Source organism: Cetorhinus maximus, chromosome 38, assembly GCF_964194155.1.
Source record: "Cetorhinus maximus chromosome 38, sCetMax3.hap1.1, whole genome shotgun sequence".
Taxonomy (NCBI): Eukaryota; Metazoa; Chordata; class Chondrichthyes; order Lamniformes; family Cetorhinidae; genus Cetorhinus; species Cetorhinus maximus.
The window spans coordinates 4,004,745-4,076,395 of record NC_135916.1 but is presented as its reverse complement, the minus strand read 5'-3'; the positions used below and the strand labels follow the sequence as shown (position 1 = coordinate 4,076,395).

General features: G+C 46.8%; 13 non-coding genes across 13 annotated transcripts; all 13 read right to left on the bottom strand.

Annotated features, from left to right (window-relative positions):
- Positions 1–1,681: 1,681 nt before the first annotated feature.
- Positions 1,682–1,753, bottom strand: trnaa-cgc (transfer RNA alanine (anticodon CGC)). Its single transcript has one exon. It is a non-coding gene; the product is annotated as a tRNA-Ala (tRNA).
- A 10,298-nt stretch (positions 1,754–12,051) lies between these two features.
- On the bottom strand, positions 12,052–12,123 carry trnaa-cgc (transfer RNA alanine (anticodon CGC)). The gene has a single exon. It is a non-coding gene; the product is annotated as a tRNA-Ala (tRNA).
- Positions 12,124–22,026: 9,903 nt separating this feature from the next.
- trnaa-ugc (transfer RNA alanine (anticodon UGC)) lies at positions 22,027–22,098 on the bottom strand. The gene has a single exon. It is a non-coding gene; the product is annotated as a tRNA-Ala (tRNA).
- A 4,002-nt stretch (positions 22,099–26,100) lies between these two features.
- trnaa-ugc (transfer RNA alanine (anticodon UGC)) lies at positions 26,101–26,172 on the bottom strand. Its single transcript has one exon. It is a non-coding gene; the product is annotated as a tRNA-Ala (tRNA).
- Positions 26,173–28,786: 2,614 nt separating this feature from the next.
- On the bottom strand, positions 28,787–28,858 carry trnaa-ugc (transfer RNA alanine (anticodon UGC)). The gene has a single exon. It is a non-coding gene; the product is annotated as a tRNA-Ala (tRNA).
- An 8,328-nt stretch (positions 28,859–37,186) lies between these two features.
- Positions 37,187–37,258, bottom strand: trnaa-cgc (transfer RNA alanine (anticodon CGC)). Its single transcript has one exon. It is a non-coding gene; the product is annotated as a tRNA-Ala (tRNA).
- A 5,695-nt stretch (positions 37,259–42,953) lies between these two features.
- On the bottom strand, positions 42,954–43,025 carry trnaa-ugc (transfer RNA alanine (anticodon UGC)). Its single transcript has one exon. It is a non-coding gene; the product is annotated as a tRNA-Ala (tRNA).
- A 4,002-nt stretch (positions 43,026–47,027) lies between these two features.
- trnaa-ugc (transfer RNA alanine (anticodon UGC)) lies at positions 47,028–47,099 on the bottom strand. Its single transcript has one exon. It is a non-coding gene; the product is annotated as a tRNA-Ala (tRNA).
- Positions 47,100–49,713: 2,614 nt separating this feature from the next.
- On the bottom strand, positions 49,714–49,785 carry trnaa-ugc (transfer RNA alanine (anticodon UGC)). The gene has a single exon. It is a non-coding gene; the product is annotated as a tRNA-Ala (tRNA).
- An 8,284-nt stretch (positions 49,786–58,069) lies between these two features.
- On the bottom strand, positions 58,070–58,141 carry trnaa-cgc (transfer RNA alanine (anticodon CGC)). The gene has a single exon. It is a non-coding gene; the product is annotated as a tRNA-Ala (tRNA).
- Positions 58,142–63,795: 5,654 nt separating this feature from the next.
- trnaa-ugc (transfer RNA alanine (anticodon UGC)) lies at positions 63,796–63,867 on the bottom strand. Its single transcript has one exon. It is a non-coding gene; the product is annotated as a tRNA-Ala (tRNA).
- Positions 63,868–67,869: 4,002 nt separating this feature from the next.
- On the bottom strand, positions 67,870–67,941 carry trnaa-ugc (transfer RNA alanine (anticodon UGC)). The gene has a single exon. It is a non-coding gene; the product is annotated as a tRNA-Ala (tRNA).
- Positions 67,942–70,555: 2,614 nt separating this feature from the next.
- trnaa-ugc (transfer RNA alanine (anticodon UGC)) lies at positions 70,556–70,627 on the bottom strand. Its single transcript has one exon. It is a non-coding gene; the product is annotated as a tRNA-Ala (tRNA).
- Positions 70,628–71,651: the final 1,024 nt, after the last annotated feature.

Genomic DNA, 71,651 nt, shown 5'->3' with positions numbered 1-71,651 from the left:
GATCTCTGAGTGGGTATCGTGAGTCACCAAGCAGACAAAAGACTGATGGCTCAAAGTGTGGCTGTAGGCTCTCACGTTTGTCTCAATTAAGAAGCGCAGGTTCTGCTTTGGCCACGTCTATCGTCTCTCATGTTTGTCTCAATGAACAATAGCAGTATCTGTTTTGGCCATGTCTATAGTCTCACATGTTTGTCTCAATGAACAACAACAGCAGGATCTGTTTTTGCCATGCCGACAGTCTCTCGTGTTTTCCTCAATGAACAACAACAGGTTCTGTTTTGGTCATGCCTATCGTCTCACATGTTTTTTTCAATGAACAACAACACGTTCTGTTTTTGTCATCTGAAGCGAGTTTACCATGTCTGTGTGTGTAAAGGTGAGAAACTGTGCACGGCTGCATTCAAAAGATGAAATGGAGGTGCCGGGGATCAAACCCAGGACTTCATACATGCGAAGCATGCGCTCTACCTCTGAGCGACACCCCCAGATTCCGAAAAATTTCCGTGCCTGTTCTATTTTTAGTTCTCTCTAAGGAGACCACACTCGATTTATCCGCCCCTGTCACATTTTGTGGAGATGTTTTTTGATCTTTGTCACAGTCAGTCGTCATTTCATCTACGATCCTGATCTTATCCCTTTCCATGTGACAGGGGCTAAATCCCTATTGGAAAGATTGAAACCAAGGTGTCGATACGATTACCCCACTCCCGATACAATCACCCCAAACTCGATAAAATCATCCCAAACTCGATAGAATCATCCCAAACTCGTTACAATCACCCCAATCTCGATATAATCACCAGAATCTCGATACAATCGCCTCAATCTCGGTAAAATCGCACCATTCTCGATACAATCTCCCCCAATCTCGAAACAATCACCCCACTTTCGATACAATGACCCCAATCGCGATTCGACCACCCCCAATCTCGATTGCATCACTCCCAATCTTTGTACAATCACACCAATCCTGAATCAATCACCCAAATTTCGATACAATCACCCAAATTTCGTTTCAATCACCCCAATCTCGAATCAATCAACCCCAATCTCGATACAATCATCCCGAATAAGCTTTTTGAAGTCAAATCCTCCCTACACCTCATACACTGGGAACTATTACTCCCCAGCGCCTCTGCCTAGACCCCTCATGGTTCTGAACACGCCTATAAAACCTCCGCTCAACATTCCCTCTTCGAGGGCGAAAAGCCCCGGACTCTGCACTGCGTCCATGGAACTGAAGTCGCATTTCTCTGGAGTGCCTCTGGTTATCAATGCAGTGTAAACATTTCTGACACCTTCGCATTCTTCGTGAAGACTTCTGCCCTGAATGGGCCACCATACTCTGGTTGAGCTACTCGCTGAGCTGGAGGGATCCACAAACTCACACACACACCGTATAGCTTAGGTCCTGCACTCTTTTGAACGAGTGTTTGAACTCTGAGTGAGCGTCCTGATTCAAGCAAACAAAAGGCTGATGGCTCAAAGTCTATGGTGTGGCTGTGGGCCCTCATGTTTGTCTCAATGAACAACAACAGGTTCTGTTTTGGGCATGTCTATCGTCTCACATGTTTGTCTCAATGAACAACAGCAGGTGCTGTTTTTGTCATATGAAGCGAGTTTACCATACCTGTTGGGATAAAGGTGAGAGGTTGTGCACCACTGCATTCGAAAGGTGAAATAGAGATGCCGGGGACCGAACCCAGGACCTCATACATGCGAAGCATGCGCTCTACCAGTGAGCTACATCCCCCGATAGCGAAAAATCTCCTTGCCTATTCTACTTTTAGTTCTCTCTATGGAGACCACGCTCGATTTTTCCGCCCCTGTCACATTTTGTGGAGATATTTTTTGATCTTTGTCACAGTCAGACTTCATTTCATCTGCGACGCTGATCTGATCCCTTTCCATGCAGAGACAGGGGCAGAATCTCAATTGAAAATATTGAAACATAGAGATTCAGTCATGCTGGACGCGGCTTTGGGGGCGGGGGAGGCGGGATGCGTGGTTTTGGGGGCATGGTGGATGGAGATGACGGGGAGACTGGAGGTGGGGGTCACTGGTTTGAAAGAATGGGGATTTCACATCTGTTCGTTTGGTGGGGAAGGGGGGAAGGATCAAGTAGTATGTTGGAAGCGCCTTTAAAGGAGAGAAGGACAATGCCTGAGGATAGAAAACGGCAAACAATATCACAAAACATGGGAGCCAGGAAGAAGAAATGAGTTTTCAGCAGTCTGCTGAGGGAAGAGTAGAGGGAATATAAGTTTGGTCTCAGAGGAGGATGATGGGAGTTCAAATTTAGGATAAAGAAATAAGAACTTTGCTTGAGGATTGGCCTGGTGAGCGAATGGATTGAAGAGTTCTGTTTATATTTATATATATATATGTGTATACACAGGTGTGTGAGTGTATGTGTGAGTGTATGTTACATATATATATATACATATATATGTATATACATTAGCGGTATGGTGGGGTGACACTCTTTTCTAAGCATGGAGGAATTATATTTGCAGTATTTCATACAATGCTTCAAAATGTCAACTCCATGCCACAACCTCAACTTCTGGGAGATTCTGTTTTGGATAACTCCTTTGCTGTGAGACAATACCGAGGCTCAACCAATCAAAGGCAGTGAGCATAGCTCAGCAACAATGACTAAATACAAATGGAGGGGCGCAATAGCTGGAGGTCTGTTCTCAATCTGAGTGCCATGTTGTCTAGGAGCTCCTCGCACTTGTTGCTTGAGGTGAAGCTGGAAGAGAAAGGGGGCGGTGTTACACAAAAAGGATTCGATAACAAAAAGCAGTCAGGGGGTATCTATTAATCATAGGAATCCCCAGGCAGACTTCGTAGCCTCAAACAACTATCTGTGACCCACTTTCAGGCATGTGTCCCTTGGAGTTAAGCGGAAATGAGTGATGTACCAGCAGAGTGCCCAAGGAGAGATATAGGAATGGTTTGAATAGGGACCAGTAGATCAAAGGTGCTAAGATCAATTGGGGTAATCAGGTTGGGCAGTTTCCATCTAGGGAGAGATAAAGGGGGAGGGGGTGGATAAGAGGGCTGTGATTTCAGAGCAGAGCGAGCACGAGTAATTGAGATGGAGTCAGCAAATGTGAGCAGCGGCTCCTGCAGAGGCTGAGGGAGGAACGCAGTGAAGATATGTCAGTGAGAAGGTTTTGATTTTACTTTGGTGGACCGCAGGGAATGGGGGTTTAAAGATGAGGGGTATGAGCAAGGAGAGATTGTCAAAGGAGGAGAAAGCCACAAAGAAGTGAAAGGACAGATCAAGCTATGATTGAAGCATAATGCTGCGGATACTGGAAATCTGAAATAACAGCAGGAAATACTGGAAAAACTCAGCAGGCCTGACAGCATCTGTGGAGAGAGAAACAGAGTTAATGTTTCGAGTCCGAATGACTCTTCTTCCCAGGACGATGTGAGGTTCTGATTCGGGCCAGACAAACACCAAGATAGACTGCGCTGGGTGGTAGGCTGAAGCAGGCGTGGTGAGGGGACATAGGACTTGGCTCCATTCATGGGGTTTCATCAGCTTTCAACCAAGTAGAGTCCTTCTTTGCTAAAATTGAGATGCTTCAAAAGAATCTCTATAATTTTGCAACAAAGTTACTGATAGGGAGATGTTAAGGACCGAACCGAGGACAAACAGCATATAAATCATGTGTTTTCCCGCTGAACCAGTAAACAATAACCCACTTCGGAATTAATAGACTTTTAGAAGTGTGGGTGGGTAGAAAGAGAGAGGAAAAAATTGAGTCCTTGGAAACTGAAATAGAAACAGAAAGGGCTGGAAAAACTCGGCAGGGCGGGCAGCATCTCTGCAGAGAGAAACAGTTAAGTTTTTTTGAGTCGAATACGAGTCTTCTTACGAACAGAGGAAGAGATAGGGATGTGATGGGATCAATATTGTTGAATATAAGTGGCTGGATAACGGCTGGGCCTTAGGTCAGTGATAAGTTAAAAGGCGGGAGAGTTTTAATGAAAAAGGCCTCATTGAACAGAAGACAAAGCGAGTGCTAATGATTGTATTAAAGGAACAAAGCAGCCGCCCAGAGTAGGTGATAATACCACAGTTAAAGTCGGCGATGTCTGAGAGCAAAATAGCAGAATGTGTTAGTACTGGAAAAGGGAAATGATTGGAGAGTCCCAAGCTTAATGACGAAGTGTTCCATCAGCTCCTCGCACTTGTTGTTGGGGTTTAGTTTGGAGGAAGGCGAGAGTGTTTCAGAATAAGTTACGCATTAGCGAAAGGAAGTCCTGGGTTATCTCTTTATCCCACTCTGGTCCTGGAAGACTGAATGATTATATGCAAAGAGAGATAGTGCTTGTATTTTTTTACATGCTCCAGACACACACTGGCAGTGGACATCTCAAGCAGTAACCCACCATATCCTTCAAGGTCTGTTTCCATTGTAGTTAAGTACAGATGGGAGCTGTACTGGGACAGAGGGGGTCATGAGGAAAGTCATGGTTCTAATATAGAGCAGGACATCGAAGATGGCAAAGGCCCAGTGACTGACTGCGAAGCTGATTGGTAACTTTCCATCGAGAGAGTGGTTCAGGGAGGGTAAGCCGTCAGCGAGCACAGAGGAGAGAGAATAAGAGGAATTGGAGATACAGTCATCGGATGTGAGAAGTTACATGTTGCCGATGCTGAGGGAGAGCAGCAGTGAATATAGCTAGGTGTCAATGTTTTGATGATAATTCAGTGGGCTGGCGAAGGGGTATTTTGGATAAGAGAGCAGGAAAATAGTGAGATTGCCTAAAGTAGAAATTGCGAGAGAGTTGAAAGGACACATCAGGGTGCGATACGGTTATAAGTGCCAATCTGGCGCCATGGCAGTCTGGGCTGTGTGAATGGAAGAGGGATAAGTGGAGGCTTCATTCACAGTGAAGGTGCCACCCACCCATGTCAGCTTTACATGAAAACTAAGGCCTCCATACAATCACCCCAGTCCCGATACAATCACATCAAACTGGATACAACCACCCAAATCTGGACGCTATCTCCCCAATCTCGCTATTAACACCACCAATCTCGATACAATCAACCCCCATCTCGATACAATCTCCAAAATCTCGATAGAATCACCGCCAATCTCGATACAATCATCACAATCTCGAACAACCACCCCAATCTCGATCGAACTTCCCCAATCTCGAAAAAACCACTCCCAATCTTGGAACAATCACCCCAATCTCGATGTTATTACCACAATTTCGATACAATAACCCCAATCTTGATACAATCACTCCAACCTCGATACAATCACTAACAATCCGATACAATCGCCCCAATCTCGATACAATCACCCCTAATATGTTCTGGGATGTCAAATCCTCCCTACACTGAAACTCTGGGAACTGTGTCTCCTCATCGACTCTGTCTTGACACCTCATGATATTGAACGCCTCTATCAATCGTCCTCCCAACATTTCCTCCTCGAAGGCAAAAAGCCCAAGACTGTGCAGCGCCTCCACGGAACTGAAGATCCTTATCTCTGTGGTGTTCCTGGACATAACCTCAGCATAAACCTTTCTGACACCTTCGAATTCTTTGCAAAGAGTCCTGCCCAGAATGGAACACCATACTCTGGTTGCTTTACTCCCAGAGCTGGAGGGATCCACAAACACACAGAGACCATGTAGCTGAGGACGTGGCCTAAACTGAACGAGTGCATCAACTCTGAGTGAGTGTCGTGAGTCACCAAGCACAATGTCCATGGTGTGGCTGTGGGCCCTCATGTTTGTCTCATAGAGAAACCACAGGTTCTGTTTTGGTCAAGTCTATCGTCTCACATGTTTGTCCCAATGAACAACAACAGGTTCTGTTTTGGTTATATGAAGCACGTTTACCATACCTGTGTGGATAAATGAGAGAAGCTGTGCACAGCTGTATTCTAAAGGTGAAATGAAGATGCCAGAAATCGAACCTAGGACCACATACGTACCAAGCATGCACACTACCACTGAGCTACATCCGCAGATTCCGATAAGTTGCCGTGCCTGTTCAACTTTTAGTTCTCTCTATGGAGACCGCGATCGATTTATCCGCCCCAGTCACATTTTGTGGAGATGTTTTTTGATCTTTGTCACAGTCAGACGTCATTTCACCCGCGACGCTGATCTTACCCCTTTCCATGCAGAGACTGGGGCAGAGGCTCAATTGAAAATATTGAATATTAGAGATTCAATCATGTTGGACGCGGCTTTGGGGGCGGGGGAGGCGTGGATGCGTGGTTTGGGGGCTCTGCACATTCATGGTGGATGGACATGACGGGGAGTCTGGAGATGGGGTCACTGGTTTGAAAGAATGGAGATTTCACATCTATTCATTTGGTGGGGAGGGGGGGGGGAGGGCCAAGAAGGATTTTGGAAGTGCGTTTGAAGGAGAGAAGGGCAATGGCTGAGAATATAAAACGCTGAACAACATCACAAAACAAGGGAGCCAGGGAGGATAAATGAGTGTTCAGCAGTCTGCTGAGGACAGAGTAAAGGGAAGATAAGGTGGGTCTCTTAGGCATTAGAGGAGGATGATGGGAGTTCAAATTTAGGATAAAGAAAGAGGAACTTTGCATTTATATATATATAGATATATATAAATAAATATATATATATATATAAATATATATATATATGCATGTATACACATGTGTGTGTATGTGTGTATTTGTGTGTATCAGTGTATGTTACATATACATATATATATATATATACACATATATATGCATATATATTAGCGATATGCAGGGATGACACTAAGCATGGAGGAATTATATTTGCAGTATTTCGTACAATGCTTCAGAATGTCAACTCCATGCCGCCAACTCAACTTCTGGGAGATTCTGTGGTGGATAATTCCTTTGCTGTGAGACAATACCCAGGTTGAAACAACCAATGGCAGTGAGCATAGCTCAGCAACAATGGCTAAATACAAATGGAGGGGTGCAATAGTTGGAGTTATGCTCTCAATCTTACTGCCATGTTGTCTAGGAGCTCCTCGCACTTGTTGCTTGAGGTGAAGCTGGAAGAGAAAGGGGGCGGTGTTACCCAGAAAAGTTTCGATAACAAAAAGCAGTCAGTGGGTATCTATTAATCATAGGAATCCCCAGGCAGACCTTGTGGCCTCAAATAGCCGTCTGCGATCTAAATTCAGGTGTGTGCCCCTTGCAGTTAAGCGGAAATGACTGCTGTACCAGCAGAGTGACCATGGAGAGATATAGGAATGGTTTGAATAGGGACCAGTAGCTCAAAGGTGCCAAGGTCAATGGGTTAATCAGGTTGGGCAGTTTCCATCTAGGGAGGGATAAAGTGGGTGGGGGTGGATAAGAGGGCTGTGATTTCAGAGCAGAGCGAGCACGAGTAATTGAGATGGAGTCAGCGAATGTGAGCAGCGGCTCTTGCAGAGGCTGAGGCAGGAACGCAGTGAAGATATGACGGTGAGAATGTTTTGATTGTACTTTGGTGGACCGCAGGGAAAGGGGGTTTAAAGATGAGGGGTATGAGCAAGGAGAGATTGTCAAAGGAGGAGAAAGCCACAAAGAAGTGAAAGGACAGATCAAGCTGTGATTGAAGCATAATACTGCAGATACTGGAAATCTGAAATAACAGCAGGAAATACTGGAAAAACTCAGCAGGCCTGACAGCATCTGTGGAGAGGGAAACAGAGTTAATGTTTCAAGTCCGAATGACTCTTCTTCCCAGGTAGATGTGAGGTTCTGATTCGGGCCAGACAAACACCATGTTAGACTGCGCTGGGTGGTAGGCTGAAGCAGGCGTGGTGAGGGGACCTGGGACTTGGCTCCATTCATGGGGTTTCAGCAGCTTTGAACCAAGTAGAGTCCGTCTTTGCTAAAATTGAGATGCTTCAAAAGAATCTCTATAATTTTGCAACAAAGTTACTGATAGGGAGATGTTAAGGACAGAACCGAGGACCAACAGCATATAAATCATGTGTTTTCCCGCTGAGCCACAGTAAACAATCACCCACTACCGAATTAATAGAACTTTAGAAGTGTGGGTGGGTAGAAAGAGGGAGGAAAAAATTGAGTCCTTGGAAACTGAAATAGAAACAGAAAGGGCTGGAAAAACTCGGCAGGGCGGGCAGTATCTGTGCAGAGAGAAACCGTCAGTTTTTTTGAGTCGAATACGAGTCTTCTTACGAACAGAAAATGAGATAGGGATGTGATGGGATCAATATTGTTGAATAAAAGGGGCGGGAGTACGGCTGAGCCTTAGGTCAGGGATAAGGTAAAGGGCGGGAGAGTTTGAATGAAAAAGGCCTCATTGAACAGAAGACAAAGCGAGTGCTAATGATTGTATTAAAGGAACATAGCAGCCGCCGAGAGTAGGTGATAATAGCAGAGTTAAGGTGGGCGCTGTCTGAGAGAAAAATAGCAGAATGTGTTAGTACTGGAAGAGGCAATGATTGGAGAGTCCCAAGCTTAATGATGAAGTGTTCCATCAGCTCCTCGCACTTGTTGTTGGGGGTTAGTTTGGAGGAAGGCGAGAGTGTTTCAGAATAATTTACGCATTAGCGAAAGGAAGTCCTGGGTTATCTGTTTATCCCACTCTGGTCCTGGAAGACTGAATGATTATACGCAAAGAGTGAGAGTGCTTGTATTGTTTTACATGCTCCGGACACACACTGGCAGTGGACATCTCAAGCAGTAACCCACCATATCCTTAAAGGTCTGTTTCCTTTGGAGTTAAGCAGAGATGGGAGCTGTAACAGGACAGTGGCCGGGGTGAGCAAACTCATGGTTTTAACATAGAGCAGGACATCGAAGATGGCAAAGGCCAAGTGACTGACTGTGAAGCTGGCTGGTAACTTTCCATCGAGAGAATGGTTCAGGGAGGGTAAGCCGGCAGAGAGCACAGAGGAGAGAGAATACGAGGAATTGGAGATGCTGTCACGGGAGGTGAGAAGTTACACGTTGCCTAGTCTGAGGGAGAGCAGCAGTGAATATATCCAGGTGCCAATATTTCGATGATAATTTGCTGAGGGCTGCCAAAGGGGGATTTTGGATGAGAGAGCAGGAAAACAGTGAGATTGCCTAAAGTAAAAATTGCGAGAGAATTGAAAGGACACATCAAGGTGCGATATGGTTATAAGTGCCAACCTGGCGCCATGGCAGTCTGGGCTGTGTGAATGGAAGAGGGATAAGTGGAGGCTTCATTCACAGGGAAGGTGCCACCCACCCATGTCACCTTTACATGAAAACTACGGCCTCCATACAATCACCCCAGTCCAGATACAATCACATCAAACTGGATACAACGACCCCAATCTGGACACTATCTCCCCAATCTCGATACAAACACCACCAATCTCGATAAATACCCTTATCTCGATACAATCTCCCCAATCTCAATGCAATCACCCCCAATCTCCATACAATCACCAGTATTTTGGTAGAATAACCCCAATCACCCCAATCTCGATACAATCACTCCTAATAAGTTCTGGGATGTCAAATCCTCCCTACAGCTCAAACCATGGGAACTGTGTCTCCTCATCGACTCTGTCTAGGACCCCTTATGATTTTGAACGCCTCTATCAATCCTCCTCTCAACATTCCCTCCTCAAAGGCGAAAAGCCCCAGACCCTGCAGCGCCTCCGCGAAACTGAAGATCCTTGTCTCTGGGGCGCCCCTGGATATAACCTCAGTGTGAACGTTACCGACACTTTCACATTCTTTGTAAAGAGTCCTGCCCAGAATGGAACACCATACTCCGGTTGCATGACTCCCCGAGCTGGAGGGATCCACAAACACACAGAGACCGTCTAGCTGAGGACGTGGCCTACACTGAACGAGTGCTTCAACTCTGAGTGAGTGTCGTGAGTCACCAAGCACATTGTCTATGGTGTGGATGTGGGCCCTCATGTTTGTCTCAAAGAACAACCACAGGTTCTGTTATGGTCATGTCTATCGTCTCACATGTTTATCTCAATGAACAACAACAGGTCCTGTTTTGGTCATGTCTGTAGTCTCACATAACAAAAACAGAATTACCTGGAAATACTCAGCAGGTCTGGCAACTGCTGTGAACAGAGCCGTTCTGTTGAATGGTCATGAGGACGCGAAACGTCAACTATTTTCTTCTCCATCGATGCTGCTAGACCTGCTGAGTTTTTCCAGGTAATTCTGTTTCGTTTTGGATTTCCAGCATCCGCAGTAGTGTTTTGCTTTCATCTCTATAGTCTCACATGTTTGTCTCAATGAACAACAATGGTTTTGGTTGTATGAAGCGAGTTTACTATACCTGTGTTTGTAAAGGTGAGAAGCTGTGCACCACAGCAGTCAAAAGCTGAAGTGGAAATACCGGGGATCGAGCCTGGGAGCCCATAAATGCACAGCCTGCAGTCCACCACTGAGCTACATCCCACGATGAGTGTGGAGGTAGGCAACAGTGTTTCAAAATAAGTTTTGGATTACGGAAAGGATTCCGGGGTTAACTGTACCTCAGTATGGTCCTGGAAGAGGGAATGGATTTATTCGATGAGAGAGCGAGCTTGTATTTTTTCACATGCTCCAGACACAACATGGCAGTCGACAATTCAACCAATTACTCGCCATATCCTTTCAGGTCTGTTTCCCTTGTAGTTAAGCAGAGATGGGAGGTGGACCGGGAAAATGGCCGGCGTGAGGAAAGTTATGGTTTTAATAGAAAGCAGGGCATCGAAGATGGCAAAGGCCAAGAGAGTGACTGCGAATCTGACTGGTAACTTAACATCGAGAGAGTGGTTCAGGGAGGGTAAGCGGGCAGTGAGCACAGAGGAGAGAGAATACGAGGAATTGGAGATGCAGTCACCGGATGTGAGAATTTACACGTTGCCGAGGCTGAGGGAGAGCAGCAGTGAATATATCCAGTTGTCAATGCTTTGATGATAATTTGCTGAGGGCTGGCGAAAGGGTATTTTGGATGAGAGAGCAGGAACGCAGTGAGGTTGCCTAAGAAGGATAAAGCGCGAGAGAAGTGAAAGGACGCATCAAGGTGCGATATGTTTATACTTGCCAGTCTGGCGCGATGGCAGGCTGGGCTGGGTGCGTGGGTAAGGGGGGAGTGGAGGCTTCATTCACAGTGAAGGTGCCACCCACCCACGTCAGGTTTCCATGAGGACCAAGACCTTGATACGATCACCCCACTCCCGAAAGAATCACCACAAATTCGATACAATCACCCCAATCTCGGGATAATCACCCCAATCTCGATACAATCACCCACAATCTCGACAGAATCTCCCCAATCTCGATACAATCACTCCCAATCTCGGTACAATCACCCCAATCACGAAGCAATCATCCCAATTTCGATACAATGATCCCAATCGCGATACAATCATCCCCAATCTCGATAGCATCGCACCCACTCTTGGTGCAATCGCCCCAATCGCGCTACAGTCACCCCTAAAAAGCTCTGGGATGTCAAATCCTCCCTACATCTCAAACACTGGTAATTGTTTCTCCCCATCCCCTCTGCCTCGACCCCTCATGGTTCTGCACGCCTCTGTCAAACCTCCTCTCAACGTTCCCTCTTCGAAGGGGAAAAGCCCCGTACTATACATTGCGTCCATGGAACTGAAGTCGCTTGTCTCTGGGGTGCATCTAGGTCTAACCTCAGTGTAAATATTTCTGACACCTTCGCATTCTTCGTGAAGAGTCCTGCCCGGAATGGGACAGCATACCCCGGTTGAGTTACTCGCTGAGCTGGAGGGATCCACAAACACACAGACATCGTGTAGCTGAGGTCCTGGACTCTGCTGAACGAGTGCTTAATCTCCGAGTGTGTGTCGTGAGTCACAAAGTAGACAAAAGACTAAGAACTCAAATTCTATGGTGTGGCTGTGGGCCCTCATAGTTGTCTCAATGAACAACACCAGTATCTGTTTTGGCCATGTCGACAGTCTCTCATGTTTGTCTCAATGATCAACAACAGGTTCTGTTTTGGTCATATGAAGCGAGTGGACCACATCTGTGTGTGGAAAGGTGAGAAGCTGTGCACCGCTGAATTCTAAAGTTGCAATGGAGATGCCGGGGATCGAACCCGGGACCTCATACATGCGAAGCATGCGCTCTACCACTGAGCTACATCCCCAGATTGCTAAATGTTGATGTGCCTGTTCTACTTTTAGTGCTTTCTATGGCGACCACGCTCGATTTATCCGCTCCTGTCACATTTTGTGGAGATATTTTTTGATCTTTGTCACAGTCAGACATCCTTTCATATGCGACGCTGATCTGTTCCCTTTCCATGCAGAGACAGTTTTGGGGGCTCTGCACATTCATGGTGGATGGAGATAATGGGGAGACTGGAGGTGGGGTCACTGGTTTCAAAGAGTGTAGATTTCACATCTGTTCATTTGGTGGGGAAGGGGTGAGGGTCAAGTAGGATGTTAGAAGCGCATTTGAAGGAGAGAAGGACAATCCCTGAGGATAGAAAACGCTGAACAATATCACAAAAAATTGGAGCCAGGAAGGATAAGTGAGTGTTCAGCAGTCTGCTGAGGGCAGAGTAGAGGGAAGATAAGTTGGGTCTCCTAGGCATCAGAGGAGGATGATGGGAGTTCAACTGTAGGATAAAGAAAGTGGAACTTTGTATATATATATATATGTATGCAAAGTTCCTCTTTCTTTATCCTAAAGTTGTGTGTGTGTGTGTGTATACACACGTGTGTGTGTTTGTGTGTGTGAGTGTATGTTACATATATATATATATATACATAGATATAGATATACATATATATGTATACATATATTAGCGATATGCAGGGATGACGCTCGTTTCTAAGTGTGGAGGAATTATATTTGCAGTATTTCATACAATGCTTCAGAATGTCAACTCCATGCCACCAACTCAACTTCTGGGTGATTCTGTGGTGGATAATTCGTTTGCTGTGAAAATACCCAGGCTCAACCAATCAAAGGCAGTGAGCATAGCTCAGCAACAATGGCTAAATACAATTGAAGGGGCGCAATAGCTGGAGTTATGCTCTCAATCTTACTGCCAAGTAGTTTAGGAGCTCCTCGCACTTGTTACTAGAGGTGAAGCTGGAAGAGAAAGAGGGCGGTGTTTCAGAAAAAGGTTTCGATAAGAAAAAGCAAGTCAGTGGATATCTATTAATCATAGGAATCCCCAGGCAGACCAGATGGCCTCAAGCAGCTGTCTGTGATCTCCTTCAGGCGTGTGTCCCTTGGAGTTATGCGGGAATGAGTGTTTTACCAGCAGAGTGACCAGGGAGAGATATGGGAATGGTTTGAATAGGGACCTGTAGATCAAAGGTGCCAAGGACAATGGGGTAATCAGTTTGGGGAGTTTCCATCTCTGGAGGGATTAAGGGACTGGGGTGGATAAGAGGGCTGTGATCTCAGAGCAGAGAGAGCACGAGTAATTGGGATGGGGTCGTCGAATGTGTCAAGCAGCTCTCGATGAGGCTGAGGGAGGAACGCACTGCAGATATGTCGGTGAGAAGATTTTGATGTTACTTTGGTGCACCGTAGAGAATCGGGGTTACAGTAAGGAGGGGATGAGCAAAGGGAGATTGTCAAAGGAGGAGAAAGCCACAGAGAAGTGAAAGGGCAGAGCAATCTGTGATAGAAGCATAATACTGCGGATGCTGGAAATCTAAAATAACAGCAGGAAATACTCGAAAAACCCAGCAGGCCTGAGAGCGTCTGTGGAAAGGGAATCAGAGTTAACGTTTCGAGTCCGAATGACTCTTCTCCAGAGGAATGTGTGAGGTTGTGATAAGTGCCAGACAAACACCACAACAGACTGTGCTGGGTGGAAGGCATAGACAGGTGGGGCGAGGGGTTGGGGGACATGGCTTCATTCATGGGGTTTCATTGAGCTTTGAAGCAAGCCGACCTTGCCTTTGCTTGTAAAAGTGAGATAGTTGAAAAGAATCTCCCCAATTTTGTTCTTAATTTGCCATCATGGAGATGCTGAGGATGGAACCCAGCAATTCAAACACACAAATTGTGTGCTTTCCCGCTGAACCACAGTAAACAACCGCCCGCTTCGGAACTAATAGCCCTTTAGAAGTGTGGATGGGTAGAATGAGGGAGGAAAATATTGAGTCCTTGGAAACTGAAATATGAACAGAAAGAGCTGAAAATACTCGGCACGGCCGGCAGCATCAGTGGAGAGAGAAACAGTTAATTTTTAGATTCGAATATGAGTCTTCTTCCGAGCATAAGAGAGACATAGGGATGTGATGGTCTAAGTGCCCTTGAATAAACCTGCGGGGGAGAGGCTGGCACCTAAGGAGGACAGGGATAATTTAAAGGGCGTGGTAGATTGAATGAAAAGATCTCATTGAACACAAGACAAAGCGAGTGCTAATGATTGTATTAAAGGAACAAAGTAGCGGCCCAGAGTAGGTGATAAAATCAGAGTTAATGTGGGCGCTGTCTGAAAGCAAAATAGCAGAATTCGGAATTACTGGAAGAGGCAAATGATTGGAGAGTCCCAAGCTTAATGACAAAGAGTTCCATCAGCTCCTCGCACTTGTTTTTGGAGGTGAGTGAGGAGGCAGGCGACAGTGATTCAGAATAGGTTATGAATTAGGGAAAGGATGTCCGGATATCTGTGTGTCCCAGCATGGTCCTGGAAGAGTGAATATTTTTATTCGATGAGAGAGGGAGCTTGTATTGTTTTACATGCTTCAGAGAGATCGTGGCAGTGGACATCTGGACCAATTACTCGCCATATCCTTTCAAGTCTGTGTCCCTTTTGGTTAAGCGGAGATGGGAGCTGCACCAGGACAATGGCCGGCGTGACGAAAGTCATGGTTTTAATAGAGAGCAGGACATCGAAGATAGCGAGGCCAAGAGACTGACCGGGAATCTAATTAGTTACTATTCATTGAGAAAGGGGTTCAGGGAGGGTAAGAGGGCAACGGGCACTGAGGAGAGAGAATACGAGGAGTTGGAAATTCAGTCACGGGAGGCGAGAAGTCACACATTCCTGAGGCTGAGGGAGAGCGGAAGTGAAGATATTTAGGTGCCAGCGGTTTGATGATAATTTGGTGAGGGCTGGCGAAGAGGGATTTTGGATTAGAGGGCAGGAAGACAGTCAAGTTGCCTCAGGAGAAAGTGCGAGAGAAGTGAAAGGACACACCAAGGTGCGACGTGGTTATAAGTGCCAGCCTGGCGCCATGACAGGCTGGGCTGTGTGGATGGAGCATGGAGAGGAGAAGGCTTCATTCACAGGAACATTGCGAGCGACCCATGTCAGGTTTCCATCAATATCAAGGCCTCGATACAATCACTACCATCTCGGTACAATCATCCCAATTTCGGCACAATCACCCATAATATCGATAGAATCTCCCCAGTCTCGATATATACACGTCCAATCTTGGCACAATCGCCCCAAAATTCGATATAATCAGCCCAATCTCGATACAATCATCCCCATCCCGATACAATCACCCGCAATCTCGATTCAATCTCCCCAATCCCGATACACTCACCCCAATCTCGATACAATCATCCCCAATCTTGAAAGTCAACCCCCAACCTTGATACAAACACTCCAATCTCTATAAAATCACCCCCAATTTCGATAGGATCACCCTCATTCTCGATACAATCAACCCAATCTCGATGCAATCAGCCCCAATAAGTTCATGGATGTCAATACCTCCCTTCATCACAGCACTGGGAACTGCTTCTTCCCATCGACTCTTTCTAGACCTCTCATGAGTTTGAACGCCTCTATCAAACTTCCTCTCAACATTCCCTCTAAAAGGGGAAAAGCCCAAGACTCGGCAACACCTCTGCGGACCTGAAGTCCCTTGTCTCTGGAGCGCCCCTGGTTATAACCTCAGTGCAACCCATTCTGAAACCTTCGCATTCTTCTTAAAGAGTGCTGCCTAAAATGGGATATCCATTCTGGGTGAGTTCCTTACCGAGCTGGAGGGATCCACAAACTCCCAGGCACCGTGCAGCTGAGCACCTGAACTCTACTGAACTAGTGCTTAAACTCTGAGTGAGTGTCGTGAGTCACCAGTGTCTATTGTGTGGCCGTGGGCCCTCATTGTTGTCTCAATTGACTACCGCAGGTTGTTTGTGCTTTGCCGCATGTGCTTTGGTTATGTCTATAGTCTCTCATGTTTGTCTCAATGATCAACAACAGGTGCTGCTTTGGTTCTGTAAACCGCTCTGTTCGGAAGCCGTTCCAACAGATGGTGCATCCTTCATTGAATTTGGTTGCTGGCGCTTGTTCACTTTCCGCACATAGGAAGCGAATTTGCCATGTCTTTGGTGTCCAAAGGTGAGAAGCTGTGCACTGCTGCATCCAAAATGTGAAGCGGTGATGCCAGGGATCGGACCCAGGACCTCATACATGCGAAGCATGCACTCTACCACTGAGCTACATCCCCACATACCACCCACAGTGACATAAACAAGCACAAATACATACGTGTAGGCAAAGGTCATTTCGCCCTGAGCCGAGTGACGCTCTGACTGTCCTGAGACACAAAAGACTGATGGCACAAACCAGTGGCTGCTGGCCCTCATGGTTGTCTCAATGAACAACCACAGGTTGCTTGTGTGAACAGTTCTATTTTGAAGCCATTCTGACAGATGGTGCACCGTTCATTGAATTCACTTTCTGCATGTTTGAAGTGAGTTTACATTTCTGTGTGTATAAAGCTGAGAAGCTGTGCACCGCTGCATTCAGAAGGTGAAGGGTAGATAGCAGGGATCGAACTCGGGACCTCACACATGCGAATGTTAAAGGCCATTTCACCTTTCGAGCCTGTTCTACTATTGCGTAAAATGACTTCTGACAAGTGAGACAGCGATTTATTTGTACCTCTACCATCCTTCAGGGAAGGAAAATTTCATCCATATCAGGCCTGGCCGACGTATGACTTTCCACACATCGGTATGTGATTGACTCTTATCTGCCCTCAGAAAGGGTCCAGCAACTCACTCAGTTCAAGGGCAATTAGGGTTGGGTAACAAATGCAGGACTTGCCAGTGAAATCCATATCCCATGACAGATCAAACGAAATATAAAATTAGCCCATTTCATTCGCTGCTGGCAGTGTGGACTCCTCTACTTTGGGAAGACTCAACACAGGCTGGGTGACCACTTTGTAGAACATCTCTGCTCAGTTCACAAACATGGCCCCGCCCGGGTTGCTATTCCAGTCCAGCATCTTGCTCTTATGCTCACATTTCAGTCCTCCGCTTGATGCAATGTTCCAATAAAGCCCAACAATGCTGTGGGAAAAGAACCTCATCTTCCAATTAGGCGTCTTCCAACCTTATGGACCCAACACTGAGCTCAACATCTTCAGATGATCAACTCTGTCCCCTATTAGTATTATTTTCCTCGATTGTCAGTCTATAACTTGTTCTCTTGTTTTGTTTACAGGCAGCACTGACCTTTATTCTCCATTTAACACAATCTGCTATTTTGCTTTCAGACAGCGCTGATCTTCAATATGCTATTAACACCTTCTCTAGACCAATGTTCTTTTTTTCCTTTACTATTACCATTCCCCCTCTCTTTGCCTTTTGTTCAATTGCGTCTTTGTACTTTCATCTCCACAGCCCTCTAACCAATTCATGACCATCTTTATTTGTTCCACTTTGTCTGCACCTTGGTGGCGCATCCGTCAATGAATTTGGAAGCTGGCGAATGATCGCTTTCTGCGCATATGAAGCGAGTTTACCATGTCTGTGTGTGTGAAGGTGAGAAGCTGTGCACCTCTGCATTTAAAAGTGCAAATGCCGGGGATTTAACCCGGGACCATGCAAAACATGCATTCCATCACTGAGCCTCATCACCACATGCGAAAATGTTGTACATAAACAAGCACAAATGGAGACTGCCGACACCCCTTTGTCCTTTTGTCTATGAAATCTTTGGCAATCTCTTCTTTGCCTCCACCTATCACTGGTCTTCTTTCCAGCTCTACCTGTCCCACCCCCTTAAACAGCTTATATTTCACCTCATTTCTATTTTCCTCAGTTCTGATGAAGTGTTTTATGGACTCGAAACGTGAACTGTATTCCGCTCTGCAGATGCTGTCAGACCTACTGAGATTTTCCAGGTATTTCTATTTCCGTGTAGTTACAGGCAATTTCATACTCCGAAAATGTTTTACAATTAAGGAAAAATACTCCTTTCAGCTGAAGGAACTACTTACTTGTTCCTCTTGCACTCACGAAGTGTAAGAGTTGTAATGTGGTTACATTATAAGGTTGAGCGTCAGGTTCATCCACTGGGGACACGGATTCAAGTCGAAATTTAGGTACCAAAATGTGGAATTGAAAACTCATCTCCCAGTAACGGTGACCATGAAACCGCCATCGATTTGAATAAAAACCCATCTGGTTCAGTAACACCCTACAGGGAAGGAAAACCTTCAACCTTATCAGGCCTGCCTTACTTGTGACTTTCCTCACATAGGTATGTGGTTGACTCTTAACTGTCCTCTGAAAGGGCCCAGCACGTCACTCAGCTCAAGGGCAATTAGGGATGGGTAACAAAGGCACATCCTGCCATTGACACCCACATCCCATGAAAGAACAAAGGAAATAGAAAATTAGTCCATTGCATTCGCTGCTGACAGTGTGGACTCCTCTACTTTGGGAAGACTCAACACAGGCTGGGTGATCACTTTGTAGAACATCTCTGCTCAGTCCACAAACAAGGCCCATCCCCGGTTTCTATACCAGTCCAGCCTCTTGCTCTCATGCTCACATTTCAGTCCTCGGCCTGATTCAATGTTCAAGTGAAGCCCAACAAAGCAGTGGGAAAAGAACCTCATCTTCCAATTTGGCGTCTTCCAGCATTATGGACTCAAAACTGAATTCAACATCTTCAGACCATGAACTCTGTTCTCTATTTGTATTATTTTCCCAGATTGTCAGTCTATGTCATTATCTGATGTTTTGCTTTCAGGCAGTTCTGACCTTTATTCTCCTATTAACACATTCTGCTATTTTGCTTTCAGACAGCGCTGACCTTTAAGCAGCATTAACACCTGCTCTGCACCAATGCTTTGAACCTTCACCCAGACCATTCCCCCTCTCTTTCCCATTTGTTCCATGGCATCTTTGTAATTTAGTGTCCCCAGCCCTCTAATCAATCCATGACCCTCTTTTCCCTATTCAACCTTCCACCTCACCTTGCCTCCAATGGCCGAAAACCCACCACATTCCACCACTCCTGATTTCAGAAGAAACGTCATATTGAAGGTGAAATGTAAATTCTGTTTCTAACCGCACAGATGATGCTAGGTCTGCTGAGAATTGTCCAGCACTTTTTTTTTCTTTTAATATGCCTATTCTATGAAGAGATTCCATGTATCAGCCATTTTCCAGTCATAAAGTTAATTTTGCATCGTTTACTCTTGTCACTGCCACGTATGAAGTCGCTGGTGAATATGCAATGGCCTCTTTTCGAATGGATATCAAAGGCTGAATCGGACGTGGAGAATTACAAACATGAAGCTCAGGAAATTACGGACAAAAGTTTTGAAGACGGAAATACATTCAGGGATTTTGGAGAGGAGAGGGAGATTGGAAATGGTAGCGGTGTCTTTCAGGTGCAGAGAGTTCATTATATCGACATTTTCTCGAGAAGTGACATGACTAAACAGGTTTGAAACGGAAGGTGGTGCCTCAGGAGTGAACCCTGAGCAACATTGACTGACCAGGGAGCCAGGATGGGAAGTTGGGTGTTCAGCAATTTCGTGGGAACAGGACCCCAGGGAAGAGGAGGCGGTGTACATGGACTTGATGAGTTCCTCGGTTCTTGGAGCAGGTCAACAGCGCCCTCCATGGAGAGTCACTGACAGCAACTCCTGCATCCCCCTGCTGGACTGCACATGCACACAATGTTCAGAACAAATAGGCCTAAAGAAGTGTTGGTGGACAGAAAGAGGGTGATAACAATTTAGCCCTTGGAAGCTGAAATTATAACAGAAAGAGCTGAACAACTCGTCAGAACCGGCAGCACCAGTGGAGAGAGAAGCAGGTGCTTTTCAGAGCCGAAAATGAATCTTCTTCCGATCAGAGGAGAGAGATAGGGTTGTGATGGGCTCTGTGCTGTTTAACAAAAGGGACAGAAGGACAGCTGGGGCTAAGGAGGTGAGGGATAAGTTAGGTAGCGGGGCAGATTGAATGTATATGGTGTCATTGAACACAGGACAACGAGACTCTTCCTTTCACTCACCCATAACCTGTTCTGAAAAACTCTAGCCTGCCTCCAAACTCACCCCCAACAATCAGTGCGAGGAGCTGATGGAACTCTCTGTCATTGGGTTTCGGACTGTCCAATGAGCCGCCTCTGCCAGCGCTAACACATTCTGCTATTTTGCTCTCAGACAGCGCCCACCTTTATTCTGTTGTTATCACATACTCTAGGCGAATGCTTTGTGGCTTTGCGGCAGGAAGCATTAGCCCCGAGTAGGTGATAACAGCAGAATAAAGGTGGCCGCTGTCTGACAGCGAAATAGCAGAATATGATCACACTGGAAGAGGCAGCTCATTGGCCAGTCCAAAGCCGAATGACAAAGAGTTCAATCAGCTCCTCGCACTTGTTGTTGGGGGTGAGTGTGTCGGCCGGCGAGAGTGTTTCAGAATAAGGTACGGATTAGTTAATGGAATCCCTGGGCTATCTGTGCATCCCAGCATGGTCCTGGAATAGTGAATGGTTTCATTCGATGAGGGAGCGAACTTACATTGTTTCACGTGCTCCAACAAATCCTGGCAGTGGACATCTCAACAAGTTACTCACCATATCCTTTCAGGCCTGTGTCCCTCAGAGTTAAGCAGAGGTGGGAGAAGTACCGGGACAGTGGCCGGCGTGAGCAAAATAATGGTTTTAAGAGAGTGCAGGACATCGAAATGGCCTAAGAGAGTGACTGCGAAATAGATTGGTAAATTTCCATCGAGAATGAGGTTCAGGGAGAGTAAGCGGGCAGCGAGTACAGAGGAAAGAGAATCCGAGGAATTAGAGATGCAGTCACGGGAGGCCAGTAGTCACACACTGACGTGGCAGAGGGAGAGCAGCAGCGAAGATATCTAGTTGCCAATATGTTGATGATAGCGTGGAGAGCGCTAGCGAAGGGGGATTTTGGATGAGAGGGAGGAACACAGTGAGGTTGCCTAAGAAAGAGAAAGTGCGAGAGAAGTGAAAGGACACCTCAAGGTGCGATATGGTTATAAGTGCCAGGCTAGCGCCATGACAGGCTCGGCTGAGGGGGTAGGAGAGGGAGAAGTAGAGGCTTCATTCACAGGGAAGGTGCCAACCACGTCCAGGTTTCCAATAAGGCCAAGGCCCCGATATAAGCACCAACAATCTGGATACATTCACCACAATCTCGATACAATCACCCCCGATCTCGATACAATCACCCTCGATCTCGATACAATCAACCCCAATCTCGATACAATTATCCCTGATAGGATAGGATCATGAATTTCGAAACCTCTCCACATCTCAGACACAGCGAACTGTTTTCCCCATCGACTCTGTCCAGATCTTCATGATTTTGAACGCCTCTATCATCCCTCCTATCAAAATTCCCTCATTGGAGAGCCCCAGACTCTGCACTCCATCCGCGGAACTGAAACCTGGAGCGCCCCTGGTTAAAACTTCAGTTTTCATTCTGAAAACTTCGCCTACTTCCTAAAGCTTGCCGACTAGAATGTTACACCATGTTAGTTACTTACCCAGGCACTGTGTAGCAGAGGACATGGGATCAGCGGAACGAGTGCTTGAACTCTGAGTGTGGTGAGCCACAAAATAAACTGTGAGCCCTCATGGTAACCTCAATGAAGAACCTCAGGCGCGGCTTTGCTTCTGCGAACAGCTCTTTGGAAAGCAATTCCGACAGACGGCGCTTCCTTCATTGAATTCGGTAGTTGACCAATGCTCGCTCTCTGCACATACGAAGCGAGTTTACCATTTCTGTGTGTCCAAGGGCAATCTGTGTGCAAATGGCACCACTGCAGTCAAAAGGAGAAGTGGAGATGCCGGGGATCGAACCCGGGACCTCATACATGCAAAGCATGCGCTCTACCACTGAGCTACATCCCCAGATGCCAACCAGGCCAAATGCATGTTTAGTTAAAGCGTATTTGACCTTTCAAGCCTGTTCTCCTGTTCAGTGAAATCGCTCACATACCAAAAGCACAAACATAAACAAGCCCAAATGCATATGTGTAGTTAATAGTCATTTCACCCTTCGTAACTGTTCTAGCATTAAGTAAAATCACTCCTTTCAGGTGAAGCAACGATTTACTTGTACCTTTTCCAATCACGACGTGAGACAGTGGTAATGTACTTGCACTAGTATTATTGAAGCCCAGGCTCATCCACTGGGGACACGGGATCAAACCGACATTGTTAAAAACCACCTGGTTCACTGACTTCCTTCTGGGAAGGAAAACCTTCATCCTTAACAGGCCTGGCCTACTTGTGACTTTCCACACGTAGGTAGGTGGTTGACTGGTAACTGCCCTCTGAAATGGCCCAGCAATTCACTCAGTTCAAGGGCAACACGGAATGGCTAACAAAGGCTGATCCTCCCAGATCCTCCCTTGAAAGCACAACGGAAATAGAAAATTTGTCCTTTGCATTCGCTGCTGACAGTGTGCACTCCTCTACTTTGGGAAGACTCAACACAGGCTGGGTGACCATTTTGTGGAACATCTCTGCTTAGTCCACAAACATGCCCCTCCCCCCGCCCCCACCCCCCGGCCCCCCTCTCCCCACCCCGCCCCAGAGGTTCCTATTCCAGTCCAGCATCTTGCTCCCATGCTCACATTTCAGTACTCGGCCTGATGCAATGTTCCAGTGAAGCCCAACAAAGCTGTGGGAAAAGAACCTCATCTTCCAATTTGGCGTCTTCCAGCCTTATGGACTCAAATCTGAATTCAACATCGTCAGACCATGAACTCTGTCCTCTATTTGTATTATTTTACCCGATTTTCAGTCAATATCATTTTCTCAGGTTTTGCATTCAGGCAGCTCTGACCTTTATTCTCCTATTAACACCTGCTCTGGACCGATGCTTTGTACCTTTACTCATACCATTTCCCCTCTCTTTCCCATTTGTTCCATGGCATCTTTGTAATTTAATGTCCCCAGACGTCTAATCAATCCATGACCCTATTTTTACTGTTCCACCTTCCACCTCACCTTCCATCCAACGGCCGAAAAACCACCAAATTCCAGCACCCCTGATTTCAGAAGAAACGTCATATTGAAGGTGAAATGTTAACTCTGTTTCTAATCGCACAGATGCTGCTAGACCTGCTGAGATTTTTCCAGCACTTATTATTGTCTTTTTAATTCACCCTTATAGTGCCTGTCCTCTGAAGAACTAGCCTGTATCTGCCATTTCCCAGTTATAAAGGTAATTGTGCATCGTTTTCCCTTGTCACTGACACGTATGAAGTCGCTGGTGAATTTGCAATGGCCTCTTTTCGAATGGATATCAAAGGCTGAATCCCACGTGGAGAACTACAAACATGAAGCTCGGGAAATTACGGACAAATGTTTTGAAGACGGAAATACATTCAGGGAGAGGAGAGGGAGATTGGAGATGGGAGCGGTGTCTTTCAGGTGCAGAGAGTTCATTATCTCCACATTTTCTCGAGAAGTGACATGACTAAACAGGTTTGAAACGGAAGGTGGTGCCTCAGGAGAGAACCCTGAACAACATTGACTGACCAGGGAGCCAGGATGGGAAGTTGGGTGTTCAGCAATTTCGTAGGAACAGGACCACAGGGAACAGGAGGCGGGGCTCGTGGACAGGATGAGTTCCTCGGTTCTTGGAGCAGCTCAACAGCGCCCTCCCTGGAGAGTCACTGACAGCAACTCCTGCATCCCCCTTCTGGACTGCACATGCACACAAGGTTCAGAAGTAATAGGCCTAAAGAAATGTTGGTTGACAGAAAGAGGGTGATAACAATTTCGCCCTTGGAAGCTGAAATTATAACAGAAAGAGCTGAAATACTCGTCAGAACCGGCAGCACCAGTGGAGAGAGAAGCAGGTGCTTTTCAGAGCCGAAAATGAGTCTTCTTCCGAACAGAGGAGAGAGATAGGGGTGTGATGGGCTCTGTGCTGTTTAACAAAAAGAACAGAAGGACAGCGGGGGCTAAGGAGGTGAGGGATAAGTTAGATAGCGGGGCAGATTGAATGTATAAGGTGTCATTGAACAGAGGACAACGAGACTCTTCCTTTCACTCACCCATTACCTGTTCTGAAATACTCTAGCCTGCCTCCAATCTCACCCCCAACAATCAGTGCGAGGAGCTGATGGAACTCTCTGTCATTGGGTTTCGGACTGTCCAATGAGCCGCCTCTGCCAGCGCTAAAACATCTGCTATTTTGCTCTCAGACAGCGCCCACCTTTAACTACTGTTATCACATATTCTGGGCGAATGCTTTGTGGCTTTGCGGCAGGAAACATTCGCCCAGAGTAGGTGATAACAGCAGAATAAAGGTGGCCGCTGTCTGAGAGCAAAATAGCAGAATATGATCACACTGGAAGAGGCAGCTCATTGGACAGTCCAAAGCCGAATGACAAAGAGTTCAATCAGGTCCTCACACCTGTTGCTGGGGAGAGTGTGTCGGCCGGCGAGAGTGTTTCAGAATAAGGTATGGAATAGTGAACGGAATCCCTGGGCTATCTGTGCGTCCCAGCACGGTCCTGGAAAGGGGAATGGTTTCATTCGATGAGGGAGCGAGCTTACATTGTTTCACGTGCTCCAACAAACCCTGGCAGTGGACATCTTAACCTGTTACTCACCATATCCTTTCAGGCCTGTGTCCCTCAGAGTTAAGCAGAGATGGGAGCTGTACCGGGACAGTGGCCAGCGTGAGCAAAATAATGGTTTTAAGAGAGTACAGGACATCGAAATGCCCTAAGAGAGTGACTGCGAAACTGATTGGTAACTTTCCATCGAGAATGAGGTTCAGGGAGGGTAAGAGGGCAGCGAGTACAGAGGAAAGAGAATCCGAGGAATTAGAGATTCAGTCACGGGAGGCCAGTAGTCACACACTGCAGTGATAGAGGGAGAGCAGCAGTGAAGATATCTAGTTGCCAATATATTGATAATAGCGTGGAGAGCGCTGGCGAAGGGGGATTTCGGATGAGAGGGAGGAACACAGTGAGGTTGCCTAAGAAAGAGAAAGTGCGAGAGAAGTGAAAGGACACCTCAAGGAGCGATATGGTTATACGTGCCAGGCTAGCGCCATGACTGGCTCGGCTGAGTGGTTAGGAGAGGGAGAAGTAGAGGCATCATTCAGAGGGAAGGTGAAACCACGTCCAGGATTCCAATAAGACCAAGGCACCTTTATAAGCACCAACAAACTCGATAAAATCACCCCCAATCTCGATACAATCATCCTCGATCTCGATACAATCACCCGCGATCTCGATACAATCACCCCCAATCTCGATACAATCACCTCCAATCTCGATACAACCACCCCTGATACGATCATGAATGTCGAAACCTCTCTACATCTCAAACACAGGGCACTGTTTTTCCCATCGACTCTGTCTAGAGCTTCATGATTTTGAACGCCTCTATCATACATCCTGTCAAAATTCCCTCCTCGAAGAGCCTCAGACTCTGCACCGCCTCCGCGGAACTGAAGTCCCTTCTCCCTGGAGCGCGCCTGGTTATAACCTCAGTGCAACCTATTTTGAAACCTTCGCCTCCTCCCTAAAGAGTGCTGTCTAGAATGTGGCACCATACTCTGGGTTAGTTACTGACCAGGGGTTACTTACCCAGGCACCGTGTAGCAGAGGACATGTGCTCAGCTGAACGAGTGCTTGAACTCTGAGTGTGGTGAGCCACAAAATAAACTGTGAATCCTCATGGCAACCTCAAGGAAGAACCGTAGGTGCGGCTTTGCTTCTGTCAACAGCTCTTTTAGAAGCAATTCCGACAGATGGCGCTTCCTTCATTGAATTCAGTTGTTGACCAATGTTCGCCTTCTGCACATATGAAGAGAATTTACCATGTCTGTGTGCACAAGGGCACATTGTGTGCAAATGGCACCACTGCATTCAAAAGGGGAAGTGGAGATGCCAGGGATCCAACCCGGGACCTCATACATGCAAAGCATGCGCTCTACCACTGAGCTACATCCCCACATGTCAACGATGGTAAATGCATGTTTAGTTAAAGTATATTTGAACTTTCAAGCCTGTTTTCCTGTTCAGTGAAATCACTCACATGCCAAAACCACTAACATAAACAAGCACAAATCCTTATCAGGCCTGGCCTAAAAGTAGCTGGTTTGATGTGGTTATAACTGCCAGGCTGGCACCATGACAGTCTGGGCTGCAGACAGTGAGGTGGAGGCTTCCTTCACAAAGAAGGTGCCACGCACCCATGTCCAGTTTTCCATCAAGTCCAAGGCCTCGATACAATCTCCCCAATCTCGATATAATCTCCCCTAATCTCGATAAAATTGCTTCAAATCTCGATACAATCACCGCCATTCTGGATACCAGCACCCCCAACCTCGATGCAATCACTTCCAATAAATTGATCGTTGTTATAGCCTCCCTACAACTCAAACACAGGGATCTGTTTCTCCCCATCGACTGTATCTCAACTCCACATGATTTTAAACGTCTCTATCATACCCCCTATTAACATTCCCTCCTCAAACGGAAAAGCCCCAGACTCTGCACAGCCTCCACTGATCTGAAGCCCCTTGTCTCTCGAGCGCCCCTGATAATAACCTCAGTCTGAAATCTTTGCATTCTTCCTAATGAGTCCTGGCCAGAATGGGACAGCATAATCAGGTTGATTTACTCCTCGAGCTGGAGGGATCCACAAACACCCAGGCATTGTGTAGCCGAGGACCTGGACTCGACTGAACGGGTGCTTAAACTCTGAGTGAGTGTCGTGAGTCACCAAGCACACAAAGGACTCACGGCACAAATGCCTATGCTGCGGTTGTGCGCCCTACTTGTTGTCTCGATGTACAACCACAGTTTCAGTTTTGGTTCAGTGCGCAGCCAGTCCAGCAGGTGGCGCACCCATCATTGAATTCATGGCTGGCGGTTGTTCGCTTTCCAGACGTCTGAAGCGAATTCGCCCTGTCTTTGGTGTTCAAAGGTGAGAAGCTGTGCACTGCTGAATCCTGAATGTGAAGTGCAGATGCCAGGAATTGAACCAGGGACCTCATACAAGCGAATGATGTGCCGGAACACTGAACTGCACCCCAACATAAGACACAGTGGCACCTAAACAAGCACAAATGCCTGCGTGTAGGAAAAGGTCATTTCGCCCTTTCAGCCTGTTCTGCTGCAAACTGAAAGCACTCCTTCCAGGTGAAGCAGCGATTTACTTGTACTTATTTCACTCATGATCGGTGACAGTGGTAATGTGGTTGGACTAGTGTTGTTGATCCCAGTCTCATCCATTGGGGACAATGATTCAAATCGAAATTTAGATACAAAAATGTGGAATTGAAAACTCACCCCCAGTGATGTTGACCATGAAACCGTCTGTCTCTCTTACTGTTAAGCAGAGATGGGAGCTGTATTGGGACAGTGGCAGGCGAGAGCAAAATAAATGTTTTAAGAGAGAGCAGGACATCGAAATGGCCTAGAGAGTGAGTGCGAAACTGATTGGAAACTTTCCATCGAGAGAGGGGTTCAAGGAGGGTAAGACGGCAGCGAGTACAGAGGAAAGAGAATCCGAGGAATTAGAGATGCAGTCACGGGAGGCCAGTAGTCACACACTGCCGTGGCAGAGGGAGAGCAGCAGTGAAGATATCTAGTCGCCAATATGTTGATGATAGCGTGGAGAGCGCTGTCGAAGGGGGATTTTGGATGAGAGGGAGGAACACAGTGAGGTTGCCTAAGACAGAGAAAGTGCGAGAGAAGTGAAAGGAAACCTCAAGGTGCGATATGGTTATAAGTGCCAGGCTAGCGCCATGACAGGCTCGGCTGAGTGATAAGGAGAGAGAGAACTAGATGCTTCATTCACAGGGAGGGGGCCAACCATGTTCAGGTTTCCAATAAGGCCAAGGCCCCGTTATAAGCACCAATAAACTCCATACAATCACCCTCAATCTCGATACAATCACCCTCGATCTCGATACAATCACCCCCAATCTCGATATAATCACCCCAAATCTTGATACAATCACCCCTGATAGGATCGTAAATGTCGAAACTTCTCTACATCTCAGACACAGGGAACTGTTTTCCCCATCGACTCTGCCTCGACCTTCTTGATTATGAACGCCTCTATCATACCTCCTGTCAAAATTCCCTCCTCGCAGAGCCTCAGACGCTGCACCGCCTCCGTGGAACTGAAGTCCCTTGTCCCTGGAGCGCGCCTGGTTATAACCTCAGTGCAACTTATTCTGAAACCTTCGCCTCCTCCCTAAAGCGTGCTGCCTAGAATGACACCATACTCTTGGTTACTTACTTACTGCGGGTTACTTACCCAGGCACCGTGTAGCAGAGGACATGGGCTCAATTTAGCGACTGCTTGAACTCTGAGTGTGGTGAGCCACAAAATAAACTGTGAATCCTCATGGTAACCTCAAGGAAGAACCGCAGGTGCGGCTTTGCTTCTGTGAACAGCTCTTTTGAAAGCAATTCCGACAGACGGCGCTTCCTTCATTGAATTCAGTTGTTGACCAATGTTCGCCTTCTGCACATATGAAGCGAGTTTACCATGTCTGTGTGTACAACGGCACACTGTATACAAATGGCGCCACTGCATTCAAAAGTAGAAGTGGAGATGCCAGGGATCGAACCCGGGACCTCATACATGCAAAGCATGGGCCCTACCACTGAGCTACATCCCCAAATTCCGGTTAATTTCTGTGCCTGTTCTAGTTTCAGTTTCTCTTTGGATACCACGCTTTGATTTATCCGCCCCTGTCACAGTTTGTGGAGATATTTTATTATCTTTGTCACAGGTAGACGTCATTTCATCAACGACGCTGATCTGTTCCCTTTCCATGCACTGACAGGGGCAGAAGGCCAATTGAAAATATAGAAACGTAGAGATTCAGTCATGTTGGAGAAGGCTTTGGGGGCGGTGGATGCGGGGATGCGTGATTTTGGGGGCTCTGCATATTCATGGTGGATGGAGATGACGGGGAGACTGGAGATGGGGGTCACTGGTTTCAAGGAGTGTAGATTTCACATCTGTTCATTTGGTGGGGAAGGGGTGAGGGTCAAGTAGGATGTTAGAAGCGCCTTTGAAGGAGAGAAGGACAATCCCTGAGGATAGAAAACGCTGAACAATATCACAAAAGATGGGAGCCAGGAAGGATAGTGAGTGTTTAGCAGTCTGCTGAGGACAGAGTAGAGGGAAGATAAGTTGGGTCTCCCTGGCATCAGAGGAGGATGATGGGAATTCAACTTTAGGATAAAGGAGGAGGAACTTTGTATATATATATATATGCAAAGTTCCTCTTTCTTTATCCTAAAGTTGCAAGTGTGTGTGTGTATGTGTGTATGTATACACACGTGTGTGTGTGTGTTTGTGTGTGTGAGTGTATGTTACATATATATATATATATATATATATATAAAAAAATACATATATATGTATATATATTAGCGATATGCAGGGATGACGCTGGTTTCTAAGCGTGGAGGAATTATATTTGCAGTATCTGTTACAATGCTTCAGATGTCAACTCCATGCCATCAACTCAACTTCTGGGAGATTCTGTGGTGGACAATTCCTTTGGTGTGAGACAATAGCCAGGCTCAACCAATCACTGGCAGTGAGCATAGCACACCAACAATGGCTAAATACAAATGGAGGGGCGCAATAGCTGGAGTTATGCTCTCAATCTTATTGCCATCTAGTCTAGGAGCTCCACGCCCTTGTTGCTTGAGGTGAAGCTGGAAGAGAAAGGGGGCGGTGTTACACAAAAAAGTTTCGATAACAGAAAGGCCGTCAGGGGGTATCTATTAATCATAGGAATCCTCAGACAGACCTGGTGGCCTCAAAGAGCTGTCTGTGATCTACTTTCAGGCGTGTGTCCCTGGGAGTTAAGCAGAAATGAGTGCTGTACCAGCAGAGTGCCCAGGGAGAGATATAGGAATGGTTTGAATAGGGACCAGTAGATCAAAGGTGCCAAGGTCAGTGGGGTAATCAGGTTGGGGAATTTCCATCTAGGGAGGGATCAAGGGGGTGGGGGTGGATAAGAGGGTTGTGATCTCAGAGCAGAGAGAGCACGCATTATTCGGGTGGAGTCGCGAATGTAAGCAGCGGCTATTGAAGAGGCTGAGGGAGAAACGCAGTGAAGATTTGTCGGTGAGAAGGTTTTGATGGTAATTTGGTGGACCGGAGGGAATGGGGGTTTAATGAGGAGGGAGGGGTATGAGCAAGGCGAGATTGTGAATTGACGAGAAAGCCACAGAGAAGTAAAAGGGCAGAGCAAGCGGTGATAGAAGCATTACACTGCGGATGCTGGAAATCTGAAATAACAACAGAATATATTTGAAACACTCAGCAGGCCTGAGAGCATCTGTGGAGAGAGAAACAAAGTTGATATTTCGAGTCCGAACGACTCTTCTTCAGAGGAAGTTGTGAGGTTGTGATAAGTGCCAGACAAAAACCATAACAGACCGTTCTGGGTGGAAGGCAGAGACAGGTGGGGCGAGGGGTTTTGGGACGGGGTTTTATTCATGGGGTTTTATCGAGCCTTTACTTGTAAAAATGAGATGGTTGAAAAGAATCTCCCCAATTTTGGTCTAAAATTGCCATCATGGAGATGTTAAGGACGGAACCCAGCACTTCAACTATACAAATCATGTGCTTTCCCGCTGAACCACAGTAAAGAAACACCCGCTTAGGAACTAATAGACCTTTAGAAATGTGGATGGGTAGAAAGAAGGCGGAAAATATTGAGTCCTTGGAAACTGATATAAAAACAGAAAAAGCTTGAAAATCTCGGCACGGCCGGCAGCATCTGTGGAGAGAGAAACAGTTAGTTTTTAGAGTCGAATATTAGTCTTCTTCCGAGCAGAAGAGAGACATAGGGATATGATGGGCTCTGTGCTTTTGAATAAAACTGCGGGGGAGCGGCTGGGTCTCAGGAGGTCAGGGATAATTTAAAGGGCGCGGTGGATTGAATGGAAAGATCTCACTGAACACAAGGCAAAGCGAGTGCTAATGATTGTTTTAAAGGAACAAAGCAGTGGCCCAGATTAGGTAATAATAGCAGAGTTAATGTGGGCACTGTCTGAAAGCAAAATAGCAGAATTCGGAAGTACTGGAAGAGGCAAATGATTGGAGAGTCCCAAGCTTAATGACAAAGAGTTCCATGAGCTCTTCGCACTTGTTTTTGGAGGTGAGTGTGGAGGCAGGCGAGAGTGTTTCAGAATAAGTTATGAATTAGGGAAAGCATGTCCGGGTCTACCTGTGTATCCTAGTCTTGTCCTGTAAGAATGAATGGTCCTATTCGATGAGAGAGGGAGTTTATAATGTTTTACATGCTCCAGAGACACCCTGGCAGTGAACATCTCAACCAGTTACTCGCCATATCCTTTCAAGTCTGTGTCCCATTTAGTTAAGTGGAGATGGGAGATGGGAGAGTGGCGGGCGTGAGGAATGTCTTGGTTTTAACAGAGAGCAGGACATCAAAGATGGCAAGGCCAAGAGACTGACCGCGAATCTAATTAGTTACTATTCATCGAGAAAGGGGTTCAGGGAGGGTAAGATGGCAGCGGGCACTGAGGAGAGAGAATACGAGGAGTTGGAAATTCAGTCACGGGAGGCGAGAAGTCACACATTCCTAAGGCTGAGGGAGAGCAGAAGTGAAGATATTTAGGTGCCAGCGGTTTGATGATAATTTGGTGAGGGCTGGCGAAGAGGGATTTTGGATTAGAGGGCAGGAAGACAGTCAAGTTGCCTCAGGAGAAAGTGCGAGAGAAGTGAAAGGACACACCAAGGTGCGACGTGGTTATAAGTGCCAGCCTGGCACCATGACAGGCTGGGCTGTGTGGATGGAGCATGGAGAGGAGAAGGCTTCATTCACAGGAACGTTGCGAGCGACCCATGTCAGGTTTCCATCAATATCAAGGCCTCGATACAATCACTACCATCTCGGTACAATCATCCCAATTTCGGCACAATCACCCATAATATCGATAGAATCTCCCCAGTCTCGATATATACACGTCCAATCTTGGTACAATCGCCCCAAAATTCGATATAATCAGCCCAATCTCGATACAATCATCCCCATCCCGATACAATCACCCGCAATCTCGATTCAATCTCCCCAATCCCGATACACTCACCCCAATCTCGATACAATCATCCCCAATCTTGAAAGTCAACCCCCAACCTTGATACAAACACTCCAATCTCCATAAAATCACCCCCAATTTCGATAGGATCACCCTCATTCTCGATACAATCAACCCAATCTCGATGCAATCAGCCCCAATAAGTTCATGGATGTCAATACCTCCCTTCATCACAGCACTGGGAACTGCTTCTTCCCATCGACTCTTTCTAGACCTCTCATGAGTTTGAACGCCTCTGTCAAACTTCCTCTCAACATTCCCTCTAAAAGGGGAAAAGCCCAAGACTCGGCAACACCTCTGCGGACCTGAAGTCCCTTGTCTCTGGAGCGCCCCTGGTTATAACCTCAGTGCAACCCATTCTGAAACCTTCGCATTCTTCTTAAAGAGTGCTGCCTAAAATGGGATATCCATTCTGGGTGAGTTCCTTACCGAGCTGGAGGGATCCACAAACTCCCAGGCACCGTGCAGCTGAGCACCTGAACTCTACTGAACTAGTGCTTAAACTCTGAGTGAGTGTCGTGAGTCACCAGTGTCTATTGTGTGGCCGTGGGCCCTCATTGTTGTCTCAATTGACTACCGCAGGTTGTTTGTGCTTTGCCGCATGTGCTTTGGTTATGTCTATAGTCTCTCATGTTTGTCTCAATGATCAACAACAGGTGCTGCTTTGGTTCTGTAAACCGCTCTGTTCGGAAGCCGTTCCAACAGATGGTGCATCCTTCATTGAATTTGGTTGCTGGCGCTTGTTCACTTTCCGCACATAGGAAGCGAATTTGCCATGTCTTTGGTGTCCAAAGGTGAGAAGCTGTGCACTGCTGCATCCAAAATGTGAAGCGGTGATGCCAGGGATCGGACCCAGGACCTCATACATGCGAAGCATGCACTCTACCACTGAGCTACATCCCCACATACCATATGGGCGGACATAAAAAAACACAAATACACACGTGTAGGAAAAGCTCATTTCGCTCTTTGAGTCTGTTCTACTGCAAACTAAAAACACTCCTTCCAGCTGAAGCAGCGATTTACTAGTACTTCTTTCGCTCACGATCTGTGAAAGTGGTAATGTGGTTGGATTGGTATTGTTCAATTCCAGGCTCATCCACTGGGGACACGGATTCAAATCGAGATTTAAGTACCCAAATGTGGAATTGAAAACTCGCCCCCAAGTGACGGTGACCATGAAACGGCCATCGATTGTTGTAAAAACCCATCTAGTTCACTTAAATCCTTCAGGGAAGGAAAACCTTCATCCTTATTGGGCCAAGCCTAGTTGTGACTTTCCACACATTGGTATGTGGTTGACTCTTAACTGCCCTCTGAAATGGCCCAACTAGTCACTCAGTTCAAGGGCAATTAGGGATGGGTAACAAAAGCAGGTCTTGCCAGTGACGCCCACATCCCATAAAAGAACAAAATAAATATAAATTACGCTCATTGTATTCGATGCTGAAAGTGTGGAAACTTTGGGAAGACTCTGCACAGGCTTTGGGGAACATCTCTGTTCATCCACACAAGCATGATTCCGGCCTTCTGGTCGCTTGCAATTCCAGTTCAGCATCTTGCTCTCGTGCTCTCATTTCTGCCCTCGGACTCCTGCAATGTTCCAGTGAAGCCCAATACAAGCTGGGGGGATAAGAGCCTCATCTTCCAGTTAGGCGTCTTCCAGCCTTGTGGACTCAACATTGAGCTCAACATCTTGGCACCCTCAACTCTGTCCTCTATTTGTATTATTTTCCCCGATTGTCTGTCTATATCATTTTCTCATGTTTTGCTTTCAGGCAGCACTGACCTTTACTCTCCTATTAGCACAGTCTGCTATTTTGCTTTCAGACAGCGCTAACCTTTAATCTGCTATTAACACCTGCTCTGGACCAATGTTTTCTTCCTTTACAACAACGATTTCCCCTCTCCTTTGTTCCGTGTTGTCTTTGCAATTTAACCTTCACAGCCCTCTAACCATTTCATGTCCCTCTTTATTTCCTCCACATTGCCTACACCTTGTTCTCAAAAGCCGAAAAGCCAGAACATTCTCCCTCTTATCAATTCCGAAGAAGATTCATATTGAAGGTGAAATGTTAACTATCTTTCTCTCTCCACTGTTGCAGACAGACTTGCTGAGCTTTTCAATTACTTTCTGTTTTATTTTTATTTCTGCCGTTAAGTGTCTGTGCTGTGAAGAAATGCCATGTATCTGCCATTTCCCAGTTATAAAGGTAATTGTGCACCGTTTACCCTTGTCACTGCCACGCATGGAGTCGCTTATGAATTTGCAATGGCCTCTTTTTGATTGGGTAACAAGGGCTGCATCCCACATGGAGAATTTGAAACATGGAGCTCGGGAAATTATAGACAAAGCTTTTAAAGGCGGCAGCGATTTCAAGAACTTTGCAGAGGAGAGGGAGATTGGAAATGGGAGCGGTGTCTTGCAGGTGCAGAGAGTTCATTATCTCTACATTGTTTTGGAAGTGACATGACTAAACAAGTTTGTAACGGAGGATGGTGCCTCAGGAGAGAAACGTGAAAGATATAGACTGACTTGGGAGCCAGCGTGGGCAGTTGGGTGGTCAGCAGTTTAGTGGGAACAGAACTCAGGGAAGAGGAGGCGGGGCTCATGGACAGGAAGAGTTCCCTGGTATTCGGAGCAGCTCAACAGCGCCCTCCCTGGAGAGTCACTGACAGCATCTCTTGCAATCCCCTGTCTGACTGCAAATGTACAAATGCTTTGGAAATGATAGGCCTAAAGAAGTATTGGCGGACGGAAAGAGTGTGAAAAATATTTAGCCCTTGGTAGCTGAAACGAAAACAGAAAGACCTGGAAAACACGTCAGAGCCGGCAGCACCAGTGGAGAGAGGAGCAGGTGGTTTCAGAGCCGGAAATGAGTCATCTTCGGAACAGAGGAGAGAGATAGGGCAGTGATGGGTTCTCTGCTGTTGAAAAGAAGGGCAGAAGCACGACTGCGGCTAAGGAGGTGAGGGATAAGATAGATAGCGGGGCAGACTGAATGAAAAACGTGTCATTGAAAACAAGACAAAATGAATGCCAATGATTCTATTAAAGGCACAAAACATTTGCCTAGATTAGGTGATAATAGCAGAATAAAGGTGGGCGCTGTTTTAGAGCAAAAGAGCAGAATGTGTTAGTACTGGAAGAGGCAGCTCATTGGCGAGACCCAAGCTTAGTGACAAAGAGTTCCATCAGCTCATCGCACTTATTGTTGGAGTTGAGTGTGGAGGCAGGCGAGAGTGTTTCAGGATAAGGTGTCTTATTAATGAATGGAAGCCCAGTGCTATCTCTGTGTCCCAGCATGCTCCTGGAATAGTGCATGGTTTCATTCGATGCATTCTTTCGCATGTTCCAGACACACCCTGGACGTGGACATCTCAACCGGCTACACAACACATCCTTTCAGATCTTTGTCGCTTGGAGTTAAGCAGAGAAATGGGTTGTACTGCGGCGGTATCCGGCTTGAGAAGAGTCATTGCTTTAACAGAGAGCAGGACATTGAAGATGGCAAGACCAAGAGACTGACTGCGAAACTGATTGGTACCATTCCGTCCAGAGAGGTGTTCAGGGAGGGTAAGCGGGCAGCGAGCACAGAGGAGACAGGATACGAGGCACTGGAGGTGCAGTCACGGGAGGCGAGAAGTCACACATTGCAGGGGCTGAGGGAGAGCAGCAGTGAAGATATCTAGGCGCCAACGATTTAATGTTAATTTGGTGAGGGCTGACGAAGGGGGGTTTTGGATGTGAGGGCAGGAGCACAGAGAGTTTGCCAAAGAAGGAGAAAGTGAAAGAGAAGTGAAAGAACACACCAAGGTGCGATGTGGTTATAAGTGCCAGGCTGGCGCCTTGGCAGGCTGGGCTGGGTGGATGGGTGGGGGAGAAGTGGAGGCTGAATTCACAGAGAAGGTGCCACTCACCCATGTCAGCTTCCCATCAAGACCAAGGCCTCGGTACAATCATCACAATCTCGATAGAATCACCCCGAATCTCGATGTAATCACTCCCAATCTTGGTACAATCACAAACAATCTCGAAACAATCACCACAATCTCGATAAAATCACCCCCAACCTCGATACTATTACCCCCAATTCTCGATACAATCACTACCAATCTTGTTACAATCACCCCCAATCTCGGTACGATCACTCCCAATCTCGATACAATCACCCCCAACAAGTTCACGAATGTCGAAACCACCCGACATCTCAAACACTGGGAACTGATTCGACCCATCGACACTATCTAGACCACTCATGATTTTGAACACCTCTGTCAAACCTCCTGTCAACATTCTCTCCTCGAAGAGGGAAAGCCACAGACTCTGCACTGCCACCTCGGATTTGAAGCCCCTTGTCTCTGGAGCGCCCCTGGTTATAACCTCAATGTAAAACATACTGAAAACTTCACATCCTTTCTAAAGCGCCCTAACCAGAATGGGACACCATACTCTGGTTAAGTTACTCCCTGAGCTGGAGGGATCCACAAACACCCCGGTAACTGAGGACTTGGACTCTCCTGAACGAGTGCTCTGAGTGACTGTCGTGAGTCGCCAAACACACATAAAACTGACGGCTCAAATGTCTATTGTGTGTCTGTGGGCCCTCATTGTTGAGTCAATCAACAACCAAAAGCACTGTTTTGGTCATGTCTATCATGTTTGTCTCAATGAACAACCACAGGTTAGGTTTTGGTTCTGTGAACAGCTCTGTTTGGAAGCCATTCCAATAAATGGCGCACCCTTTATTGAATTCGGTTGCTGGAGGATGTTCGTTTTCCGCACGTATGAAGCGAGATTGCCATGTCTTTGTGTGCAAAGGTCAGAAGTTGTGCACTGCTGCATCCAAAATGTGAAGTGCAGATATCGGGGATCGAACCCGAGACCTCATACATGCGAAGCATGCGCTCTACCACTGAGCTAAATCCCCACATACCACCCACAGTGACATAAACAAGCACAAATACATACGTGTAGGCAAAGGTCATTTCGCCCTGAGCCGAGTGACGCTCTGACTGTCCTGAGACACAAAAGACTGATGGCACAAACCAGTGGCTGCTGGCCCTCATGGTTGTCTCAATGAACAACCACAGGTTGCTTGTGTGAACAGTTCTATTTTGAAGCCATTCTGACAGATGGTGCACCGTTCATTGAATTCACTTTCTGCATGTTTGAAGTGAGTTTACATTTCTGTGTGTATAAAGCTGAGAAGCTGTGCACCGCTGCATTCAGAAGGTGAAGGGTAGATAGCAGGGATCGAACTCGGGACCTCACACATGCGAATGTTAAAGGCCATTTCACCTTTCGAGCCTGTTCTACTATTGCGTAAAATGACTTCTGACAAGTGAGACAGCGATTTATTTGTACCTCTACCATCCTTCAGGGAAGGAAAATTTCATCCATATCAGGCCTGGCCGACTTATGACTTTCCACACATCGGTATGTGATTGACTCTTAACTGCCCTTAGAAAGGGTCCAGCAACTCACTCAGTTCAAGGGCAATTAGGGTTGGGTAACAAAAGCAGGACTTGCCAGTGAAATCCATATCCCATGACAGATCAAACGAAATATAAAATTAGCCCATTTCATTCGCTGCTGGCAGTGTGGACTCCTCTACTTTGGGAAGACTCAACACAGGCTGGGTGACCACTTTGTAGAACATCTCTGCTCAGTTCACAAACATGGCCCCGCCCGGGTTGCTATTCCAGTCCAGTATCTTGCTCTTATGCTCACATTTCAGTCCTCCGCTTGATGCAATGTTCCAATAAAGCCCAACAATGCTGTGGGAAAAGAACCTCATCTTCCAATTAGGCGTCTTCCAACCTTATGGACCCAACACTGAGCTCAACATCTTCAGATGATCAACTCTGTCCCCTATTAGTATTATTTTCCTCGATTGTCAGTCTATAACTTGTTCTCTTGTTTTGTTTACAGGCAGCACTGACCTTTATTCTGCATTTAACACAATCTGCTATTTTGCTTTCAGACAGCGCTGATCTTCAATATGCTATTAACACCTTCTCTAGACCAATGTTCTTTTTTTCCTTTACTATTACCATTCCCCCTCTCTTTGTCTTTTGTTCAATTGCGTCTTTGTACTTTCATCTCCACAGCCCTCTAACCAATTCATGACCATCTTTATTTGCTCCACTTTGTCTGCACCTTGGTGGCGCATCCGTCAATGAATTTGGAAGCTGGCGAATGATCGCTTTCTGCGCATATGAAGCGAGTTTACCATGCCTGTGTGTGTGAAGGTGAGAAGCTGTGCACCTCTGCATTTAAAAGTGCAAATGCCGGGGATTTAACCCGGGACCATGCAAAACATGCATTCCATCACTGAGCCTCATCACCACATGCGAAAATGTTGTACATAAACAAGCACAAATGGAGACTGCCGACACCCCTTTGTCCTTTTGTCTATGAAATCTTTGGCAATCTCTTCTTTGCCTCCACCTATCACTGGTCTTCTTTCCAGCTCTACCTGTCCCACCCCCTTAAACAGCTTATATTTCACCTCATTTCTATTTTCCTCAGTTCTGATGAAGTGTTTTATGGACTCGAAATGTGAACTGTATTCCGCTCTGCAGATGCTGTCAGACCTACTGAGATTTTCCAGGTATTTCTATTTCTGTGTAGTTACAGGCAATTTCATCGTCCGAAAATGTTTTACAATTAAGGAAAAATACTCCTTTCAGCTGAAGCAACTACTTACTTGTTCCTCTTGCACTCACGAAGGGTAAGAGTTGTAATGTGGTTACATTATAAGGTTGAGCGTCAGGTTCATCCACTGGGGACACGGATTCAAGTCGAAATTTAGGTACCAAAATGTGGAATTGAAAACTCATCTCCCAGTAACGGTGACCATGAAACCGCCATCGATTTGAGTAAAAACCCATCTGGTTCAGTAACACCCTACAGGGAAGGAAAACCTTCATCCTTATCAGGCCTGCCTTACTTGTGACTTTCCTCACATAGGTATGTGGTTGACTCTTAACTGTCCTCTGAAAGGGCCCAGCAAGTCACTCAGCTCAAGGGCAATTAGGGATGGGTAACAAAGGCACATCCTGCCATTGACACCCACATCCCATGAAAGAACAAAGGAAATAGAAAATTAGTCCATTGCATTCGCTGCTGACAGTGTGGACTCCTCTACTTTGGGAAGACTCAACACAGGCTGGGTGATCACTTTGTAGAACATCTCTGCTCAGTCCACAAACAAGGCCCATCCCCGGTTTCTATACCAGTCCAGCCTCTTGCTCTCATGCTCACATTTCAGTCCTCGGCCTGATTCAATGTTCAAGTGAAGCCCAACAAAGCAGTGGGAAAAGAACCTCATCTTCCAATTTGGCGTCTTCCAGCATTATGGACTCAAAACTGAATTCAACATCTTCAGACCATGAACTCTATTCTCTATTTGTATTATTTTCCCAGATTGTCAGTCTATGTCATTATCTGATGTTTTGCTTTCAGGCAGTTCTGACCTTTATTCTCCTATTAACACATTCTGCTATTTTGCTTTCAGACAGCGCTGACCTTTAAGCAGCATTAACACCTGCTCTGCACCAATGCTTTGAACCTTCACCCAGACCATTCCCCCTCTCTTTCCCATTTTTTCCATGGCATCTTTGTAATTTAGTGTCCCCAGCCCTCTAATCAATCCATGACCCTCTTTTCCCTATTCAACCTTCCACCTCACCTTGCCTCCAACGGCCGAAAACCCACAAAATTCCACCACTCCTGATTTCAGAAGAAACGTCATATTGAAGGTGAAATGTAAATTCTGTTTCTAACCGCACAGATGATGCTAGGTCTGCTGAGAATTGTCCAAGACTTTTTTTTCTTTTAATATGCCTATTCTATGAAGAGATTCCATGTATCAGCCATTTTCCAGTCATAAAGTTAATTTTGCATCGTTTACTCTTGTCACTGCCACGTATGAAGTCGCTGGTGAATATGCAATGGCCTCTTTTCGAATGGATATCAAAGGCTGAATCGGACGTGGAGAATTACAAACATGAAGCTCGGGAAATTACGGACAAAAGTTTTGAAGACGGAAATACATTCAGGGATTTTGGAGAGGAGAGGGAGATTGGAAATGGTAGCGGTGTCTTTCAGGTGCAGAGAGTTCATTATCTCGACATTTTCTCGAGAAGTGACATGACTAAACAGGTTTGAAACGAAAGGTGGTGCCTCAGGAGTGAACCCTGAGCAACATTGACTGACCAGGGAGCCAGGATGGGAAGTTGGGTGTTCAGCAATTTCGTGGGAACAGGACCCCAGGGAAGAGGAGGCGGTGTACATGGACTTGATGAGTTCCTCGGTTCTTGGAGCAGGTCAACAGCGCCCTCCATGGAGAGTCACTGACAGCAACTCCTGCATCCCCCTGCTGGACTGCACATGCACACAATGTTCAGAACAAATAGGCCTAAAGAAGTGTTGGTGGACAGAAAGAGGGTGATAACAATTTAGCCCTTGGAAGCTGAAATTATAACAGAAAGAGCTGAACAACTCGTCAGAACCGGCAGCAGCAGTGGAGAGAGAAGCAGGTGCTTTTCAGAGCCGAAAATGAATCTTCTTCCGATCAGAGGAGAGAGATAGGGGTGTGATGGGCTCTGTGCTGTTTAACAAAAGGGACAGAAGGACAGCTGGGGCTAAGGAGGTGAGGGATAAGTTAGGTAGCGGGGCAGATTGAATGTATATGGTGTCATTGAACACAGGACAACGAGACTCTTCCTTTCACTCACCCATAACCTGTTCTGAAAAACTCTAGCCTGCCTCCAAACTCACCCCCAACAACAAATGCGAGGAGCTGATGGAACTCTCTGTCATTGGGTTTCGGACTGTCCAATGAGCCGCCTCTGCCAGCGCTAACACATTCTGCTATTTTGCTCTCAGACAGCGCCCACCTTTATTCTGTTGTTATCACATACTCTAGGCGAATGCTTTGTGGCTTTGCGGCAGGAAGCATTAGCCCCGAGTAGGTGATAACAGCAGAATAAAGGTGGCCGCTATCTGACAGCGAAATAGCAGAATATGATCACACTGGAAGAGGCAGCTCATTGGACAGTCCAAAGCCGAATGACAAAGAGTTCAATCAGCTCCTCGCACTTGTTGTTGGGGGTGAGTGTGTCGGCCGGCGAGAGTGTTTCAGAATAAGGTACGGATTAGTTAATGGAATCCCTGGGCTATCTGTGCATCCCAGCATGGTCCTGGAATAGTGAATGGTTTCATTCGATGAGGGAGCGAACTTACATTGTTTCACGTGCTCCAACAAATCCTGGCAGTGGACATCTCAACAAGTTACTCACCGTATCCTTTCAGGCCTGTGTCCCTCAGAGTTAAGCAGAGGTGGGAGAAGTACCGGGACAGTGGCCGGCGTGAGCAAAATAATGGTTTTAAGAGAGTGCAGGACATCGAAATGGCCTAAGAGAGTGACTGCGAAATAGATTGGTAACTTTCCATCGAGAATGAGGTTCAGGGAGAGTAAGCGGGCAGCGAGTACAGAGGAAAGAGAATCCGAGGAATTAGAGATGCAGTCACGGGAGGCCAGTAGTCACACACTGCCGTGGCAGAGGGAGAGCAGCAGCGAAGATATCTAGTTGCCAATATGTTGATGATAGCGTGGAGAGCGCTGGCGAAGGGGGATTTTGGATGAGAGGGAGGAACACAGTGAGGTTGCCTAAGAAAGAGAAAGTGCGAGAGAAGTGAAAGGACACCTCAAGGTGCGATATGGTTATAAGTGCCAGGCTAGCGCCATGACAGGCTCGGCTGAGGGGGTAGGAGAGGGAGAAGTAGAGGCTTCATTCACAGGGAAGGTGCCAACCACGTCCAGGTTTCCAATAAGGCCAAGGCCCCGATATAAGCACCAACAATCTGGATACATTCACCACAATCTCGATACAATCACCCCCGATCTCGATACAATCACCCCCGATCTCGATACAATCACCCCCAATCTCGATACAATCACCCGCAATCTCGATACAATCACCCCCAATCTCGATACAATCACCCTCGATCTCGATACAATCAACCCCAATCTCGATCCAATTACCCCTGATAGGATAGGATCATGAATTTCGAAACCTCTCTACATCTCAGACACAGCGAACTGTTTTCCCCATCGACTCTGTCCAGATCGTCATGATTTTGAACGCCTCTATCATCCCTCCTATCAAAATTCCCTCATTGGAGAGCCCCAGACTCTGCACCCCATCCGCTGAACTGAAACCTGGAGCGCCCCTGGTTAAAACTTCAGTTTTCATTCTGAAAACTTCGCCTACTTCCTAAAGCTTGCCGACTAGAATGTTACACCATATTAGTTACTTACCCAGGCACTGTGTAGCAGAGGACATGGGATCAGCGGAACGAGTGCTTGAACTCTGAGTGTGGTGAGCCACAAAATAAACTGTGAGCCCTCATGGTAACCTCAATGAAGAGCCTCAGGCGCGGCTTTGCTTCTGCGAACAGCTCTTTGGAAAGCAATTCCGACAGACGGCGCTTCCTTCATTGAATTCGGTAGTTGACCAATGCTCGCTCTCTGCACATACGAAGCGAGTTTACCATTTCTGTGTGTCCAAGGGCACACTGTGTGCAAATGGCACCACTGCAGTCAGAAGGAGAAGTGGAGATGCCGGGGATCGAACCCGGGACCTCATACATGCAAAGCATGCGCTCTACCACTGAGCTACATCCCCAGATGCCAACCAGGCCAAATGCATGTTTAGTTAAAGCGTATTTGACCTTTCAAGCCTGTTCTCCTGTTCAGTGAAATCGCTCACATACCAAAAGCACAAACATAAACAAGCCCAAATGCATATGTGTAGTTAATAGTCATTTCACCCTTCGTAACTGTTCTAGCATTAAGTAAAATCACTCCTTTCAGGTGAAGCAACGATTTACTTGTACCTTTTCCAATCACGACGTGAGACAGTGGTAATGTACTTGCACTAGTATTATTGAAGCCCAGGCTCATCCACTGGGGACACGGGATCAAACCGACATTGTTAAAAACCACCTGGTTCACTGACTTCCTTCTGGGAAGGAAAACCTTCATCCTTAACAGGCCTGGCCTACTTGTGACTTTCCACACGTAGGTAGGTGGTTGACTGGTAACTGCCCTCTGAAATGGCCCAGCAATTCACTCAGTTCAAGGGCAACACGGAATGGCTAACAAAGGCTGATCCTCCCAGATCCTCCCTTGAAAGCACAACGGAAATAGAAAATTTGTCCTTTGCATTCGCTGCTGACAGTGTGCACTCCTCTACTTTGGGAAGACTCAACACAGGCTGGGTGACCATTTTGTGGAACATCTCTGCTTAGTCCACAAACATGCCCCTCCCCCCGCCCCCACCCCCCGGCCCCCCTCTCCCCACCCCGCCCCAGAGGTTCCTATTCCAGTCCAGCATCTTGCTCCCATGCTCACATTTCAGTCCTCGGCCTGATGCAATGTTCCAGTGAAGCCCAACAAAGCTGTGGGAAAAGAACCTCATCTTCCAATCTGGCGTCTTCCAGCCTTATGGACTCAAATCTGAATTCAACATCGTCAGACCATGAACTCTGTCCTCTATTTGTATTATTTTACCCGATTTTCAGTATATATCATTTTCTCAGGTTTTGCATTCAGGCAGCTCTGACCTTTATTCTCCTATTAACACCTGCTCTGGACCAATGCTTTGTACCTTTACTCATACCATTTCCCCTCTCTTTCCCATTTGTTCCATGGCATCTTTGTAATTTAATGTCCCCAGACGTCTAATCAATCCATGACCCTATTTTTACTGTTCCACCTTCCACCTCACCTTCCATCCAACGGCCGAAAAACCACCAAATTCCAGCACCCCTGATTTCAGAAGAAACGTCATATTGAAGGTGAAATGTTAACTCTGTTTCTAATCGCACAGATGCTGCTAGACCTGCTGAGATTTTTCCAGCACTTATTATTGTCTTTTTAATTCACCCTTATAGTGCCTGTCCTCTGAAGAACTAGCCTGTATCTGCCATTTCCCGGTTATAAAGGTAATTGTGCATCGTTTTCCCTTGTCACTGCCACGTATGACGTCGCTGGTGAATTTGCAATGGCCTCTTTTCGAATGGATATCAAAGGCTGAATCCCACGTGGAGAACTACAAACATGAAGCTCGGGAAATTACGGACAAATGTTTTGAAGACGGAAATACATTCAGGGAGAGGAGAGGGAGATTGGAGATGGGAGCGGTGTCTTTCAGGTGCAGAGAGTTCATTATCTCCACATTTTCTCGAGAAGTGACATGACTAAACAGGTTTGAAACGGAAGGTGGTGCCTCAGGAGAGAACCCTGAACAACATTGACTGACCAGGGAGCCAGGATGGGAAGTTGGGTGTTCAGCAATTTCGTGGGAACAGGACCACAGGGAACAGGAGGCGGGGCTCGTGGACAGGATGAGTTCCTCGGTTCTTGGAGCAGCTCAACAGCGCCCTCCCTGGAGAGTCACTGACAGCAACTCCTGCATCCCCCTTCTGGACTGCACATGCACACAAGGTTCAGAAGTAATAGGCCTAAAGAAATGTTGGTTGACAGAAAGAGGGTGATAACAATTTCGCCCTTGGAAGCTGAAATTATAACAGAAAGAGCTGAAATACTCGTCAGAACCGGCAGCACCAGTGGAGAGAGAAGCAGGTGCTTTTCAGAGCCGAAAATGAGTCTTCTTCCGAACAGAGGAGAGAGATAGGGGTGTGATGGGCTCTGTGCTGTTTAACAAAAAGAACAGAAGGACAGCGGGGGCTAAGGAGGTGAGGGATAAGTTAGATAGCGGGGCAGATTGAATGTATAAGGTGTCATTGAACAGAGGACAACGAGACTCTTCCTTTCACTCACCCATTACCTGTTCTGAAATACTCTAGCCTGCCTCCAATCTCACCCCCAGCAATCAGTGCGAGGAGCTGATGGAACTCTCTGTCATTGGGTTTGGGACTGTCCAATGAGCCGCCTCTGCCAGCGCTAAAACATCTGCTATTTTGCTCTCAGACAGCGCCCACCTTTAACTACTGTTATCACATATTCTGGGCGAATGCTTTGTGGCTTTGCGGCAGGAAACATTCGCCCAGAGTAGGTGATAACAGCAGAATAAAGGTGGCCGCTGTCTGAGAGCAAAATAGCAGAATATGATCACACTGGAAGAGGCAGCTCATTGGACAGTCCAAAGCCGAATGACAAAGAGTTCAATCAGGTCCTCACACCTGTTGCTGGGGAGAGTGTGTCGGCCGGCGAGAGTGTTTCAGAATAAGGTATGGAATAGTGAACGGAATCCCTGGGCTATCTGTGCGTCCCAGCACGGTCCTGGAAAGGGGAATGGTTTCATTCGATGAGGGAACGAGCTTACATTGTTTCACGTGCTCCAACAAACCCTGGCAGTGGACATCTTAACCTGTTACTCACCATATCCTTTCAGGCCTGTGTCCCTCAGAGTTAAGCAGAGATGGGAGCTGTACCGGGACAGTGGCCAGCGTGAGCAAAATAATGGTTTTAAGAGAGTACAGGACATCGAAATGGCCTAAGAGAGTGACTGCGAAACTGATTGGTAACTTTCCATCGAGAATGAGGTTCAGGGAGGGTAAGAGGGCAGCGAGTACAGAGGAAAGAGAATCCGAGGAATTAGAGATTCAGTCACGGGAGGCCAGTAGTCACACACTGCAGTGATAGAGGGAGAGCAGCAGTGAAGATATCTAGTTGCCAATATATTGATAATAGCGTGGAGAGCGCTGGCGAAGGGGGATTTCGGATGAGAGGGAGGAACACAGTGAGGTTGCCTAAGAAAGAGAAAGTGCGAGAGAAGTGAAAGGACACCTCAAGGAGCGATATGGTTATACGTGCCAGGCTAGCGCCATGACTGGCTCGGCTGAGTGGTTAGGAGAGGGAGAAGTAGAGGCATCATTCAGAGGGAAGGTGAAACCACGTCCAGGATTCCAATAAGACCAAGGCACCTTTATAAGCACCAACAAACTCGATAAAATCACCCCCAATCTCGATACAATCATCCTCGATCTCGATACAATCACCCGCGATCTCGATACAATCACCCCCAATCTCGATACAATCACCTCCAATCTCGATACAACCACCCCTGATACGATCATGAATGTCGAAACCTCTCTACATCTCAAACACAGGGCACTGTTTTTCCCATCGACTCTGTCTAGAGCTTCATGATTTTGAACGCCTCTATCATACATCCTGTCAAAATTCCCTCCTCGAAGAGCCTCAGACTCTGCACCGCCTCCGCGGAACTGAAGTCCCTTCTCCCTGGAGCGCGCCTGGTTATAACCTCAGTGCAACCTATTTTGAAACCTTCGCCTCCTCCCTAAAGAGTGCTGTCTAGAATGTGGCACCATACTCTGGGTTAGTTACTGACCAGGGGTTACTTACCCAGGCACCGTGTAGCAGAGGACATGTGCTCAGCTGAACGAGTGCTTGAACTCTGAGTGTGGTGAGCCACAAAATAAACTGTGAATCCTCATGGCAACCTCAAAGAAGAACCGTAGGTGCGGATTTGCTTCTGTCAACAGCTCTTTTAGAAGCAATTCCGACAGATGGCGCTTCCTTCATTGAATTCAGTTGTTGACCAATGTTCGCCTTCTGCACATATGAAGAGAATTTACCATGTCTGTGTGCACAAGGGCACATTGTGTGCAAATGGCACCACTGCATTCAAAAGGGGAAGTGGAGATGCCAGGGATCCAACCCGGGACCTCATACATGCAAAGCATGCGCTCTACCACTGAGCTACATCCCCACATGTCAACGATGGTAAATGCATGTTTAGTTAAAGTATATTTGAACTTTCAAGCCTGTTTTCCTGTTCAGTGAAATCACTCACATGCCAAAACCACTAACATAAACAAGCACAAATCCTTATCAGGCCTGGCCTAAAAGTAGCTGGTTTGATGTGGTTATAACTGCCAGGCTGGCACCATGACAGTCTGGGCTGCAGACAGTGAGGTGGAGGCTTCCTTCACAAAGAAGGTGCCACGCACCCATGTCCAGTTTTCCATCAAGTCCAAGGCCTCGATACAATCTCCCCAATCTCGATATAATCTCCCCTAATCTCGATAAAATTGCTTCAAATCTCGATACAATCACCGCCATTCTGGATACCAGCACCCCCAACCTCGATGCAATCACTTCCAATAAATTGATCGTTGTTATAGCCTCCCTACAACTCAAACACAGGGATCTGTTTCTCCCCATCGACTGTATCTCAACTCCACATGATTTTAAACGTCTCTATCATACCCCCTATTAACATTCCCTCCTCAAACGGAAAAGCCCCAGACTCTGCACAGCCTCCACTGATCTGAAGCCCCTTGTCTCTCGAGCGCCCCTGATAATAACCTCAGTCTGAAATCTTTGCATTCTTCCTAATGAGTCCTGGCCAGAATGGGACAGCATAATCAGGTTGATTTACTCCTCGAGCTGGAGGGATCCACAAACACCCAGGCATTGTGTAGCCGAGGACCTGGACTCGACTGAACGGGTGCTTAAACTCTGAGTGAGTGTCGTGAGTCACCAAGCACACAAAGGACTCACGGCACAAATGCCTATGCTGCGGTTGTGCGCCCTACTTGTTGTCTCGATGTACAACCACAGTTTCAGTTTTGGTTCAGTGCGCAGCCAGTCCAGCAGGTGGCGCACCCATCATTGAATTCATGGCTGGCGGTTGTTCGCTTTCCAGACGTCTGAAGCGAATTCGCCCTGTCTTTGGTGTTCAAAGGTGAGAAGCTGTGCACTGCTGAATCCTGAATGTGAAGTGCAGATGCCAGGAATTGAACCAGGGACCTCATACAAGCGAATGATGTGCCGGAACACTGAACTGCACCCCAACATAAGACACAGTGGCACCTAAACAAGCACAAATGCCTGCGTGTAGGAAAAGGTCATTTCGCCCTTTCAGCCTGTTCTGCTGCAAACTGAAAGCACTCCTTCCAGGTGAAGCAGCGATTTACTTGTACTTATTTCACTCATGATCGGTGACAGTGGTAATGTGGTTGGACTAGTGTTGTTGATCCCAGTCTCATCCATTGGGGACAATGATTCAAATCGAAATTTAGATACAAAAATGTGGAATTGAAAACTCACCCCCAGTGATGTTGACCATGAAACCGTCTGTCTCTCTTACTGTTAAGCAGAGATGGGAGCTGTATTGGGACAGTGGCAGGCGAGAGCAAAATAAATGTTTTAAGAGAGAGCAGGACATCGAAATGGCCTAGAGAGTGAGTGCGAAACTGATTGGAAACTTTCCATCGAGAGAGGGGTTCAGGGAGGGTAAGACGGCAGCGAGTACAGAGGAAAGAGAATCCGAGGAATTAGAGATGCAGTCACGGGAGGCCAGTAGTCACACACTGCCGTGGCAGAGGGAGAGCAGCAGTGAAGATATCTAGTCGCCAATATGTTGATGATAGCGTGGAGAGCGCTGTCGAAGGGGGATTTTGGATGAGAGGGAGGAACACAGTGAGGTTGCCTAAGACAGAGAAAGTGCGAGAGAAGTGAAAGGAAACCTCAAGGTGCGATATGGTTATAAGTGCCAGGCTAGCGCCATGACAGGCTCGGCTGAGTGATAAGGAGAGAGAGAACTAGATGCTTCATTCACAGGGAGGGGGCCAACCATGTTCAGGTTTCCAATAAGGCCAAGGCCCCGTTATAAGCACCAATAAACTCCATACAATCACCCTCAATCTCGATACAATCACCCTCGATCTCGATACAATCACCCCAAATCTCGATACAATCACCCCAAATCTTGATACAATCACCCCTGATAGGATCGTAAATGTCGAAACTTCTCTACATCTCAGACACAGGGAACTGTTTTCCCCATCGACTCTGCCTCGACCTTCTTGATTTTCAACGCCTCTATCATACCTCCTGTCAAAATTCCCTCCTCGCAGAGCCTCAGACTCTGCACCGCCTCCGCGGAACTGAAGTCCCTTGTCCCTGGAGCGCGCCTGGTTATAACCTCAGTGCAACTTATTCTGAAACCTTCGCCTCCTCCCTAAAGCGTGCTGCCTAGAATGACACCATACTCTTGGTTACTTACTTACTGCGGGTTACTTACCCAGGCACCGTGTAGCAGAGGACATGGGCTCAATTTAGCGACTGCTTGAACTCTGAGTGTGGTGAGCCACAAAATAAACTGTGAATCCTCATGGTAACCTCAAGGAAGAACCGCAGGTGCGGCTTTGCTTCTGTGAACAGCTCTTTTGAAAGCAATTCCGACAGACGGCGCTTCCTTCATTGAATTCAGTTGTTGACCAATGTTCGCCTTCTGCACATATGAAGCGAGTTTACCATGTCTGTGTGTACAACGGCACACTGTATACAAATGGCGCCACTGCATTCAAAAGTAGAAGTGGAGATGCCAGGGATCGAACCCGGGACCTCATACATGCAAAGCATGGGCCCTACCACTGAGCTACATCCCCAAATTCCGGTTAATTTCTGTGCCTGTTCTAGTTTCAGTTTCTCTTTGGATACCACGCTTTGATTTATCCGCCCCTGTCACAGTTTGTGGAGATATTTTATTATCTTTGTCACAGGTAGACGTCATTTCATCAACGACGCTGATCTGTTCCCTTTCCATGCACTGACAGGGGCAGAAGGCCAATTGAAAATATAGAAACGTAGAGATTCAGTCATGTTGGAGAAGGCTTTGGGGGCGGTGGATGCGGGGATGCGTGATTTTGGGGGCTCTGCATATTCATGGTGGATGGAGATGACGGGGAGACTGGAGATGGGGGTCACTGGTTTCAAGGAGTGTAGATTTCACATCTGTTCATTTGGTGGGGAAGGGGTGAGGGTCAAGTAGGATGTTAGAAGCGCCTTTGAAGGAGAGAAGGACAATCCCTGAGGATAGAAAACGCTGAACAATATCACAAAAGATGGGAGCCAGGAAGGATAGTGAGTGTTTAGCAGTCTGCTGAGGACAGAGTAGAGGGAAGATAAGTTGGGTCTCCCTGGCATCAGAGGAGGATGATGGGAATTCAACTTTAGGATAAAGGAGGAGGAACTTTGTATATATATATATATATATATATATGCAAAGTTCCTCTTTCTTTATCCTAAAGTTGCAAGTGTGTGTGTGTATGTGTGTATGTATACACACGTGTGTGTGTGTGTTTGTGTGTGTGAGTGTATGTTACATATATATATATATATATATAAAAAAATACATATATATGTATATATATTAGCGATATGCAGGGATGACGCTGGTTTCTAAGCGTGGAGGAATTATATTTGCAGTATCTGTTACAATGCTTCAGATGTCAACTCCATGCCATCAACTCAACTTCTGGGAGATTCTGTGGTGGACAATTCCTTTGGTGTGAGACAATAGCCAGGCTCAACCAATCACTGGCAGTGAGCATAGCACACCAACAATGGCTAAATACAAATGGAGGGGCGCAATAGCTGGAGTTATGCTCTCAATCTTATTGCCATCTAGTCTAGGAGCTCCACGCCCTTGTTGCTTGAGGTGAAGCTGGAAGAGAAAGGGGGCGGTGTTACACAAAAAAGTTTCGATAACAGAAAGGCCGTCAGGGGGTATCTATTAATCATAGGAATCCTCAGACAGACCTGGTGGCCTCAAAGAGCTGTCTGTGATCTACTTTCAGGCGTGTGTCCCTGGGAGTTAAGCAGAAATGAGTGCTGTACCAGCAGAGTGCCCAGGGAGAGATATAGGAATGGTTTGAATAGGGACCAGTAGATCAAAGGTGCCAAGGTCAGTGGGGTAATCAGGTTGGGGAATTTCCATCTAGGGAGGGATCAAGGGGGTGGGGGTGGATAAGAGGGTTGTGATCTCAGAGCAGAGAGAGCACGCATTATTCGGGTGGAGTCGCGAATGTAAGCAGCGGCTATTGAAGAGGCTGAGGGAGAAACGCAGTGAAGATTTGTCGGTGAGAAGGTTTTGATGGTAATTTGGTGGACCGGAGGGAATGGGGGTTTAATGAGGAGGGAGGGGTATGAGCAAGGCGAGATTGTGAATTGACGAGAAAGCCACAGAGAAGTAAAAGGGCAGAGCAAGCGGTGATAGAAGCATTACACTGCGGATGCTGGAAATCTGAAATAACAACAGAATATATTTGAAACACTCAGCAGGCCTGAGAGCATCTGTGGAGAGAGAAACAAAGTTGATATTTCGAGTCCGAACGACTCTTCTTCAGAGGAAGTTGTGAGGTTGTGATAAGTGCCAGACAAAAACCATAACAGACCGTTCTGGGTGGAAGGCAGAGACAGGTGGGGCGAGGGGTTTTGGGACGGGGTTTTATTCATGGGGTTTTATCGAGCCTTTACTTGTAAAAATGAGATGGTTGAAAAGAATCTCCCCAATTTTGGTCTAAAATTGCCATCATGGAGATGTTAAGGACGGAACCCAGCACTTCAACTATACAAATCATGTGCTTTCCCGCTGAACCACAGTAAAGAAACACCCGCTTAGGAACTAATAGACCTTTAGAAATGTGGATGGGTAGAAAGAAGGCGGAAAATATTGAGTCCTTGGAAACTGATATAAAAACAGAAAAAGCTTGAAAATCTCGGCACGGCCGGCAGCATCTGTGGAGAGAGAAACAGTTAGTTTTTAGAGTCGAATATTAGTCTTCTTCCGAGCAGAAGAGAGACATAGGGATATGATGGGCTCTGTGCTTTTGAATAAAACTGCGGGGGAGCGGCTGGGTCTCAGGAGGTCAGGGATAATTTAAAGGGCGCGGTGGATTGAATGGAAAGATCTCACTGAACACAAGGCAAAGCGAGTGCTAATGATTGTTTTAAAGGAACAAAGCAGTGGCCCAGATTAGGTAATAATAGCAGAGTTAATGTGGGCACTGTCTGAAAGCAAAATAGCAGAATTCGGAAGTACTGGAAGAGGCAAATGATTGGAGAGTCCCAAGCTTAATGACAAAGAGTTCCATGAGCTCTTCGCACTTGTTTTTGGAGGTGAGTGTGGAGGCAGGCGAGAGTGTTTCAGAATAAGTTATGAATTAGGGAAAGCATGTCCGGGTCTACCTGTGTATCCTAGTCTTGTCCTGTAAGAATGAATGGTCCTATTCGATGAGAGAGGGAGTTTATAATGTTTTACATGCTCCAGAGACACCCTGGCAGTGAACATCTCAACCAGTTACTCGCCATATCCTTTCAAGTCTGTGTCCCATTTAGTTAAGTGGAGATGGGAGATGGGAGAGTGGCGGGCGTGAGGAATGTCTTGGTTTTAACAGAGAGCAGGACATCAAAGATGGCAAGGCCAAGAGACTGACCGCGAATCTAATTAGTTACTATTCATCGAGAAAGGGGTTCAGGGAGGGTAAGATGGCAGCGGGCACTGAGGAGAGAGAATACGAGGAGTTGGAAATTCAGTCACGGGAGGCGAGAAGTCACACATTCCTAAGGCTGAGGGAGAGCAGAAGTGAAGATATTTAGGTGCCAGCGGTTTGATGATAATTTGGTGAGGGCTGGCGAAGAGGGATTTTGGATTAGAGGGCAGGAAGACAGTCAAGTTGCCTCAGGAGAAAGTGCGAGAGAAGTGAAAGGACACACCAAGGTGCGACGTGGTTATAAGTGCCAGCCTGGCACCATGACAGGCTGGGCTGTGTGGATGGAGCATGGAGAGGAGAAGGCTTCATTCACAGGAACGTTGCGAGCGACCCATGTCAGGTTTCCATCAATATCAAGGCCTCGATACAATCACTACCATCTCGGTACAATCATCCCAATTTCGGCACAATCACCCATAATAACGATAGAATCTCCCCAGTCTCGATATATACACGTCCAATCTTGGTACAATCGCCCCAAAATTCGATATAATCAGCCCAATCTCGATACAATCATCCCCATCCCGATACAATCACCCGCAATCTCGATTCAATCTCCCCAATCCCGATACACTCACCCCAATCTCGATACAATCATCCCCAATCTTGAAAGTCAACCCCCAACCTTGATACAAACACTCCAATCTCCATAAAATCACCCCCAATTTCGATAGGATCACCCTCATTCTCGATACAATCAACCCAATCTCGATGCAATCAGCCCCAATAAGTTCATGGATGTCAATACCTCCCTTCATCACAGCACTGGGAACTGCTTCTTCCCATCGACTCTTTCTAGACCTCTCATGAGTTTGAACGCCTCTGTCAAACTTCCTCTCAACATTCCCTCTAAAAGGGGAAAAGCCCAAGACTCGGCAACACCTCTGCGGACCTGAAGTCCCTTGTCTCTGGAGCGCCCCTGGTTATAACCTCAGTGCAACCCATTCTGAAACCTTCGCATTCTTCTTAAAGAGTGCTGCCTAAAATGGGATATCCATTCTGGGTGAGTTCCTTACCGAGCTGGAGGGATCCACAAACTCCCAGGCACCGTGCAGCTGAGCACCTGAACTCTACTGAACTAGTGCTTAAACTCTGAGTGAGTGTCGTGAGTCACCAGTGTCTATTGTGTGGCCGTGGGCCCTCATTGTTGTCTCAATTGACTACCGAAGGTTGTTTGTGCTTTGCCGCATGTGCTTTGGTTATGTCTATAGTCTCTCATGTTTGTCTCAATAATCAACAACAGGTGCTGCTTTGGTTCTGTAAACAGCTCTGTTCGGAAGCCGTTCCAACAGATGGTGCATCCTTCATTGAATTTGGTTGCTGGCGCTTGTTCACTTTCCGCACATAGGAAGCGAATTTGCCATGTCTTTGGTGTCCAAAGGTGAGAAGCTGTGCACTGCTGCATCCAAAATGTGAAGCGGTGATGCCAGGGATCGGACCCAGGACCTCATACATGCGAAGCATGCACTCTACCACTGAGCTACATCCCCACATACCATATGGGCGGACATAAAAAAACACAAATACACACGTGTAGGAAAAGCTCATTTCGCTCTTTGAGTCTGTTCTACTGCAAACTAAAAACACTCCTTCCAGCTGAAGCAGCGATTTACTAGTACTTCTTTCGTTCACGATCTGTGAAAGTGGTAATGTGGTTGGATTGGTATTGTTCAATTCCAGGCTCATCCAATGGGGACACGGATTCAAATCGAGATTTAAGTACCCAAATGTGGAATTGAAAACTCGCCCCCAAGTGACGGTGACCATGAAACGGCCATCGATTGTTGTAAAAACCCATCTAGTTCACTTAAATCCTTCAGGGAAGGAAAACCTTCATCCTTATTAGGCCAAGCCTAGTTGTGACTTTCCACACATTGGTATGTGGATGACTCTTAACTGCCCTCTGAAATGGCCCAACTAGTCACTCAGTTCAAGGGCAATTAGGGATGGGTAACAAAAGCAGGTCTTGCCAGTGACGCCCACATCCCATAAAAGAACAAAATAAATATAAATTACGCTCATTGTATTCGATGCTGAAAGTGTGGAAACTTTGGGAAGACTCAGCACAGGCTTTGCGGAACTTCTCTGCTCATCCACACAAGCATGATTCCGGCCTTCTGGTCGCTTGCAATTCCAGTTCAGCATCTTGCTCTCGTGCTCTCATTTCTGCCCTCGGACTCCTGCAATGTTCCAGTGAAGCCCAATACAAGCTGGGGGGTAAGAGCCTCATCTTCCAGTTAGGCGTCTTCCAGCCTTGTGGACTCAACATTGAGCTCAACATCTTGGGACCATCAACTCTGTCCTCTATTCGTATTATTTTCCCCAATTGTCTGTCTATATCATTTTCTCATATTTTGCCTTCAGACAGCGCTGACCTTTAATCTGCTATTTACATCTGCTCTGGACCAATGCTTTCTTCCTTTACAACAACGATTTCCCCTCTCCTTTGTTCCGTGTTGTCTTTGCAATTTAACCTTCACAGCCCTCTAACCATTTCATGTCCCTCTTTATTTCCTCCACATTGCCAACACCTTGTTCTCAACAGCCGAAAAGCCAGAACATTCTCCCTCTTATCAATTCCGAAGAAGATTCATATTGAAGGTGAAATGTTAACTATCTTTCTCTCTCCACTGTTGCAGACAGACTTGCTGAGCTTTTCAATTACTTTCTGTTTTATTTTTATTTCTGCCGTTAAGTGTCTGTGCTGTGAAGAAATGCCATGTATCTGCCATTTCCCAGTTATAAAGGTAATTGTGCACCGTTTACCCTTGTCACTGCCACGCATGGAGTCGCTTATGAATTTGCAATGGCCTCTTTTTGATTGGGTAACAAGGGCTGCATCCCACATGGAGAATTTGAAACATGGAGCTCGGGAAATTATAGACAAAGCTTTTAAAGGCGGCAGCGATTTCAAGAACTTTGCAGAGGAGAGGGAGATTGGAAATGGGAGCGGTGTCTTGCAGGTGCAGAGAGTTCATTATCTCTACATTGTTTTGGAAGTGACATGACTAAACAAGTTTGTAACGGAGGATGGTGCCTCAGGAGAGAAACGTGAAAGATATAGACTGACTTGGGAGCCAGCGTGGGCAGTTGGGTGGTCAGCAGTTTAGTGGGAACAGAACTCAGGGAAGAGGAGGCGGGGCTCATGGACAGGAAGAGTTCCCTGGTATTCGGAGCAGCTCAACAGCGCCCTCCCTGGAGAGTCACTGACAGCACCTCCTGCAATCCCCTGTCTGACTGCAAATGTACAAATGCTTTGGAAATGATAGGCCTAAAGAAGTATTGGCGGATAGAAAGAGTGTAAAAAATATTTAGCCCTTGGTAGCTGAAACGAAAACAGAAAGAGCTGGAAAACACGTCAGAGCCGGCAGCACCAGTGGAGAGAGGAGCAGGTGGTTTCAGAGCCGGAAATGAGTCATCTTCGGAACAGAGAAGAGAGATAGGGCAGTGATGGGTTCTCTGCTGTTGAAAAGAAGGGCAGAAGCACGACTGCGGCTAAGGAGGTGAGGGATAAGATAGATAGCGGGGCAGACTGAATGAAAAAGGTGTCATTGAAAACAAGACAAAATGAATGCCAATGATTCTATTAAAGGCACAAAACATTTGCCTAGATTAGGTGATAATAGCAGAATAAAGGTGGGCGCTGTTTTAGAGCAAAAGAGCAGAATGTGTTAGTACTGGAAGAGGCAGCTCATTGGCGAGACCCAAGCTTAGTGACAAAGAGTTCCATCAGCTCATCGCACTTATTGTTGGAGTTGAGTGTGGAGGCAGGCGAGAGTGTTTCAGGATAAGGTGTCTTATTAATGAATGGAAGCCCAGTGCTATCTCTGTGTCCCAGCATGCTCCTGGAATAGTGCATGGTTTCATTCGATGCATTCTTTCGCATGTTCCAGACACACCCTGGACGTGGACATCTCAACCGGTTACACAACATATCCTTTCAGATCTTTGTCGCTTGGAGTTAAGCAGAGAAATGGGTTGTACTGCGGCGGTATCCGGCTTGAGAAGAGTCATTGCTTTAACAGAGAGCAGGACATTGAAGATGGCAAGACCAAGAGACTGACTGCGAAACTGATTGGTACCATTCCATCCAGAGAGGTGTTCAGGGAGGGTAAGCGGGCAGCGAGCACAGAGGAGACAGGATACGAGGCACTGGAGGTGCAGTCACGGGAGGCGAGAAGTCACACATTGCAGGGGCTGAGGGAGAGCAGCAGTGAAGATATCTAGGCGCCAACGATTTAATGTTAATTTGGTGAGGGCTGACGAAGGGGGGTTTTGGATGTGAGGGCAGGAGCACAGAGAGTTTGCCAAAGAAGGAGAAAGTGAAAAAGAAGTGAAAGAACACACCAAGGTGCGATGTGGTTATAAGTGCCAGGCTGGCGCCTTGGCAGGCTGGGCTGGGTGGATGGGTGGGGGAGAAGTGGAGGCATCATTCACAGGGAAGGTGCCACTCACCCATGTCAGCTTCCCATCAAGACCAAGGCCTCGGTACAATCATCACAATCTCGATAGAATCACCCCGAATCTCGATGTAATCACTCCCAATCTTGGTACAATCACAAACAATCTCGAAACAATCACCACAATCTCGATAAAATCACCCCCAACCTCGATACTATTACCCCCAATTCTCGATACAATCACTACCAATCTTGTTACAATCACCCCCAATCTCGGTACGATCACTCCCAATCTCGATACAATCACCCCCAACAAGTTCACGAATGTCGAAACCACCCGACATCTCAAACACTGGGAACTGATTCGACCCATCGACACTATCTAGACCACTCATGATTTTGAACACCTCTGTCAAACCTCCTGTCAACATTCTCTCCTCGAAGAGGGAAAGCCACAGACTCTGCACTGCCACCTCGGATTTGAAGCCCCTTGTCTCTGGAGCGCCCCTGGTTATAACCTCAATGTAAAACATACTGAAAACTTCACATCCTTTCTAAAGCGCCCTAACCAGAATGGGACACCATACTCTGGTTAAGTTACTCCCTGAGCTGGAGGGATCCACAAACACCCCGGTAACTGAGGACTTGGACTCTCCTGAACGAGTGCTCTGAGTGACTGTCGTGAGTCGCCAAACACACATAAAACTGACGGCTCAAATGTCTATTGTGTGTCTGTGGGCCCTCATTGTTGAGTCAATCAACAACCAAAAGCACTGTTTTGGTCATGTCTATCATGTTTGTCTCAATGAACAACCACAGGTTAGGTTTTGGTTCTGTGAACAGCTCTGTTTGGAAGCCATTCCAATAAATGGCGCACCCTTTATTGAATTCGGTTGCTGGAGGATGTTCGTTTTCCGCACGTATGAAGCGAGATTGCCATGTCTTTGTGTGCAAAGGTCAGAAGCTGTGCACTGAACTGCTGCATCCAAAATGTAAAGTGGAGATGTCGGGGATCGAACCCGAGACCTCATACATGCGAAGCATGCGCTCTACCACTGAGCTAAATCCCCACATACCACCCACACTGACGTAAACAAGCACAAATACATACGTGTAGGCAAAGGTCATTTCGCCCTGAGCCGAGTGACGCTCTGACTGTCCTGAGACACAAAAGACTGATGGCACAAACCAGTGGCTGCTGGCCCTCATGGTTGTCTCAATGAACAACCACAGGTTGCTTGTGTGAACAGTTCTATTTTGAAGCCATTCTGACAGATGGTGCACCGTTCATTGAATTCACTTTCTGCATGTTTGAAGTGAGTTTACATTTCTGTGTGTATAAAGCTGAGAAGCTGTGCACCGCTGCATTCAGAAGGTGAAGGGTAGATAGCAGGGATCGAACTCGGGACCTCACACATGCGAATGTTAAAGGCCATTTCACCTTTCGAGCCCGTTCTACTATTGCGTAAAATGACTTCTGACAAGTGAGACAGCGATTTATTTGTACCTCTACCATCCTTCAGGGAAGGAAAATTTCATCCATATCAGGCCTGGCCGACTTATGACTTTCCACACATCGGTATGTGATTGACTCTTAACTGCCCTTAGAAAGGGTCCAGCAACTCACTCAGTTCAAGGGCAATTAGGGTTGGGTAACAAAAGCAGGACTTGCCAGTGAAATCCATATCCCATGACAGATCAAACGAAATATAAAATTAGCCCATTTCATTCGCTGCTGGCAGTGTGGACTCCTCTACTTTGGGAAGACTCAACACAGGCTGGGTGACCACTTTGTAGAACATCTCTGCTCAGTTCACAAACATGGCCCCGCCCGGGTTGCTATTCCAGTCCAGTATCTTGCTCTTATGCTCACATTTCAGTCCTCCGCTTGATGCAATGTTCCAATAAAGCCCAACAATGCTGTGGGAAAAGAACCTCATCTTCCAATTAGGCGTCTTCCAACCTTATGGACCCAACACTGAGCTCAACATCTTCAGATGATCAACTCTGTCCCCTATTAGTATTATTTTCCTCGATTGTCAGTCTATAACTTGTTCTCTTGTTTTGTTTACAGGCAGCACTGACCTTTATTCTGCATTTAACACAATCTGCTATTTTGCTTTCAGACAGCGCTGATCTTCAATATGCTATTAACACCTTCTCTAGACCAATGTTCTTTTTTTCCTTTACTATTACCATTCCCCCTCTCTTTGTCTTTTGTTCAATTGCGTCTTTGTACTTTCATCTCCACAGCCCTCTAACCAATTCATGACCATCTTTATTTGTTCCACTTTGTCTGCACCTTGGTGGCGCATCCGTCAATGAATTTGGAAGCTGGCGAATGATCGCTTTCTGCGCATATGAAGCGAGTTTACCATGCCTGTGTGTGTGAAGGTGAGAAGCTGTGCACCTCTGCATTTAAAAGTGCAAATGCCGGGGATTTAACCCGGGACCATGCAAAACATGCATTCCATCACTGAGCCTCATCACCACATGCGAAAATGTTGTACATAAACAAGCACAAATGGAGACTGCCGACACCCCTTTGTCCTTTTGTCTATGAAATCTTTGGCAATCTCTTCTTTGCCTCCACCTATCACTGGTCTTCTTTCCAGCTCTACCTGTCCCACCCCCTTAAACAGCTTATATTTCACCTCATTTCTATTTTCCTCAGTTCTGATGAAGTGTTTTATGGACTCGAAATGTGAACTGTATTCCGCTCTGCAGATGCTGTCAGACCTACTGAGATTTTCCAGGTATTTCTATTTCTGTGTAGTTACAGGCAATTTCATCGTCCGAAAATGTTTTACAATTAAGGAAAAATACTCCTTTCAGCTGAAGCAACTACTTACTTGTTCCTCTTGCACTCACGAAGGGTAAGAGTTGTAATGTGGTTACATTATAAGGTTGAGCGTCAGGTTCATCCACTGGGGACACGGATTCAAGTCGAAATTTAGGTACCAAAATGTGGAATTGAAAACTCATCTCCCAGTAACGGTGACCATGAAACCGCCATCGATTTGAGTAAAAACCCATCTGGTTCAGTAACACCCTACAGGGAAGGAAAACCTTCATCCTTATCAGGCCTGCCTTACTTGTGACTTTCCTCACATAGGTATGTGGTTGACTCTTAACTGTCCTCTGAAAGGGCCCAGCAAGTCACTCAGCTCAAGGGCAATTAGGGATGGGTAACAAAGGCACATCCTGCCATTGACACCCACATCCCATGAAAGAACAAAGGAAATAGAAAATTAGTCCATTGCATTCGCTGCTGACAGTGTGGACTCCTCTACTTTGGGAAGACTCAACACAGGCTGGGTGATCACTTTGTAGAACATCTCTGCTCAGTCCACAAACAAGGCCCATCCCCGGTTTCTATACCAGTCCAGCCTCTTGCTCTCATGCTCACATTTCAGTCCTCGGCCTGATTCAATGTTCAAGTGAAGCCCAACAAAGCAGTGGGAAAAGAACCTCATCTTCCAATTTGGCGTCTTCCAGCATTATGGACTCAAAACTGAATTCAACATCTTCAGACCATGAACTCTATTCTCTATTTGTATTATTTTCCCAGATTGTCAGTCTATGTCATTATCTGATGTTTTGCTTTCAGGCAGTTCTGACCTTTATTCTCCTATTAACACATTCTGCTATTTTGCTTTCAGACAGCGCTGACCTTTAAGCAGCATTAACACCTGCTCTGCACCAATGCTTTGAACCTTCACCCAGACCATTCCCCCTCTCTTTCCCATTTTTTCCATGGCATCTTTGTAATTTAGTGTCCCCAGCCCTCTAATCAATCCATGACCCTCTTTTCCCTATTCAACCTTCCACCTCACCTTGCCTCCAACGGCCGAAAACCCACAAAATTCCACCACTCCTGATTTCAGAAGAAACGTCATATTGAAGGTGAAATGTAAATTCTGTTTCTAACCGCACAGATGATGCTAGGTCTGCTGAGAATTGTCCAAGACTTTTTTTTTCTTTTAATATGCCTATTCTATGAAGAGATTCCATGTATCAGCCATTTTCCAGTCATAAAGTTAATTTTGCATCGTTTACACTTGTCACTGCCACGTATGAAGTCGCTGGTGAATATGCAATGGCCTCTTTTCGAATGGATATCAAAGGCTGAATCGGACGTGGAGAATTACAAACATGAAGCTCGGGAAATTACGGATAAAAGTTTTGAAGACGGAAATACATTCAGGGATTTTGGAGAGGAGAGGGAGATTGGAAATGGTAGCGGTGTCTTTCAGGTGCAGAGAGTTCATTATCTCGACATTTTCTCGAGAAGTGACATGACTAAACAGGTTTGAAACGGAAGGTGGTGCCTCAGGAGTGAACCCTGAGCAACATTGACTGACCAGGGAGCCAGGATGGGAAGTTGGGTGTTCAGCAATTTCGTGGGAACAGGACCCCAGGGAAGAGGAGGCGGTGTACATGGACTTGATGAGTTCCTCGGTTCTTGGAGCAGGTCAACAGCGCCCTCCATGGAGAGTCACTGACAGCAACTCCTGCATCCCCCTGCTGGACTGCACATGCACACAATGTTCAGAACAAATAGGCCTAAAGAAGTGTTGGTGGACAGAAAGAGGGTGATAACAATTTAGCCCTTGGAAGCTGAAATTATAACAGAAAGAGCTGAACAACTCGTCAGAACCGGCAGCAGCAGTGGAGAGAGAAGCAGGTGCTTTTCAGAGCCGAAAATGAGTCTTCTTCCGAACAGAGGAGAGAGATAGGGGTGTTATGGGCTCTGTGCTGTTTAACAAAAGGGACAGAAGGACAGCTGGGGCTAAGGAGGTGAGGGATAAGTTAGATAGCGGGGCAGATTGAATGTATATGGTGTCATTGAACACAGGACAACGAGACTCTTCCTTTCACTCACCCATAACCTGTTCTGAAAAACTCTAGCCTGCCTCCAAACTCACCCCCAACAACAAATGCGAGGAGCTGATGGAACTCTCTGTCATTGGGTTTCGGACTGTCCAATGAGCCGCCTCTGCCAGCGCTAACACATTCTGCTATTTTGCTCTCAGACAGCGCCCACCTTTATTCTGTTGTTATCACATACTCTAGGCGAATGCTTTGTGGCTTTGCGGCAGGAAGCATTAGCCCCGAGTAGGTGATAACAGCAGAATAAAGGTGGCCGCTATCTGACAGCGAAATAGCAGAATATGATCACACTGGAAGAGGCAGCTCATTGGCCAGTCCAAAGCCGAATGACAAAGAGTTCAATCAGCTCCTCGCACTTGTTGTTGGGGGTGAGTGTGTCGGCCGGCGAGAGTGTTTCAGAATAAGGTACGGATTAGTTGATGGAATCCCTGGGCTATCTGTGCATCCCAGCATGGTCCTGGAATAGTGAATGGTTTCATTCGATGAGGGAGCGAACTTACATTGTTTCACGTGCTCCAACAAATCCTGGCAGTGGACATCTCAACAAGTTACTCACCGTATCCTTTCAGGCCTGTGTCCCTCAGAGTTAAGCAGAGGTGGGAGAAGTACCGGGGCAGTGGCCGGCGTGAGCAAAATAATGGTTTTAAGAGAGTGCAGGACATCGAAATGGCCTAAGAGAGTGACTGCGAAATAGATTGGTAACTTTCCATCGAGAATGAGGTTCAGGGAGAGTAAGCGGGCAGCGAGTACAGAGGAAAGAGAATCCGAGGAATTAGAGATGCAGTCACGGGAGGCCAGTAGTCACAGGCTGCCGTGGCAGAGGGAGAGCAGCAGCGAAGATATCTAGTTGCCAATATGTTGATGATAGCGTGGAGAGCGCTGGCGAAGGGGGATTTTGGATGAGAGGGAGGAACACAGTGAGGTTGCCTAAGAAAGAGAAAGTGCGAGAGAAGTGAAAGGACACCTCAAGGTGCGATATGGTTATAAGTGCCAGGCTAGCGCCATGACAGGCTCGGCTGAGGGGGTAGGAGAGGGAGAAGTAGAGGCTTCATTCACAGGGAAGGTGCCAACCACGTCCAGGTTTCCAATAAGGCCAAGGCCCCGATATAAGCACCAACAATCTGGATACATTCACCACAATCTCGATACAATCACCCCCGATCTCGATACAATCACCCCCGATCTCGATACAATCACCCCCAATCTCGATACAATCACCCGCAATCTCGATACAATCAACCCCAATCTCGATCCAATTACCCCTGATAGGATAGGATCATGAATTTCGAAACCTCTCTACATCTCAGACACAGCGAACTGTTTTCCCCATCGACTCTGTCCAGATCGTCATGATTTTGAACGCCTCTATCATCCCTCCTATCAAAATTCCCTCATTGGAGAGCCCCAGACTCTGCACTCCATCCGCGGAACTGAAACCTGGAGCGCCCCTGGTTAAAACTTCAGTTTTCATTCTGAAAACTTCGCCTACTTCCTAAAGCTTGCCGACTAGAATGTTACACCATGTTAGTTACTTACCCAGGCACTGTGTAGCAGAGGACATGGGATCAGCGGAACGAGTGCTTGAACTCTGAGTGTGGTGAGCCACAAAATAAACTGTGAGCCCTCATGGTAACCTCAATGAAGAGCCTCAGGCGCGGCTTTGCTTCTGCGAACAGCTCTTTGGAAAGCAATTCCGACAGACGGCGCTTCCTTCATTGAATTCGGTAGTTGACCAATGCTCGCTCTCTGCACATACGAAGCGAGTTTACCATTTCTGTGTGTCCAAGGGCAATCTGTGTGCAAATGGCACCACTGCAGTCAAAAGGAGAAGTGGAGATGCCGGGGATCGAACCCGGGACCTCATACATGCAAAGCATGCGCTCTACCACTGAGCTACATCCCCAGATGCCAACCAGGCCAAATGCATGTTTAGTTAAAGCGTATTTGACCTTTCAAGCCTGTTCTCCTGTTCAGTGAAATCGCTCACATACCAAAAGCACAAACATAAACAAGCCCAAATGCATATGTGTAGTTAATAGTCATTTCACCCTTCGTAACTGTTCTAGCATTAAGTAAAATCACTCCTTTCAGGTGAAGCAACGATTTACTTGTACCTTTTCCAATCACGACGTGAGACAGTGGTAATGTACTTGCACTAGTATTATTGAAGCCCAGGCTCATCCACTGGGGACACGGGATCAAACCGACATTGTTAAAAACCACCTGGTTCACTGACTTCCTTCTGGGAAGGAAAACCTTCATCCTTAACAGGCCTGGCCTACTTGTGACTTTCCACACGTAGGTAGGTGGTTGACTGGTAACTGCCCTCTGAAATGGCCCAGCAATTCACTCAGTTCAAGGGCAACACGGAATGGCTAACAAAGGCTGATCCTCCCAGATCCTCCCTTGAAAGCACAACGGAAATAGAAAATTTGTCCTTTGCATTCGCTGCTGACAGTGTGCACTCCTCTACTTTGGGAAGACTCAACACAGGCTGGGTGACCATTTTGTGGAACATCTCTGCTTAGTCCACAAACATGCCCCTCCCCCCGCCCCCACCCCCCGGCCCCCCTCTCCCCACCCCGCCCCAGAGGTTCCTATTCCAGTCCAGCATCTTGCTCCCATGCTCACATTTCAGTCCTCGGCCTGATGCAATGTTCCAGTGAAGCCCAACAAAGCTGTGGGAAAAGAACCTCATCTTCCAATCTGGCGTCTTCCAGCCTTATGGACTCAAATCTGAATTCAACATCGTCAGACCATGAACTCTGTCCTCTATTTGTATTATTTTACCCGATTTTCAGTATATATCATTTTCTCAGGTTTTGCATTCAGGCAGCTCTGACCTTTATTCTCCTATTAACACCTGCTCTGGACCAATGCTTTGTACCTTTACTCATACCATTTCCCCTCTCTTTCCCATTTGTTCCATGGCATCTTTGTAATTTAATGTCCCCAGACGTCTAATCAATCCATGACCCTATTTTTACTGTTCCACCTTCCACCTCACCTTCCATCCAACGGCCGAAAAACCACCAAATTCCAGCACCCCTGATTTCAGAAGAAACGTCATATTGAAGGTGAAATGTTAACTCTGTTTCTAATCGCACAGATGCTGCTAGACCTGCTGAGATTTTTCCAGCACTTATTATTGTCTTTTTAATTCACCCTTATAGTGCCTGTCCTCTGAAGAACTAGCCTGTATCTGCCATTTCCCGGTTATAAAGGTAATTGTGCATCGTTTTCCCTTGTCACTGCCACGTATGACGTCGCTGGTGAATTTGCAATGGCCTCTTTTCGAATGGATATCAAAGGCTGAATCCCACGTGGAGAACTACAAACATGAAGCTCGGGAAATTACGGACAAATGTTTTGAAGACGGAAATACATTCAGGGAGAGGAGAGGGAGATTGGAGATGGGAGCGGTGTCTTTCAGGTGCAGAGAGTTCATTATCTCCACATTTTCTCGAGAAGTGACATGACTAAACAGGTTTGAAACGGAAGGTGGTGCCTCAGGAGAGAACCCTGAACAACATTGACTGACCAGGGAGCCAGGATGGGAAGTTGGGTGTTCAGCAATTTCGTAGGAACAGGACCACAGGGAACAGGAGGCGGGGCTCGTGGACAGGATGAGTTCCTCGGTTCTTGGAGCAGCTCAACAGCGCCCTCCCTGGAGAGTCACTGACAGCAACTCCTGCATCCCCCTTCTGGACTGCACATGCACACAAGGTTCAGAAGTAATAGGCCTAAAGAAATGTTGGTTGACAGAAAGAGGGTGATAACAATTTCGCCCTTGGAAGCTGAAATTATAACAGAAAGAGCTGAAATACTCGTCAGAACCGGCAGCACCAGTGGAGAGAGAAGCAGGTGCTTTTCAGAGCCGAAAATGAGTCTTCTTCCGAACAGAGGAGAGAGATAGGGGTGTGATGGGCTCTGTGCTGTTTAACAAAAAGAACAGAAGGACAGCGGGGGCTAAGGAGGTGAGGGATAAGTTAGATAGCGGGGCAGATTGAATGTATAAGGTGTCATTGAACAGAGGACAACGAGACTCTTCCTTTCACTCACCCATTACCTGTTCTGAAATACTCTAGCCTGCCTCCAATCTCACCCCCAACAATCAGTGCGAGGAGCTGATGGAACTCTCTGTCATTGGGTTTCGGACTGTCCAATGAGCCGCCTCTGCCAGCGCTAAAACATCTGCTATTTTGCTCTCAGACAGCGCCCACCTTTAACTACTGTTATCACATATTCTGGGCGAATGCTTTGTGGCTTTGCGGCAGGAAACATTCGCCCAGAGTAGGTGATAACAGCAGAATAAAGGTGGCCGCTGTCTGAGAGCAAAATAGCAGAATATGATCACACTGGAAGAGGCAGCTCATTGGACAGTCCAAAGCCGAATGACAAAGAGTTCAATCAGGTCCTCACACCTGTTGCTGGGGAGAGTGTGTCGGCCGGCGAGAGTGTTTCAGAATAAGGTATGGAATAGTGAACGGAATCCCTGGGCTATCTGTGCGTCCCAGCACGGTCCTGGAAAGGGGAATGGTTTCATTCGATGAGGGAGCGAGCTTACATTGTTTCACGTGCTCCAACAAACCCTGGCAGTGGACATCTTAACCTGTTACTCACCATATCCTTTCAGGCCTGTGTCCCTCAGAGTTAAGCAGAGATGGGAGCTGTACCGGGACAGTGGCCAGCGTGAGCAAAATAATGGTTTTAAGAGAGTACAGGACATCGAAATGCCCTAAGAGAGTGACTGCGAAACTGATTGGTAACTTTCCATCGAGAATGAGGTTCAGGGAGGGTAAGAGGGCAGCGAGTACAGAGGAAAGAGAATCCGAGGAATTAGAGATTCAGTCACGGGAGGCCAGTAGTCACACACTGCAGTGATAGAGGGAGAGCAGCAGTGAAGATATCTAGTTGCCAATATATTGATAATAGCGTGGAGAGCGCTGGCGAAGGGGGATTTCGGATGAGAGGGAGGAACACAGTGAGGTTGCCTAAGAAAGAGAAAGTGCGAGAGAAGTGAAAGGACACCTCAAGGAGCGATATGGTTATACGTGCCAGGCTAGCGCCATGACAGGCTCGGCTGAGTGGTTAGGAGAGGGAGAAGTAGAGGCATCATTCAAAGGGAAGGTGAAACCACGTCCAGGATTCCAATAAGACCAAGGCACCTTTATAAGCACCAACAAACTCGATAAAATCACCCCCAATCTCGATACAATCATCCTCGATCTCGATACAATCACCCGCGATCTCGATACAATCACCCCCAATCTCGATACAATCACCTCCAATCTCGATACAACCACCCCTGATACGATCATGAATGTCGAAACCTCTCTACATCTCAAACACAGGGCACTGTTTTTCCCATCGACTCTGTCTAGAGCTTCATGATTTTGAACGCCTCTATCATACATCCTGTCAAAATTCCCTCCTCGAAGAGCCTCAGACTCTGCACCGCCTCCGCGGAACTGAAGTCCCTTCTCCCTGGAGCGCGCCTGGTTATAACCTCAGTGCAACCTATTCTGAAACCTTCGCCTCCTCCCTAAAGAGTGCTGTCTAGAATGTGGCACCATACTCTGGGTTAGTTACTGACCAGGGGTTACTTACCCAGGCACCGTGTAGCAGAGGACATGTGCTCAGCTGAACGAGTGCTTGAACTCTGAGTGTGGTGAGCCACAAAATAAACTGTGAATCCTCATGGCAACCTCAAGGAAGAACCGTAGGTGCGGCTTTGCTTCTGTCAACAGCTCTTTTAGAAGCAATTCCGACAGATGGCGCTTCCTTCATTGAATTCAGTTGTTGACCAATGTTCGCCTTCTGCACATATGAAGAGAATTTACCATGTCTGTGTGCACAAGGGCACATTGTGTGCAAATGGCACCACTGCATTCAAAAGGGGAAGTGGAGATGCCAGGGATCCAACCCGGGACCTCATACATGCAAAGCATGCGCTCTACCACTGAGCTACATCCCCACATGTCAACGATGGTAAATGCATGTTTAGTTAAAGTATATTTGAACTTTCAAGCCTGTTTTCCTGTTCAGTGAAATCACTCACATGCCAAAACCACTAACATAAACAAGCACAAATCCTTATCAGGCCTGGCCTAAAAGTAGCTGGTTTGATGTGGTTATAACTGCCAGGCTGGCACCATGACAGTCTGGGCTGCAGACAGTGAGGTGGAGGCTTCCTTCACAAAGAAGGTGCCACGCACCCATGTCCAGTTTTCCATCAAGTCCAAGGCCTCGATACAATCTCCCCAATCTCGATATAATCTCCCCTAATCTCGATAAAATTGCTTCAAATCTCGATACAATCACCGCCATTCTGGATACCAGCACCCCCAACCTCGATGCAATCACTTCCAATAAATTGATCGTTGTTATAGCCTCCCTACAACTCAAACACAGGGATCTGTTTCTCCCCATCGACTGTATCTCAACTCCACATGATTTTAAACGTCTCTATCATACCCCCTATTAACATTCCCTCCTCAAACGGAAAAGCCCCAGACTCTGCACAGCCTCCACTGATCTGAAGCCCCTTGTCTCTCGAGCGCCCCTGATAATAACCTCAGTCTGAAATCTTTGCATTCTTCCTAATGAGTCCTGGCCAGAATGGGACAGCATAATCAGGTTGATTTACTCCTCGAGCTGGAGGGATCCACAAACACCCAGGCATTGTGTAGCCGAGGACCTGGACTCGACTGAACGGGTGCTTAAACTCTGAGTGAGTGTCGTGAGTCACCAAGCACACAAAGGACTCACGGCACAAATGCCTATGCTGCGGTTGTGCGCCCTACTTGTTGTCTCGATGTACAACCACAGTTTCAGTTTTGGTTCAGTGCGCAGCCAGTCCAGCAGGTGGCGCACCCATCATTGAATTCATGGCTGGCGGTTGTTCGCTTTCCAGACGTCTGAAGCGAATTCGCCCTGTCTTTGGTGTTCAAAGGTGAGAAGCTGTGCACTGCTGAATCCTGAATGTGAAGTGCAGATGCCAGGAATTGAACCAGGGACCTCATACAAGCGAATGATGTGCCGGAACACTGAACTGCACCCCAACATAAGACACAGTGGCACCTAAACAAGCACAAATGCCTGCGTGTAGGAAAAGGTCATTTCGCCCTTTCAGCCTGTTCTGCTGCAAACTGAAAGCACTCCTTCCAGGTGAAGCAGCGATTTACTTGTACTTATTTCACTCATGATCGGTGACAGTGGTAATGTGGTTGGACTAGTGTTGTTGATCCCAGTCTCATCCATTGGGGACAATGATTCAAATCGAAATTTAGATACAAAAATGTGGAATTGAAAACTCACCCCCAGTGATGTTGACCATGAAACCGTCTGTCTCTCTTACTGTTAAGCAGAGATGGGAGCTGTATTGGGACAGTGGCAGGCGAGAGCAAAATAAATGTTTTAAGAGAGAGCAGGACATCGAAATGGCCTAGAGAGTGAGTGCGAAACTGATTGGAAACTTTCCATCGAGAGAGGGGTTCAAGGAGGGTAAGACGGCAGCGAGTACAGAGGAAAGAGAATCCGAGGAATTAGAGATGCAGTCACGGGAGGCCAGTAGTCACACACTGCCGTGGCAGAGGGAGAGCAGCAGTGAAGATATCTAGTCGCCAATATGTTGATGATAGCGTGGAGAGCGCTGTCGAAGGGGGATTTTGGATGAGAGGGAGGAACACAGTGAGGTTGCCTAAGACAGAGAAAGTGCGAGAGAAGTGAAAGGAAACCTCAAGGTGCGATATGGTTATAAGTGCCAGGCTAGCGCCATGACAGGCTCGGCTGAGTGATAAGGAGAGAGAGAACTAGATGCTTCATTCACAGGGAGGGGGCCAACCATGTTCAGGTTTCCAATAAGGCCAAGGCCCCGTTATAAGCACCAATAAACTCCATACAATCACCCTCAATCTCGATACAATCACCCTCGATCTCGATACAATCACCCCCAATCTCGATATAATCACCCCAAATCTTGATACAATCACCCCTGATAGGATCGTAAATGTCGAAACTTCTCTACATCTCAGACACAGGGAACTGTTTTCCCCATCGACTCTGCCTCGACCTTCTTGATTATGAACGCCTCTATCATACCTCCTGTCAAAATTCCCTCCTCGCAGAGCCTCAGACGCTGCACCGCCTCCGTGGAACTGAAGTCCCTTGTCCCTGGAGCGCGCCTGGTTATAACCTCAGTGCAACTTATTCTGAAACCTTCGCCTCCTCCCTAAAGCGTGCTGCCTAGAATGACACCATACTCTTGGTTACTTACTTACTGCGGGTTACTTACCCAGGCATCGTGTAGCAGAGGACATGGGCTCAATTTAGCGACTGCTTGAACTCTGAGTGTGGTGAGCCACAAAATAAACTGTGAATCCTCATGGTAACCTCAAGGAAGAACCGCAGGTGCGGCTTTGCTTCTGTGAACAGCTCTTTTGAAAGCAATTCCGACAGACGGCGCTTCCTTCATTGAATTCAGTTGTTGACCAATGTTCGCCTTCTGCACATATGAAGCGAGTTTACCATGTCTGTGTGTACAACGGCACACTGTGTACAAATGGCGCCACTGCATTCAAAAGGAGAAGTGGAGATGCCAGGGATCGAACCCGGGACCTCATACATGCAAAGCATGGGCCCTACCACTGAGCTACATCCCCAAATTCTGGTTAATTTCTGTGCCTGTTCTAGTTTCAGTTTCTCTTTGGATACCACGCTTTGATTTATCCGCCCCTGTCACAGTTTGTGGAGATATTTTATTATCTTTGTCACAGGTAGACGTCATTTCATCAACGACGCTGATCTGTTCCCTTTCCATGCACTGACAGGGGCAGAAGGCCAATTGAAAATATAGAAACGTAGAGATTCAGTCATGTTGGAGAAGGCTTTGGGGGCGGTGGATGCGGGGATGCGTGATTTTGGGGGCTCTGCATATTCATGGTGGATGGAGATGACGGGGAGACTGGAGATGGGGGTCACTGGTTTCAAGGAGTGTAGATTTCACATCTGTTCATTTGGTGGGGAAGGGGTGAGGGTCAAGTAGGATGTTAGAAGCGCCTTTGAAGGAGAGAAGGACAATCCCTGAGGATAGAAAACGCTGAACAATATCACAAAAGATGGGAGCCAGGAAGGATAGTGAGTGTTTAGCAGTCTGCTGAGGACAGAGTAGAGGGAAGATAAGTTGGGTCTCCCTGGCATCAGAGGAGGATGATGGGAATTCAACTTTAGGATAAAGGAGGAGGAACTTTGTATATATATATATATGCAAAGTTCCTCTTTCTTTATCCTAAAGTTGCAAGTGTGTGTGTGTATGTGTGTATGTATACACACGTGTGTGTGTGTGTTTGTGTGTGTGAGTGTATGTTACATATATATATATATATATATATATAAAAAAATACATATATATGTATATATATTAGCGATATGCAGGGATGACGCTGGTTTCTAAGCGTGGAGGAATTATATTTGCAGTATCTGTTACAATGCTTCAGATGTCAACTCCATGCCATCAACTCAACTTCTGGGAGATTCTGTGGTGGACAATTCCTTTGGTGTGAGACAATAGCCAGGCTCAACCAATCACTGGCAGTGAGCATAGCACACCAACAATGGCTAAATACAAATGGAGGGGCGCAATAGCTGGAGTTATGCTCTCAATCTTATTGCCATCTAGTCTAGGAG